We start from the raw sequence: 72,089 nt of genomic DNA, 5'->3' as shown, positions 1-72,089 counted from the left end.
CCTGGAGTTGGGGAGAGGAAGATGAAGAAGTTCGGGAAGAAGGAGAGGGCGAACGCGAGGGTTGAGGAGCGGAAGTGGAGGCCATCATCGGAAATGTCAATCCTAGGGTTTCTAGCACGCTCAATCAGAGCACCAATAATTACACCACTACGTTACAACTAATCACAAGAATTGGGAGAGGAGGGTATGCGAATTACCTAGGTCAAATAAGGTTTGACTGTAAATACCGGAGCGGAAGATTGGCTGGAGGTACGCCGGAACAGGAGGGAGAATCGCCGGAATTTGCAGATGAAGGAGTTCGAGAAAATCGGAGAAGAAGAATAGTGAAAAAGGGGAGTTCGAATCGACTAAGTAAAAATGTACGCGGGCAACTACCAACATGCGGGATGGACGACACGTGCCCTATGGAAATGAATCAACGGCTGAAAATTTCTACGGGGAGGTGAAAAGTTGCAAAGGTTAAAAAGTAACCCCGGGGTACGGGAAAAGCACTGTAGATCGGGCAGGCATTTAATGCAGGTGACGTCATCCACGCGGACGAATCCTCTGACTAGTTGCACTATGCCAGAGTGAACTAGCTAGACCAGGGGTAGGAGTAACAAAAACACCAAAAAGGATCAAGAAAAACAGCCTAGTGTTGGGCTTCACAATACTCCATTGGTTGAACGCGAAGAATACCCGGTTCAACCAGACTAGAGGGGGGAGTGGTTGATGAGGAGTAATATGTGCAGAATAGGGAAATGATACAGATCAGAGGAATCGACCTCATCAGCGGGACGAATATGACAGAAGAAGTATACCCATCAGAGAAACCATCCTCACCAGAGGAGTCAAGCTGGTCAGAAGAATCATTCTTACCAAAGTGATTTCACCCATCAGAGAAATCACTCTTCGTCAGAGAAGTCTACGTCGCCAGAGAAGTCATCTTCGTCAGAGAAGTCTACGCCGTCAGAGAAGTCATCTTCGTCAGAGAAGTCATCTTCGTCAGAGAAGTCTACGTCGTCAGAGAAGTCATCTTCGTCAGAGAAGTCTACGCCGTCAGAGAAGTCATCTTCGTCAGAGAAGTCTACGTCGCCAGAGAAGTCATCTTCGTCAGAGAAGTCATCTCCGTCAACTGAGTCACCAGAAGCGCGGGAAACCTCCCGCGTAAAGACGAAATTCCTGATATGCCCCTCGATCACGCCAAATGCATGCGCTAGCACCGATTTTACTATTTTACCCTTCCTTGTATTCTATAAATAGAGCATGAGCTCGTGTCTTGTATTTTACGCTATCATTCACTTTTAAATACAACAGATATATTTTCTCTCGTGCTCAATTCTCCGATCGTTACTTTGTTCTTTCCGATCATCCACACTAGGTATAGCTTATATTTTTCACTTGATAGTTTAGGTGTTGGTTTCGTGAAATACCAATCGGCTTACATAATACTCCCTCCGTCCCACTCTAATACTCATTTTCCTTTTACAGATGTCTCACTAGGATAGGCTTGTTTTCTATTTTGACTACAAAAAAATGTATTAATTGGTGTGGACACCACTTTTCTCCTAAAAATAAGTTTCTTAATCTCTGTACCCAAAAGAAGTGATCTTGTTAGAGTGGGACGAAGGGAGTAACTAATATGCAACTCTTAGAGGAATAAATATACAAGATTTTTCTTAAATAATTATGTTAAATATTAGATTAAAAAACAAAGAAGTGAAACAATGAATAAAGCTTTCGAATATTGAATCAAAATACATTAACAAAATATTTGGATAAAAATCTTATTATACTAACTTTGAGAAGTAACGTAATGAAGTAGGAAATCAGATAACGAGATTTTTTTTTATAAAATCAAGCGAACACATTATTTTCAAGTCATCCCTATAGAGCTCAAGTTATTTTCGGGCCAACCCTATATAGAGTTGCAGGTTATTCTTGGGCCAACTCTATTGAATTGATATTTATCGAGTTAATTTTTTTAATCCAAATCCTGAAATTGTGAATTTATTTGGATCAATCCATAAATTTCGGGCTAAATTAACATCCCTAGACTCGAACATTATAATTCAATAATTTCCTTCTCTATTTTTAAGAATGACCGATCAGATATGAACCTCAATCTTTTACTCCCTGATTCAAAAAACAAATAGCAATAGCATGTTTCCTTCTCTATTTTTAAGAGAAATTTTTAAAAAATTATCTTTAAATAAATATATTTTTTATATTTTAATTAAATATTTATATAAAATATATGAAATTAAAATTCTTATCGTGATCATTAATTGATATGTATAATAAATATTTTATAATTAGTCGAATTTTAAAATTTTAGAAAGAAATAAAACAAAATAAAGAATATAAAGCAAAAGGAAATAAAAAGAAAAAATATAGTTTACAAATAATTTTTTAATTTTATTATAACTAAAAAATTGTCATTCAATTTTTAAATTGATTTCATATTGGGTTTTGCTTTTTTTAGTATGGTATATATTTTTATTTTAACTCATTTCATGTGTTAAATTTGGAAGTTATTCGTGTTAAATATAAAACGTAAAATTAAAATCTAGCGTTTAGTTGTTTTGCCTCATGATATACTCTATCCCCAGCCCGACTATAATCTGAAAGAAAAATAAAAATAAAAAAAGGCAAATTAATCTACTAAAAATTTAGAACTTGAGTAAAACAAATTGCCGCAAAAAGAAAATTAAATATTTGGTTCAACTAAAAAAGCGCAAAATATTTTTTCCTAAAGAAACTTAAACTATATGGTTATATACGTTGGAAGTAAAATTCAAGGGTCCAAATAAGGAACACGTGCGGCTGCTTATGGCATCCTTTTTTTGACTATTGGTTTTTGGTCATTTATGCAACCTAGTTTGACCCACCGCCGCCTCCTGCTACCAACCACAATTTTATACTCCGCCATTCAAAATGGAGTACAATTTATTAGTTTCATGTTTTTATCAGTTTTAATTCTTTCAATTAATAATTACTCTTAACAATGTTTTACCGTGTTTATGTAGAATGATTATGAGTGTTTTATTTATCTTAATTATTTGCTATTTTTAAATTTATTTATTTGTATCTTTCGCTTCAATTTAGGGGCTTGATTTATTTAGTTAGTTTATATACAAAAGGTATTTTTATGTATTTTGCAATTATGTTTTGATAAATAAAAAATTATGATTTGTTTTCTCTTCTTCTATGTTCTTTTCTGCACTGAAAGAGGAATCAACAAAATTTCATTTGTATATGTGTTATTTTTTGATATTTTGTAAATTTTAATCAACGAATTAGACGTTTCCTTGCATCACTTGTTTTTTGCAAGAAAATATACTCATTTCTTTTAGTAGATTTTTAGTTAAAAAAAAATCGACAGATCATGGGAGATTACAATTGATCTCACATTCTTATAAAGGAATAATACTATATAGTGTGATAATTTTTATGAAATTTGATATATTAAAATTTTAAAATTAAGTAACCTAAATCATGATATGAAACTTATTCATATATAAAAACATGTCTTGATTGATAGAATGAATTGTCAAATATAATACATTCGCATGTGCGTACTTGAGGTCAATTTTTTTGAATTTGAGTATATTATGAGATGAATTTTCAAATTTTTATTTATCCAATTCAATTATATATATATATATATATATAAGCTAAATATTGTGGAGAATAGAGAATTCATAAAATAAAAACGAATAGATCTATAATTTTAATGAACAGATCAATGTACTGCATGAACATCAATTTGCCCCGAGTTCGAATCCTGCTGGTGGCGAGTTTTTCTATATTTTTATTAAATACGTTTGTTCATTAGTTATGTTGATCTGTTCGTAAAATATATAGATTTGTTCATGATGAATAAAAAGATAATTCTCTGTTGAACTCAACCCTATATATATATATATATATATATATATATATATATATATATATATATATAGGCCAAGGTTCAATGAAGAAGGCCTAAATGTAAGAAAGAAGAGAGAAGTAATCTCATCCGTTGATCTTATCTAATCTAACGGACATGATTTGTTCACGCCATGTTCAACGGATTTTTTCGTTGAACATATGGGGGGTCGAAACCCAGAACCCCCAAAAATATTGTATATGTTCACGAATGTTCAACGAAAAAATCCGTTGAACATGGCGTGAATAAATCATGTCCGTTAGATTAGATAAGATCAACGGATGAGATTACTTCTCTCTTCTTTCTTACATTTAGGCCTTTTTCGTTGAACCTAACCCTATATATATATATATATATATATATATATATAGGGGAAGGCTAAAATAAGAACGTTTCTTAAAATATAAATTAGGAACCATTTTCAGCCCTTAGATCATCAAGATCTACGGTTGATTCATCACCTTGTTGGATAAATTCATGGTCCTGAGTTCGAATCCCAAAGGTAGCAAAAAATTATTTTTCGCAATTCATGCCTTTATACAGTTTATTCATGCGTGTTATACATAAAATTCATGCATTTTTGCTGGTTCATAATTCTTAAAATAAGGGTGATTTATTGAATAACCGCCCCACACATATATATATATATATATATCTTCACCACATATATCATTAAAACAACAATAATAATATTAATACTACACTGCACCACCACATTTGACATACATTCACTATAAATATAAAATAAAATATTATTTGAAATCATTATATATATATATATATATATATATATATATAGGGTGTGGTTCTAGAGAGAACTACATTATTTGTGAGAACGGAAGAACCATCAAATCTAATGCATTCACTGTAAAAATTAATGCATTCGCTGTTAAAATTAATGCACTCAAAAAAATAAAAAAAATTGCTCCCTTCAGGATTCGAACTCAGGATCTGTATTCATCCAACAAGATGATGCATCCACCGTAGATCTTGATGATCGAATGGCTGAAAATGGTTCTCCGTTCTTCTTTTATTTAGTGGTTCTTTCTTGAACCTCTCCTTATATATATATATATATATATATATATATGTGTGTGTGTGTGTGTGTGTGTGTGTGTGTGTAGGGAAGGGATACCGTGAGAGCACATCTTAAAATAAGAAATAAGAAATAAAAATTAGAAAAAATATATGAATTTTATGTAGAACACGTATGAATTTATTCTACAAAGGTATGAATTGCGAAAAATAAATTTTTGCTACCTTTGAGATTCGAACTCAGGACCATGAATTCATCAAACAAGATGATGAATCAACCGAGATGATCTAAGGGCTGAAAATGATTCTTATTTTATATTTTAAGAAGTGTACATATTTTAGCCCGGCCTTGCAATGTAAACAAAATACAAGTAAACCATCATGTTGTTTAGAATTACAATGAAATTTAAAATGGCTAAAAAAAATAAATTTCTTATCAAATTTTGGATGAATAGTGTTTTATGTACTCAACTTTCAACGTTTTCCATAAAATATTTTAAATTTTTGTTTTCTCTTAAAAATTTCGAATTTTCAGCATTTTCCATAAAATATCCCAAACTTATATTTTATCCTAAAAAACACTGAACTCGTTTTTCATAAAAAATGTCCCAAACTTTTTTTTTAACTCTAAAAAATTCCAAACTTTCGTCGCGTTTCAACAAATATCCGGCCATATAAAATCTGGTGATCGAAAGATGACCCATTTCACAAGATAAGTCTCAAATTATCAATTTAGTGGTATAAGATTCACAACTTAACTGCAATAAATTTAAGAAGAGTCATCTTTCGATCACCGAATTTTAGCAAGACATTTTGTAGAAAATGTTGAAATTAAAGTCCGGGATTTTTTAGAAGAAAACGAAAGTTTGAGACATTTTATGGAAAAACGCTAAAAAATCGAGATATCTTATGAAAAAACGATTAAAGTTTAAGGTTTTTCTTAGGAGAAAATGAAAAATTGGAACAATTTATTGAAAACACTAAAAATTTGGGCCATAAATAATACATATGATACATTAAGTATTCTCGATTTTTTTTAGTTGATTATTAGTCTGGATGCTGAAGGGAAGGAAAGAGAACGGTGAGAGGGCTGTTTTCTTGTCTTCGTTCATTCCTTATTATTTTTGTGGGGGAAGGTTCATTCCTCATTTTGAATTTATGGTTCAAGGGAATACATGAATAGCTAGCTACATACTGACACGTGAAATTTTCTATTTCCTTTCTATTAAATTATAAATTTTAATTTATATCGAAATTTAATTAATTCTACACTTTTATTTGGATACTTATACTTAAAATGTATGCTATATATATGATTTATATTAATAATATATATACATCATAAAAAATAACACAACACGCGCGACCTTCACATGTAAAACAAGTTTCATCATTATATAAGAAAACACTAACCAAAACGAACCATGGACCAGACATTAATGCACCATAATAGTGTGATGGCTCAATGCCTCAATCTATATAAATACAAAAGAATTACAAGCAACGATCAAACTTCAAACCAAATAAAAGTCATCATATGGCTAAATTCTAATGAAAGTGAGATATAGACCATTTTTTTAGAAGTGCATAAAATCAATCTGATAAAAGTGCATTTTCTTAATCTCTATATATGAAATTAAAGGGAGATTGATTTTGTGTGAAGAAGAAATTAAAAAATTAATCACGTACCTTTTCAAAATCCACTAAAAAATTAGTACAGTTATCATTTCACAACTAAATATACCAATTCTTTGAGGGCACAGAAAACCAAAATAAATACAATTAAGCCGAGCTACTGATTTTTCCACGAATCAATCCTATTCATTTTCAAAAAGCATCATGCACATGTACTATTATTACTGGTACTAATCCACAGCCAGGTCAAGCCTCATTGTCAACTTTTAATAGATATTTAACACAATAAATATATATAACCATTCAACTTTTAATGTACTACTATATAATTATTCTCTTGTCCAAAATCTCCAACTTCATTTTCTCATGGATAACTTTGCAGCAGCCATGTCTTCTTCTTCATCATCCTTCTTCAACATGATGATGACCTCCCAACCACACGATATCGATCATCATCAAGTATTAATCCAACACAATAATAATGGATTCATGGAGCAAAATCAAAGTATTCCGACGGCCGCTGAGCCGGAAAACGAGGCGAAAGGCGGGAAGAAAAAGGGGGAGAAGAAGAGCAGAAAGCCTAGATTCGCCTTCCAAACTAGAAGCCAAGTTGATATACTTGATGATGGATATAGATGGAGGAAATATGGTCAGAAGGCTGTCAAGAACAATACATTTCCCAGGTTTTTTTTTTCTTTTTTCGCCTTCTCGGATAAAATTTTCAAGATGTTCGGATCAACATTCGGTAAAAATTAAGGAATCAATTATATATATGTAGCATGGAGTAAATAATTAAAGCAACTGCATTATTAAGTTATAAATATCATGTATTTGGTCTTTTTTTCCCATTAAATTCATGGGAAAAAAAGAAGCTCAAGATTAATTCTTGGCTTGTATATAAAATGCTGTGGATCATACATAGAGTTAGTGGTATAGGCGTTAATTAGTTATATTTCGTTATCTCTAATTCCGTAGTCAATTAGTTGAGAAAGTTAATTGTAATCTGTTGACAGTTTAAGCCGATAGGGTTTGTGTATTAATACCTAACTTAATTGATATTTGTTTAACAATAGTATTTTTTAAGTTGGATTAATTGTGAATAAATGAAGGCATACACGAATATGAATATGAACTCAAATTTGCATGATCGCGAGAGTTTATGATCACTTAGTTTGTAATTAAGAACGAAAACACCTCATAGCTAGCTAGGTGGGGCATTATACCCAAATATTTCAGTTAATTAATAAAGTCACATAATAGAGAATATTAAGAGTCTCGTATTTAGATTACACTGGTTTTAATTCGGTTTTATGTGTCATTAATAGTCCATTAATGTACTTTCACGTTAATCCGATTATCATATGTTGAGCTCAAACTATAGTTTGAAATGAATATAACATAAAAATGCATGAATTTATGGATTATTTTGCAGCATTTTAGATAACTCTTCTCCGTCCTAACAAGTTAAAGATTAATGAATTAATCTACATTATTTTTATTTATTGAATTATGTTAATTGAATCAATCTTATTAATTTGAGTTGGACGTTGTTAATTTATTTGTGCAGAAGCTATTATAGATGCACGCATCAAGGTTGCAATGTGAAGAAACAAGTGCAGAGGCTTTCGAAAGATGAAGGGATAGTGGTGACTACTTATGAAGGCGTGCATTCTCATCCAATCCAGAAATCTACCGACAATTTTGACCACATTCTTAGTCAAATGCAGATATACACTTCTTTATGATCATAATTCCACATATACGCGCCAATTTCTCAAAAATATTACACGTCCAAATATTAATACTGTATCTTTGCTAGTGTTTCAGACTTAGATATATATATCTCTGTGAATTTTACTCAGATAATACTATATACATGTTTTTTTTTTAATATTTTCACTTTATACCTCATTTGTGGTGATTTTATTGACGTCAGATATTCTTAATTAATAATCGCGTTTTGTGATAAGTTGTAGCAATTTTCTATGGAAGCATCCATGCCTGTGTTGGCCTATGCTCTTAGGGAGCATTTATTTTTAGAATTAGTCTAGATAGATAAAAATAAATTCCTTCAGCCCCAAATCACGCAGTCGCTCAGCTCCTTCGAGTGGCTGTGCGCCACCGCGGCGGAGATCGAGCCGCTAGAGTTGGAAATCTTCTCCAATTATACCAAACGCCCCGTCTGGTGCGTCGAACCGCCACTCCACCGCCACCATCTTCCCCTCGCCTCATCTCTCTCCACGTCTCACCATCTCACAGTGCACACACACACACACACAGGGGCGGAGGAAGTAGCGACGGTGGGAGATTGGGGAAGGGGAAGCGTCCGATGGAGGTGGAGAAAGGGGGAGAGCCGACGGAGGTTGAGATTCTGGGCGGCTGTGGCGGTGGTGGAGGAAGTGAGAGAGATGGTGAGAGCCGACGGGAAAAGGGGGATGGGGAAGAGAGAGAGAGAGAGAGGGCGACGTGCGAGGGGGGAGAGGGGAAGAGAGAGAGAGAGAGAGAGAGGGTGACGTGGGGGGTGTGATTTAGCATTTCTGATGCCACGTTGGCATTCCGGCTGCCAACTCGGATTTAATTTGGCCGGAAAATTTATCCGAACGTACATTGCAACAAATTGAAAGCTCGTTGAAATTTTTGCAACAATTAAAAAGATTGTCAAAAAATCAAATTTGGATTAAAGTGGGGTATTTCCATGCAATTTGCCCAAATAATTTTCTCAATTTCAACATATTTTTCTTATATATAATCATATAAATAATAATTATATTATAAAAATAATCTTATTATGATTTGTTAGCTTCTGAATTAAATATAAAATTATTATATCTTGAATTAAATAGTTGGTATAAATTAATTAATTAATTATATATATTCATATTTTATTTATTTAAATTATTTATTTTTATGAACTCATTCGTGATATAATGAGTATTACTATTTCTCTTTGACTTAATTTGTCATGACCGTGAGGTTGTCCCTTTTTAGAATAGACTTTAATTAGTTGTTGGGGATGGATCCAACAATCACGAAATAGGACGTCGGGTACGTCCGGGTTGGCGGACACTAGCAACCTGAGAACCACAAACACGTTAAAGCCATTCTAGGAACACCGATGAGGGTGTCGATGGAAGGGCCTCCGGCGCTCAAGTCAGTTCAACAATAAAAGATATCTGACGGAATCCATAAAAATAATAATAAAAACGCAAAATTAATGAAATAATAGAACATGGTTGAAGTAGTCGGTCTGGCTGGTCGGACTAGTCAGTCTGACGGGTCAGGGTTGTTTTGAACTTTAGACCGCGAGAGCGTTGGGGCGGATTGATTGAGTAAGAAAGCAAATCGTGTAGAGTATAAGTGCAAGTAGCAGTGATTAGGGTATGAATAATTAGACGAGTCGTCTGACCTAGTCGGGTTATATATATACTAGTCCCTTGGCGGCTAGGGTTTAGAGTTGTCAACTGGGCCGGGCCGGCCCAAGCCCGGTATGGGCCGGCCCAGGACCAGCCCACTTGATCGAATGGGTTAGTTGGGCCGGGCCAGCCCTTTGAAATGGGCTCCATTTGGGCTATTTATCAAACCCAAGCCCGGCCCAGGACCAGGATCGTTAGAAGCCCAGCCCAAGCCCGGCCCAGGACCAGGACCAGGCCCAGCCCAGGACCGGTCCAAGCCCAATAATTTAGGTTAAATATTATTTATATATTTATTCCTCTTATTCAATATTCAATTCCCTACACAATTTAGCAATACTAAAATATTAAACCCAATAAAATATTAAACCTATTTAAAGCCCAAGGACCATTTGTCAAATATATAAATAAGCTCAAAATAATTTAAAGATAATAATTACAAATTTAAAACAATCTAAAATTGAAAACTCATTCGTACCCAACTGAAGCTCATTCCGTCATTCGAAGTACAACCCAGTATAAGCCCATCATACTCGACCCAGCATAAGCCCATGTGAGGCCCGGCCCATTTGAGGCCCAAGCCCACTAGACATGTGGTCCTGAATCGGGCTGGGTTCGATATTTTATAAAAAGCCCGGCCCAGGACCGGCCCATTTCAAATGTGGGCTTGGGCTGGGCTGGGCCTAACTCCTTACGGGCTCAACCGGGCCTGGGCCGGGCCGGGCTGGCCCAGCCCAGTTGACAACTCTACTAGGGTTGCTTCTGAGCTTAAGTTCCACCATAACTGCTCCGAATTTTTAGGAAAAGATATCCCACGATGCCTCCTTGCTTTTCTTGTTCACCAAGTAGCAGCCCTTTCTAGGGTTTGACATGACGAACCTGTATGTCTATGGGCCCAAATTTGGACTTTCGATATGGATTGAGTCTGACCTGTCCGATCAGATCGTCTAGTTGGATCGAATAAATTCACTTGGGCTTTATACGAATTTTGTCCAATACACTAGTGCAGTATGGAATGTGAACGTCTGATTTGCTAATTTTAAATTGTTTAAAATGAGTGCTTTCTCGATTTGCAATTCTATTAATTTTGAGTTTGCTTAATATATTTTCTATTAGAACTTTAAATTTGTTTAAATGCTTTGAAGTGTTATTTAATAAACTATATATTATAGAATTTTCATTTATTTTTTGTTGTGTTTTGACTTACAATAGTATGATTTAAGATTTTTATTTTATCTTATTATATTTGTGAATTGATGATTTGATTTGACGTTAGACAATTTGATTTAATTTTTTGTTTAATAATTTCTATAGCAAAAAAAACAAACAAACAAAGGATTTAAGAGAAAAAGAATTATTGGGTGGGTTTGACCCGATTGCCCGATGGCTTGATAGGGGTTGGTTTGAGTTTGCTATTTTGAGGCCCGATCATATTTCGAATCTGCTCGACTCGGTATAATTCGAAAACCTAGTGGGCTGAGTCGGGATGGCCCGACCCGGCCCATTTGACAGCTCTAGTAACATGGATCGTCCATTGTGATTTGTGTTGCAATACAGTAGAAAATTTATATAAGTGGGCACAACCTATAAAATTGAAAATTATTTTCTATTACACTACTTTCTAGTTTCTATTAAAGGGAGTGACGAGTTGGTAGTTCTTACACCCTATGTGCCTACATCATCCTAACCACATAGTATATATGTAGAAAATTGATCAAATGAGAGTCCCGGTATAAGAATTAGGAGCCGCTCTCAATCATTCAAATAATAATCACATATGAGATGTTTGTTGACAATTCTTTTTTGTTTTGTTTTTTTTTTTTTTTAAGGAAAGAATGTTGACAATTCTGTGTATAACTTGTATAAACGGTCAATTTATATTTACGGATACAAAAAATTAGAAGCAAACAAGTCTTATCTAATTTCTAAATCCAACTATATTTTACTTCAATTATATACTATCTTCATAATAAAACATTTTTTTATAAATGTACTATTTTATCCTATGCACTATGGCTATGGCCCCTATTTAACATTTCAGTAAAATAATAATTTTATCACTATAGCCCTCTGAAAATATGAATCCATACTTTGAATTAAAAAAGCACGCTATTTTTAATCACACTCGTAACTCCTGTTAGAAATGGATATTGGGCACATTCCTCCCTTAAAAGGCCTTATAAGCATGCCACCATCTCCAATCCAATGTGGGACACTTCAATACACCCCCCGCACGGATATTGAGCTCATTCCTCCCTTAAAAGGCCTTATAAGCATGCCACCATAATGGATATTGGGCTCATTCCTCCCTTAAAAGGCCTTATAAGCATGCCACCATCTCCAATCCAATGTGGGACACTTCAATACACCCCCTGCACGGATATTGGACCCACTCCTCCCTTGACTATCACAAACGCCATCTGTTGACAACGATATTGGGGGGCCCATCATTGGATTGGATTGACTCTGATACCATGTTAGAAATGGATATTGGGCTCATTCCTCCCTTAAAAGGCCTTATAAGGGAGAAGACTGCCTCACCATATAAAGTGACTCATGCCACCATCTCCAATTAAACGTGGAACACTTCAATAACTCCTGCAAATTTAAATTAAGAAAACGCACTATTGTTACTTTCACATCCATAACTCCTACTCGTATATATATATTGGTTCTACTATATGCCATTTTAAGGATTATTCGATAATCGTTCTCCATTTTCCAATATATTTATTGGAATTTGGTAGGGAAGTGATTTAACAACTAAACTAGTGGTAATTGTTCAATAATTGATCTACTACAAATTATCTTAAAAGAAATAACGATGTAATTAAATATTCAATGTTACTTGTATTTCTAGAGACATAAATTTTTTTTGACGAACTCAAACCCAATTTTCCAGATCGAAACTAATCACATCAAAAACTTCACAAATCATCTTTTTTGTGCTCAATTGCTTGAAAACGCAAACCAACTAAAGAGATTTGCAGAAAATGATTCGTTGAATTGTATCATGTGGGGCTTTAAAGTTATGAAATGGGCTTTGTAACGAAGCCCAATCCATAAACAAAATGGAGGGAACCCGTTTCCCGCCATTTTCCCCCCTCACAACATTGTGCGGTTTCTTCTCCTGTTGTTCAGCTTCGTTGATTGGAACACTCCCTTTCTCTCTATCGATTGATTTTTTCCCACTAGTTTTATAGATCCTGCTACAATCCAAAAGTTAATTGGCTTTGGAAATGGAAATCGTCGGTTCACGCAGGAAACCCTTGCTATCCTCAGCAGGCGACGCCGCTCCGACGATCCCTATATACCGCTCTGCGCCGGAACTCGAAGTCCGGCTCGAAGATTTTGAGCTCTATGCTGTTCATCGTCTTCGAGGTTTATTTCTTTGCTTCTGTGTGTCTGATTGATGCTGAGTTCATCTGTTTCACTGCACGTTCTTATCTTGTGTTTGGATCTATTGGATTGAGCTTGTAGAAATTAAATTTATTGTTAGAAGAGTACTTCTAGTTTCACTTGTGGTGTTAAATTCACATTTGGGCTTGGGGAATTGGAGCTTGTGAGGAATTTGGCTCCATTTGAATTTACTATTATTGATTCCTTGATACCTTTCACATTTCTTGGAGCAGGACTTGAGTCTGCTAACTAATAAGGGGGATTGAAATATAACAAAATGGTTTCTTTATGTTTAAATGGGAGTGCTTTTTAGGATTTATTTAACTTGCGTCTAAAATTTTAGTAAATTGTTGTATACTTATGTTTTTTAGGGTTGATTTTGAGCTTTAGTAAATATGTCGGAGATTCCTTTGTATGGGTTATGTCCTAATAGTTGTTGTATTTTCTGGAAATAGATGCTGTCTTTTTCCATAACTAGTGTTTGTTAATTGGGAATGTATGAGTTTCACATGGTTTGATTTTTCGGTGCAGTTCTCAAAGGAATTTCAGACGGACTATCCCGTGGGAAGAAACCAAACGAGATGGAAAATCTGGTAATTTTAAGACTTTTGTAGCTGTAGTCTTTTCTGAGACTTTTCAGATAACAGGCAGGAAATGTGTGTATTGTTCTGCTGGTTTGGTTTTGATGGTTCGCAATACAGGTAAAGGAATTATTAAAGGTACACATGAGTCACCCAGAAGCATCTGAAGTTACGAACAAGGACATCATTTCCCACTTTGTTTTGCGCCTTGTCTACTGCAGAGAGTAAGGGACACCTTTATTTATCTTCCTTGTGCTCCAGTTGCATTTCTTGCTCCCAGAATTGTGTGATCCAGTTTTTAATTTTGGTCTGTTGAATATGTGGCAGGGAGGAATTAAGGAGATGGTTCCTTTCAATGGAGACAACCCTTTTTCGCTATCGGTTTCTACTCGAAACTTCTGAGGCTCAGGTATGATATTACCATACCTTGATCAAATTCTGTATGTGTTTATATTCTTTGAATAATTTTATTAGGTGGCTGACTTCCTGCATCTGGGTTTCTCTCTAGAGGGCATTATTGACAGAGTTTGACCTGCCCTACAAAGCTGTAACCAATGCAGAATATGAGGTCAATAATGTTGTTATAACATGTTTCTTTAAGAGACTGCATGTAAAATCCGTGGTGCCTTTGCCAATATAGCTTTAACTATATGCAAGGTCGTGCTAGCTTATTTCCATAATAAAGTAAGTATTCCTCTGGTTTGTTTTCAGAATGTTAAAGAAAAATTGAACCAAGTAGCACGCTCCACAAATTCCAGTGGTATGTTTATCAATACTTCTAGAAAAATTGAGCCACATTTGAATTTGTGACTAATGTCATAGCTTCTGCTGATATTTCTTTATCTATTTGTCATTGCAGCTGATACCATATATTACAAGGTAATTACTAACTTCATTTCTTCCTTAATAAGTAGTTTTATACTGCTTAGATAAGTGGAAGTAAGACTCCATTACCAATAAAGTGTGGCGGAACACTAGAATACAAATGAATCAAATGTGACTGAGCACTATTATATTGGCTCTGGCTGACTTTAGGTTTTTTTTGGATCTTATTTTCCTATGTAATAACATAAAGGTGCCATTTGAACAAGTTCCTGATCTTGTAGCAAGTCGACGAGTATTTATCATGAAGGGGCATGCTTATGTTGCTATGAATCAGGTGACTGTGCTGCTCGACACTTTCTATGCACAGGTGAATTTCTTTCCCTGACTTTGTTGTTAAACTTTGATTTCTTTGCAGGTAGTTTCTCTCCTCATGACACAATATCGCAGCCATCTTTCTAAGGCACTCGTACTAACTAACAGGTCTTCAATTCTTGGCTTTTTATTTTGAAAAAAATATAATTAAAAAGTAAATTTCATTCAAGAGCATGAGATCATATTCTCTAATACATAGCACCTGTATTATTTGCTTTTAGAAAATGGACGTCTATGATCAGAGAGCAAGAAAAGGATCGCCTGACTCCTGTAGGTGTCCATAAGTGATTTTTCATCAATCCATCTACAGATTTTGTAGCATCTAACTATCTCTGCTTTACTTAGATTGTCGAAGCCCTATCCACAAGTTATTTAGGTCCTGACTATAGCCAGGTAATTGGAAAGGATAATTTCATGGATTTATGTCCACATCAAAATTAGTTGATTGACATATGATTTGCTGCATGTGCCCCTCCAGCCGAAGGACTTTGCAGAGATATCTCTTAAGGACATTGATCAAATTGCTAGAAGCTCATTCCCTCTCTGCATGCGTCATTTATTTGAGAAGGTAAACAAATGGGTCTGTGATTGTGAAAATGGCTTGTTGCTCCTTTTTCAGTTGGTGTTTTAACATTTGCATCCCTTGTTCTTTAACTTTCAGCTTAGGGAGGATCATCACTTGAAGCATGGAGGGCGTATGCAATTGGGTCTTTTTCTCAAGGTCTTTTACTCTAAATTTCATATATATGTTGCTAATGGGTATTATAGATCTAAGATTAAGTTTACGTATAAACACTTCCAAAATTATGCTAGTTAATAAATGCCACACTTTGCATCTCGTATCATTTTGCTTAGTGTTTAAATCACAATGCTATATGTTGGTCATATTGCAATTGATGGTTTTCTTTTATATTTACCATACATATCATATTACTTGTGTATATTTTAAATGTGAGAATTGAGAAAGTAATTACTGCTTCAACTTTGAGGCTATCAAGGCAGTACATCGAATTTTTCGTAGCAGTGATATTATGTGCATGTGATATTAGGGTGTTGGACTCAAGCTGGATGATGCTCTTGCATTTTGGAAAGCAGAATTTTCCAAAAAGGTAATCACAATTCAATTTATTTTTTAATTATATTTCTCCTGCTTCAGTATCAGATAGAGAATCTTGATATCATTCACATAATCAGCTCAATTTTATTTCAATAAGATTGTAATCTGATTGAGTGAAAATATCACTTCTATTTTTCAAGTCTGAAATATTTTGTATGGTCATTTTTATTTATTACTTGTGGCATTTTTAGATTGTGCACATTGGTATCTGCAAGTTGGTTGATTATGATGATCTTTTGCGCTGTCAAAATAATCTCTGACAACCAATTCATAGTATTTGCTACTGTCAGCACAACACACGAACCTGCTTCACACCCCTTAATGTTTTCTTCTCCTAAATTAGTCCTGGCAGGTTATTTAGGAGATATCATAGACTAAAAGAAACTAGTGAAACTTCTACGAATATTCTGTTTGACACGCTTCCAGTTTGAAATTATATGTGGGTTCTGCTGCTTTTCTAGGTTGGCGCTGAAAGATTTGACAAGGAATATGCATACAGCATACGGCACAATTATGGAAAAGAAGGGAAGAGGACGGTAATTCCACTGTTTCTATAATTATCATCCTCTATGGAGTCCAATTGAAACTTTCCTTCAACAACCAATATTTCCTTTTTCTTATCTAATTAACAAATTTTTGAAAAACCTGTATTTTTTATTGTTACATATATAGTACCTGCTGAAAATTGCTGTACTTTTGGTGTCCATTTGTGACTTATGGTATTGAAATAATCTCCTTTATATAGAGATTATACACTTGTTTAGCCTTATTTATGATACATGCTATCTAAAACAGCCAAGACAATGTCGCCGTATGCACACACATGGGATATCTATTATCATGCAATTTCCTCACAGTTGGTGAACGAGTTTCATAATTTAAAAGCAATGTCAATATAACTTTTTCAAGAGTTACTGAGATCCTATATTTTAACTTATTCTTTATATGTTTACGAGTGTAATTGTACTATGTATTCGTCAATGGTGCAGGATTACACACCCTATTCATGCCAAAAGATAATTTCATCAACACCAGGTGTAGGAGATCACCATGGGTGTCCTTATCGTCATTTCAGGTCAATAGTCATTATATGATGCCATTGGATCATTACTAACTCTGAGCATAACTGTCCCTTTAATCACATGTGCATCATACCATCTCCTGTTAGTTGTGCAAAATGTTTTTGCAAATGATTTGCAGTCTGCCAACATCCTCCTAGACAATTTTCTCGTTGAAGAGTTTTTCAAACCTGTACAGGATTTATTTTTTTATTAAAAAACTGGCATTGTATTCATAATACTAACAAAGCTTTTCAATTTCTGCCTGATAAGAGATGGATGCAGTGCCACACTCTTTGTTTCTCATACATAGATTCCAAGAATATTCTTCTTGTTTTGTTTGATTTTTAACTCATTGTTTGGAGATTCCTTTTCCATGATGTTTATTCATATGATGATCAATCTAGATTTGTTTTAATTTATTTCACTAAAACTTCGATTTTCATGCTTTTGGATCTTGATTTTTTACATTGTACTCTTAAATCTTAATTATATAATAGGCTTTTGAGACAATATATCAAATGACCTTAGGAACTACCAGTATTCATCAGAGTAAACCATCAATATGAACTAGCTCAGCTGCTTTTATCTAACAAAAAGCACAGAAACATGGTCTTTACACTTGCTTACTACTGAATTGTCCAATTTGCATTTACAATTGCCATCTCATTTTCTTGATAATCTGATAAAAGAAACTAGCCAATATTGCTTGAGCAGTGAGGAGAATTTGAGAGCAGCCCTTAATAAGATGGGAGTAGCTAACAGGGCACTTGAGGATGTGATGGATAAAGTGCGGAATAGGCATTATCAGGTTATTGTTTGCCACCAAAATTTGCTCGTATGTTTCCCTTTATATGCCCTTCTCTTTTGAGTGTGTAATTACTTTGAGGTTTGCCATGCAGTTGGCATGTACCTTAACATTTGAAGCTGTGCATGGGGCATCTTGTGATCAGGGAATCAATCATCCGAATCAGTACTACAGCGACAGCAAAACAAATTTGGAATCAAGGGTAATAATACACAAATTGCAATTTTTACATAATGCTTAATATCTTTGAATGAGTGGTATAACGTTTCAGTGAAATACAGTCAACTATAGAATTCTTGGTATGAAGGAATGAACTTCCTAAATTTGGTTGGTTAGGACCCTTGTCCTGGGTTCTATGCATAGTCAATTTATTAGTTTTTTATTATACCAGGCAAGCTTTATTTGTGTGTTATTTTGTATATATTACACCATTTTTTTCTTCTAATAAGTCATCCTGGAGTATATATTTAATTGTTAACTGCTTTGTGCATTGAAGTAGTAATAATTGTTCTTATGTTTCTGGAATTTGGTCTAGTGGGACACCAATTCTGCATGTGGGGAAAAGGATATTGTCATAAGTATGTAAGAAACATAGCTAGAGGTTGATTTCAAAATATTAAAGTGAAATTACTTGCCCTGAATATGCTAGCCACTTATAGTCTTATATGTATAAATTGAATGAAAACTTGCTCTGAGGCTTATTGTTTACTGACTTTGTGGATGGTGATGTGGTAGGTATTTTAAGCTTGTCATACCTTTTATTTTCATTTTTGAAGTTTTGTACTACCAGCTAACTGCTAGAGGTGCATTTTGGGTAGCTCAATCTAGAAGGTGTGGTCAGGATTCAAACCCATGATCTTTCAGTCATGAGACTGCCTACTCTACCAAGTACCAACTAGGCCACTCCAAAGATTTCATTAGCTTAAAATGTCTACTATGTAATTGTCATGTTTCATTCCTTAAGTGGTCAATGCTGTTGGGATGCATGGATTGAATCAAATTTCTGCCAGTCTTCACTCACTTTGGGTGAAGTTGTGGTGATCAGTCGTTGAGACTTGAGATGGTTATAGAACTCTAGGCTTATTTCATTTGCTGTCATTCACCACTTTATGGCTAGCATAAAACCTTGTAGGTTCACATGACATGATATGTGATATTTGCTTATCTGGGACCAGACATGTGAGTGGATTTGTGCTTCTTTGAGGAATTTTGTTTTGTTGGTAGAATTAATATATGCCCCTACACTGCAACGAAGTACAGACACTACTTATTTGATGTAGTACACCGTTCTATGCTTATATAATTCTATGTATGCAGAATAATTCTAAGGGGACTTAGATTGGAATTCTCACAATCAGAAAATTCTCCTGGTGCCATTGTCATATATTATTGTAAGTATTCAAATCCCCTAATATTCTACTTGTGGGCAGCTGCATTCTCCTTTTAAGATGCCTGTTTTTTGATTCTTGTAAGTTTGATGAAATTCTTTGAAACGGTGGTTTTGAAATGGTGTGCTCACGAATTAGCTTAAAATAAGTTGGCAACTGTAAACCAAAGAAGTGCTGTTGCTTGAATGCTGTCATCTTTATACAAGTTAGGAGCAAATTATGCTAGTTAGCTTTTCAGCATTGTTGGGGAAGGCTAGATCCACAAATACTTGTGATTGTGTTTTCTGTTGACATATTACTTCTTTCCCATGCCAGGTGAGCCAGTCTGTCATGCAGTCTTACATAAGTTATATGAAGAAAAATTCATGTGAGATATGTCGTGGTGCAATGCGAGCACTTAGGTCACTGCTGCTGCTTTGCTCAAGTTGCTGCCACTTTCCATGAATTGTAAGTAGTAAATCAGTTTGTGTAGCTTTTGAACCATCTTGTCTCTGTTATTATATCATTACTCTTAACACTTCAGCAATTCACTACAAAACATTAAAAAAATTATTTTTGTTTTGTTTTGTTGGGTAGAACCATAGAAATAGCAAGAAATGGAGAGTGATCCAGGGCTTAAAATGTCACTTTTATGGATGGCAGATGAATTAATTAGAAAATGCTTATTTTCAACATTTTGTTCATTCCCATTTCATGATAAGTAAGTTTAGTTCATCAGTTAGGTAGATTAGTACATATATAAATAGCAACAAGAAGGGAAAAAGATATCAAATCTAGAGTTAGGCTGATAGAGATGAAAATATTTTTAATAATATTTTTAAGTCAACAGCTGCCGACAATTGAATGCAGCTATCCTATCCAGATACTGGAATATTTCCTTCACACTTCTAAAGAGGAAGCTTTTGTTCTTTATTTTTCTCAGAATTGTTTTAGAAAGAAGTATCTAAACTTAGTTTTGGAAAAAAAGAATTCCAAAACAATCGTTACTACTCCCTCCATCCCATAGAGTGTGCATGATTGTTGGTGGCATGGGGTTTTAATAAATTTTAGGTGAGTGTGTTATTAGTGGAAGAAGGGCCCACTTTTATTAGTGTAAGAAGGGGTCCAAAAAAAGAAAGTGCACACTTTTGTGGGCCGTCTCAAAATGGCAAAAAGTGCACACTTATGGGATGGAGGGAGTATTATATTGCACAACTCGAAAAAATACTGTTGTATTGTAGAGAGGAACTTCAAATTTGCTTGTGGTCTATCCCTTTTTTTGATAGCTCTATATTTTCCTTTTGGGGGTGTAAATGTTGTACGTTGGATTAGGTGCGCTTTAGCAGTATAGATTTTATCAGAAAACTAGCCAACATATATTAGATCTTTGCTAAAAATTGAATTTGGATAGGAGTGGATGTTAAAACTTACATGTGAAGGAAGATGCAAGTAAATATTACATTAAGGTACAAATGTGCTATTTTTCTTATTCGATTTGGGTTTGAAATAGTAGTTTGGTTTAGATATTTTGTGTTAATATTGAAATGTAGTCGTTTTCCTTTGTGAAAAATAAAAATTTAAGGGTAAGAAGATGCTTTTTTTTTACCCTCGAAAGGTAAGGATAGGAAGATGTTAGTAAGGTTATTTTGATCAAAATAGGTAGAATTTATACTAGTGAGTATATTTTGTCCTTAACATTCAAAAATGGGTAAAAACAATTATTTTATGAACCCGCATTTAAAAGGGTGCTCGAATTTTTATGGGGGCTTAGTTGCTCAAATGATTTTTTCTAAAGCACTTGATTGATAATTTGAAGGTTCAGTTGTCAAACTTGTCATCGACCTGCCTGCCTTATATGAAATAAAGAAATTACATTAAAGATCATGTGATTATAGATTTACACATGTGCTATTTGATCTCAAATGTTAACTACACTACCACTGGGTCAATACATACATATTCGTTTTTCTTTTTTGATTCTTTGGACATTCACATTACGAATATTTTTATATTTTTTAGGGAAATTAGTGATGGAGATATTTTTGCTATAAAAGAATCAGAACCAAATGTGCTGTTACAATCAATATGGATATTAAAGTTAATAAAAGTGAAGCATTTAAATTACAAATTATAAGAACTAGTAATTGAAATAGGACTATGCAATGGATTGCCCCAATTCGGACCACAACATTATTTGAATATCTTGTTCCTATTCCTGTGGATAGTTCCAGAGATGGGTAATCATTACACTCACCTATTTCTATCAAGTTAAATTAAATTATGCTTGAATTGATTTATACCTAATTTTTCAGTACAAAGGTGAAAAGCCTAACCGTTTCATTTGCTATTGAGGTTTAACCCATTTACTGCCACTGGTTCAATAAATTGTGGTGTTGTAACTAACATTCTACCAACATAGCTATCATGATTATCCAATATCAATAAATTAAAAAATAAAAAGAAAAAGAAGAAGAAGTAAAAGTCATTATGGTATGGCGTTTGAGATTCTTTCGCGATGGAAGGATCAGATTATTTGATTTAAAGGAAAATATCATTTTATACTTTAACATTTCATTTTTTTAGTAAACATATTAGTTGACTCATCAGTCACCACATTGGAAAGCCATGACACGAGGATGAATTTTCCTTCTTAAAACATGAAATCAATTGGTAGTAATAGATTTCAGCTACCTGAGTCAGGTCTCAGCCGGTAGATTTGGGGGGGGGGGGGGGGAAATGATAAGTTAGATATTTTACAAAAAATTTTGTCCACAAAAAATAGTTAATTTTTGCCATATTCAAACGTTCATAAAAATTAGTTTATTTTTCATTTTTGAAAACTTTCTATTATATAGTAAATTATTTTATCCACTCACAATACAATTAATTATCCTTATTAATACTTCTGTTTAAGTGAGATTCTTTCTTCAATCACACACTCAACTACTCCCTTTGTCCCTCATATTTGTGAATAACTTTCTTTTTTTTAGTATATATGTCCCTCAAATTTATGCACATCTTATTTTTGAACACTACTTTATACATAATCTTCGCAATTTTATCCATGTAACTTGCTTATTTACTTACAATTTAGTTAACAATACCTTCACGTAAGATACATTATTCACTATCAATACTCCACACAATTTTTTTATTAAAATTTATGTCGAAAGAATCTATTCATATTTATGGTAGAACGGAGAGAGTATTTTATTTAAAACTCGTGTGCCCTTTTAAGATTATTTTTATAGACAGCGAGTACAACTTTTGATACATTCAAACATATTTGTAAAAGTTTCAAACTATGAAGATATAAAACGGTATATTTTGTTTATAAAATGGAATGTGGATTTTGAAATACTTGTCTTACTCTTGTACGTATTTGTTTATTTAATCTATGATACATTGGAATTTTATGATGCAAAATAACAAATAAATTATGTAATCTATATATGGTTTTGATTTTTTCTTTTTTCTTCCATTATTAATTTTTTTAAACAATCCGCGATTATATTTATTATTTTTAATAATGTTTATTAGTATAAAAAATTATTATAATATGAAAATTTTCAATTAACATTTATTACTAAAAATTGAAGCTTAAAAATCTATATATATTATATAAAGAACCAGTTTAACGGACAAATATTTAGCGAAAAAATTTTAACTGAATCTTACTAATTATTTAACGCTCACATATAATTAACTACATCCCACTAACCCATAACATTGACCAACTTAAAAGATAACTATAAAAATTAAACATGTATCTATATTCTATTCTATACTATATATAAAGGACTTCAATGGTAAAAAAATTACCGTCCTTTTTCAAATTTTAATTCTTTTAACTATAACTATCTTTTTTTCGCGACTATTCCTGTTGCAAAATCATTTCATTTCTCTTTCCCCATTTCAGATATTCCTACATGTCAAAATGAGCCCAATATTATTCCTTTTCAATTTCTTTTTTGTGTTTTTTCTTTCTTTCTAATAATCATGTAGTTTGATCAATAATAAAATACTTTATATATATATATATATATATATATATATAAAAGAGACAGATGATAAAATTATTCATAAATATTTTTATTCTCAAATTTTGCATTTGGCAATGTACTAAATAAAGGCAAGACGACAAATTATCGATAAACGAAAGAAGAAAAATTAATTACATTGTAGCTTAATCAGGTTGTCAATTTTCTAATGAAATCAAACAATATTCAAAGTAATTATAACAAATGCATGCATCAAAAAATAATTATTATAGCATATGCTATAAAATAATATATATGTATATATACACATTTGCTATTATCTTTTATCAATTAAATTTAATTTTACATTGATATTCATATATACGAAAAATATAATTTACTTTTTTTTTTCAATTTTTTTAGTGACATGTTAAATTTTGATATAGAGTTGAAGTAATGATATGATAGCGTAATTATTTTATTGTTAATTACATATAAAATAGACTATATATTGTAAAATCTGTAACATTAAATTTAATATAATATCCACTGAGGTGATAATATTATTATCATACACTATTTAAAATAAAATAATATATAAATTAGTAGAAATTATTGTTTTGTTATCAATTGATCTAAATCATAAATGATGGTATTTTGATATATACATATAAATTATAAGATATATCATGACCCGTGCATTGCGCGAGATGACGTTAAAGTAACCTCTTTTAATTTCGATGTTCTCTGTGCATCGCACAAGCGGGCGTACTAGTTGTAACTCTAATTATGGAATCATCAGCCCTAATAATAAATCATTAACCTAAAAGTTGAAATTAAACACTAAAATATAATTATATATGATAGTTAAACATAACTAACCCTAATCTATATAATATATAAAACACCAGTTTTAACAGTAACTTTTTCCCGGCAAAATTTAAATATTAGTTTTCGTTTTCAACTGCAACAATATCATAATTTCGGACACTCAAATCAAATGAAAATATTTATGCCCACTTATAATTCAAATTTAAATTGGATTATTTTCCACTAACCCACGTACATGATACCCATAAATAATTATACACGTATTCTCACCTAAGCATAACTGTCCCACTAACTCATTTCAATAAAACTAAAAACATATAAATATAAATTTCCATATGTAGCAGTTACATTTAACATAATTATAAATTGAAAATTTCACACATTTTGCTTCCTTGCTTCTCTCTAAATCTCTGCGAGTCATCACTCCGCAACATCATCAACAATTCTCTGTGCAGCATCATTTCTCGCCTAACATCATTTCTACATCTATCTTCTCACCGCATCATTTCTACATCTTCTCTCAACATCATTGGCTATGTAGCATCGTTTCTCTGCATAGCATCATTCATATCTCTACATAGCATCATTTCTACATCTATCTTCTCTCTGCTGCATTTCTACATCTATCTTTTTGTACTACATTTCAACATTTATATTCTCTCAATTCTAGCATCAGTTCTGCATCTATCTTCACTCTCCAATTCTCCTGCATTTCTACATCTATCTTCTCTACTGCATTTCGACATCTATCTTCTCTCAATTCTAGCATCAGTTCTACATCTATTTTCTCTCTCCAGTTTCTCTACGTAGCATCAGTTCTACATCTATCTTCTATCCAATTCACTGCGTACGTGGAACATATCTACATATTTCTATCAATTTTTTTGTGCATTCACTCTTTTGAATGATCAAGGATTTATAGGCAAATGCAGAATAGTGAAAGTATTTTCCATGATAAAAAGGTATAATTCCAACTTTTTTTTTTAAATTCTGATTTTAATACAAATGTAGTACTTATATATTTATTTAATTTGAAGGGTTATCATGCAAGCATTCAGCAAAATTTCTTCTGATGGTTTCGATTCAAAGTTTTAAACTATAGAGAGGAAGACAGAAAGTTTTCATCAAACAGAATACTTATCTAAATGGCATTATTTCATTTAATATTTTGTATCTCAAATACAGCGAAATAGAATTGCAACCGTAAATAAATATATGCATGCCATTTGAATATATACATCAACCTATTAGATTCTACTCTCTCCCTAATATAAATATATAAAGGAAATCAAAATTTGTATATAATATATATATATATGTGTGTGTGTGTGTGTGTGTATGAAGTATTGGTTATATAAATAAAATTATTTTTGTTATCTGAATTATAATAATAAATGTATTTAAAAACATATTACTACTCTCTAAATTTGATTATTAGTATGTAATGGTAATCACAATTTATTAGTACTTATTTTTTTAAAAAGTTGTTCTCATCCATATTATATCATTTTTCATAAACATTTTATATAACTTTCCATTATTGTAATATGGTATTTGGAATTATGCCACAATATCCGATTAGAGACATGACATTGGTGAATAAAAGCATAACCAAGATTAAAAGTCAGATTCTATGTGAATGAATGAATCAAACTTCATATATAATTTAGTAATCTAACAAGATTTGGTCATCATATTTTAGTAAAGTAAATTATTACATGAGATCATGCAAGTAAAAAAATTTGATTCCAAGAATATCATTGACTCCACTCCAGGTCTCCAGTCGATCCGAGATTGCCTTTTAAGTTTGAGCGACAATAATTCCCTCTAATAGTCTCTTATGCTATGACGATCAATAAGAGTTAAGGTCAATCATTTTCTCATGTTGGTTTATTCTTGCCAAATCGAGTTTTCGCATCAATTATACATTGCAGTATCAAGAGTACAAAGTCAACAAGGACTTAAAATTTTACTTTCTAAGGATGATAGAAAGAATGATAATACTACCACAAATATTGTATATAAGGAAAATTTTCAAAATGTGTAATACTTTATGTATTTTTTTGACATTTAATTGTAATTTAATTTGATGTCATTTGATTTACTTACACACAATATCTTATATCTATATATATTTTATGTAAAATGTTATTTTAAAATAACGCGCGCTCGCCGTGCAACGCACGGGTGGATGTACTAGTTGATAATTAAAAGAAAAAGGGTTAATAGTTGTTTATGACCTCAATTTTGACGTTTTTATTTTATTTTATTTATTCCTTCAACTTTAGTTTATCTTTTAAATATCACAATTCACAAACTATACAAATTTATTTAATTTTATTCCACATCAAAAAAATTCGGTGTCAGACATTTGATTATGTTTGCCTGCATTTCTCGTTTTCGATTTCGAATAAGAATTTAGGCATTTCGAGCTGGGATGTCGAAAGAATAAAGTTATGACACAAGAAATATAACGGATGAGTCTAGTAAAATATTCAATGCTAATTTTTTTATGTGAGACAAAATTAAATAAATTTGTAAAGCTTTTTTTTTTTGATAAATTAATAATATTAAATAAAGAAATTTAAAGGCTGCGCCACAGAAACTCGAACCCAAGACCTTTGGCCTTGGGCATTAACCCCTTACCGCTTGGCCAACACACGCACACATAAATTTGTAAAGCTTAAAATATTAAAAAAACAAACTAGAGTTAATATAAAATAAAAACGTGGAAATTGAGGTTATGAATTACTATTAACTACTTGAAAAAAAAAAACGTAAATAGCCTTACCGCTTGGCCAACACACGCACACATAAATTTGTAAAGCTTAAAATATTAAAAAAACAAACTAGAGTTAATATAAAATAAAAACGTGGAAATTGAGGTTATGAATTACTATTAACTGCTTGAAAAAAAAAACGTAAATGACCTTACCGCTTGGCCAACACACGCACACATAAATTTGTAAAGCTTAAAATATTAAAAAAACAAACTAGAGTTAATATAAAATAAAAACGTGGAAATTGAGGTTATGAATTACTATTAACTACTTGAAAAAAAAAACGTAAATGAAACTTATGAAAAATGAGACATAGGATTCAAAATCCTCCACCCACCAAGATTATTTAAAATCCTAATATGATAAAACCGAAAACGACGCACCTCTGAAAATTGGTATCCATTTTATATATGAGTGAAAGAAACACATCCACCTTCAAAGTTTTGGGCTTTCCCTAAAAAAAAAATCCAACACTACCTCAGAAGCATACAAATTTTGTTATAGGAATTATACGTATGTCTCTTAGATTCTCCTAAAGTTTCTACACAATGTTCCAAATTCTTTTATCCGGAAATGGGGAAATTGCAAAAAATTAGCATCAACTTCTACGAAAAATATAATTTGTTGTTTCAATAATTATAATTTGAGAAAATTTAACAAGACTGGTACCATACTGGTTTTCGAATAATTGCATGGAGGAGTGTCCCAAAGGGACACCAAGCGGTGCGACCTCCTGTATGTGAACAGTGAGGTCTCGGGTTCAAACCCCACTGCTCCTCCTCCCCAACTCTCTCAAGTCAAAATAATAATAATAATAATAATAATAATGATAATAATAATAATAATAATAATAATAATAATAATAATAATAATGTATAGTACTAATTTAAAAAAAAATTAATTGCATGGAGGAGTCTCACGCAGAACGTAAAAATATTCGAAAATAGAAAAGTCAAATCATAGAACAAGTCACTTGTTCTCTTGGTTGGAAATACGTGGTTAAAATATTACTCCCTCGGTCCTCATAAAATATTATCAATTTGTTATTTTCGTCGGTTCACATAAAATATATTCAGTCTATTTTTTATAAGTTTTCCACTCACAATAAAGTGAAATATTTACTCTACTCGCAACACATTCAACTATTTTATTAAAATCCGTGCAATTTAAAAATAAATGCTTTTTATAAGGACGGATGGAGTAGATGATTGTACTACTCTTATTATTTAATTGATTAGTTTGTGATTTTCATAAATCACATATATTCAGAAGCGGGATTTTAAATTCAAGTGCAAAACTAAAAATATGTCCAAATTTATGTAACACTATTGTCCATTTTTTATATAACTAGTGCAATCCTAGCCAAAATATTTTTAATTTTTATAAATAAATAATTCATATTATATATATATATTATAGAATCATTTTTTTATAAATTTTAGTTTTAATAAATTAAGCTAACCTTAACTTCTACATTTGTCGAGGCAGCAAAATTTGTTTGTCATTTTGGTAAATTAGGTGGCCGACCTAAATTTATATATTGGGATATTACATTTATATGGCGTTGAGATTAAGTGAGAAAAAAATAGTTTCCGTGACAAATGAGAATATCTCAATATAAATTTATAAATAAACTGTTTGTAATGTATGAATAGTCGTATTAAGTTAATATGGTATGATTCAAATATAGGTAAATTTCGGTTCCTCTAAGTAAACTTTTAGTTATATGATTTGAATATTTCACATTTATTATCTTTTTTTTTTTTTATCACATTTGATCATATTCTCACTAAATTATTTCTCTGTATATATAATGAGAGTGAGAAGAGAGAGAGAGAAAGGAGAAGTGAGAAAGAACGATAGTCAGTGAAGAAGGGAGAAATGAAAAAGTGGGAGAACAAGAATTAGGAGAGAGAGATAGTAGAAAGAGGGCATAAATGGAAGATTAAAAAAAATTGAAAATCGGGGCATAAATGTGGTGATGCACTGAATCACCAACACCTAAACTAGAAGGTTGGTAGTAGATCGGAACCTGAAGTAAATAGACGGACGAATGTTTCTTTTACTCTTCAATGGAATAGTTCTTTACAGATACCAAAACATACATGTAAAACTTGAGAGAAAAGATCAGTCCCTTCTACTATTACAGACATGCTATTTATAAGAGATGGAGAGGAGAGGGTAAGATTGTCTTTTCCTTCATGGCACGTGCTCGGTACGTCCTTGGCGTCGTTGTCACTGGTGGTTGTCCTTGCTCCAACGGCCTTGCAGCTTTTGTATCCTTCAAAAAGTAGTTGGGAGCTATTCGCTCGTGCCGTCATCTCTAGGTGTTGAAGCTTGCGCTGCCTTCTCCAAGGAGTGCTGGTGCTGCGCCGCCCTCTCTTAGGGTGGTGATGACTGCGCTGCTCCTTCAGGGGGTTGGGGTGACTGTGCTGCTCCTTCTAGGGGTGGAATGACTGCGCTGCTCCTTCAAGGGGTGGAATGACTGCGCTGCTCATTCAGGGGGTGGAATGACTGCGCTGCTCTCTCAAAGGGGCACTGGGATCTCCGTTCTTTGTCCTGCACTGTTAGTTTTCCTATTTTGTGCGATAATCATTAAGGCAGTAGATACTTCATATTGGTAACATATGGAATACGGGTCGTGTGCTGCGCTGATGAGGACCTTATCCCTCATCAGCTACTCCCCCCCTTATTCTACGAAAAGAAGTAGATTTTCACGTGAATTTTCGTAGATGAAAAGTGTTTGCTTTGAGGTATGGAGGAATGGCCGATATCAGGGAAGACAATGAGTGAGCCTGCGCAGGAGGGCTTCGTATCGCCGCCTGCGCTGACTGCCATGGTACAGGCCTTGTCCCATCGCATTTAATGTGATTTGATGTTTTTGAGTACTTTGTGACGTCCTTCCACGCTTCTACTTTTGTGAGGGTGAGATCTCGACCCTCCGTTTTCACCCACCATTCTGGGATGAAATCCCAACCTTCCATTTTCCTTTCACATTTCCCAACCCTAATGATTATTCTCCCTCCTTTCCCTCGATTCAAATTCCCCTCTTATAAATACCCCCCCATCACCTTCATCTTCTTCTTCTTCTTCTCCTTCTCCGAACTTCCTTTCAGATTTTTCCGGTTTCTCCGATCTCTCGTCGTCCCCAGTTTCCTTGTTAGGCTTCCCCTCCGACCATCACTTCTCCTACCAGGTTAGGTTCTCCCTTCCTTCATTATCCCCTGCGGCCTGCTCGCTTCCTCTCGGTTGTGTTGTTGCGTGTTTGTTTTCTTTTTGTTTTGTGTGTTTTTTCGTGCGTTCGCCATGGCCACCGTGGGTGCCAGACAACAGCAAATAAATGAGGCGGATGATATGACGTGCCAAGGTTGTCGTTTTCCTCGTTCCACCATCTCCACTGCCCAAATGGCGGAAGTACGAGGGTTATTACGCATTAAGTCGGATGATCGTGAACTGAAAATCCGAATGCAGCGGGAATCCGGCGATATGCCTGATGCGGACGGGCAATGGCGCCCGGACACCATCCCTATTTGGCATGCACAGGTGAAGGCGGGTCTGCGCTTACCCCCTTCCCCTTTTCTTGTGGGGATATGTGAACGATTCGGGATCCCCTTTTTTCAGATCTCCCCTTCTTCTCTCCGTAGGGCCCATATTCTACATATCCTCTGCGCTGCTAATAACTACCCCCATAGTGTAGAGTTGTTTCACCAGACCCACATCCTAAAAAAGACCGATTGTCACTACAACTTTACTGCCAAGCCAAAGATGAACTTGACATTCCTAGGTAATCTTCATTCTAGGGATAAGAAATTTCGTGACAAGTATTTCTTTGTACAAGTGCGGAATGGGACTTGGGCGGACTGTGCAGGGACTAACGAGGTGGAGTGGCATCGGACGAAGCACTCCTCTCCCCCAAATAGAAAACCCCTAGGTAACCTAGAAATTGCCTTCATCGATCTCCTGGGCCAAGCCTTTGCTAACAAAGATTTTGATGTCCTTAAACTAGTCGCTTCTCCCTCTGTCTTGGCTGGGGCTGGCCTCTTCTCCCGTTATCCCCAAACCTCCATCGGTATATTCCAAATGTTTGTATCGTCTTTCGTGCTGAAATTTTTCATTTCCTAATCATTCTCCTTCCTGCGCAGGTATGTGGAGATCTGCTGAGCACGGTGCCATTGCTTCATTCAGTTTCCTCCCCGATCCTACTGTTGAGGGAGACACTACCCCGCAGACTGGGTCGGCGCAGCATGTGTCCCCTGAGTCTTTCAATCCTGGGCGGCCCCGTCCGGGTTCGTCTGCTGCTGACATTCAACCTCTTCAACTCCACGACGAAGGTGATGCGAGTTCCGCTGAGGGTACTCGTAAGCGTCGCAAGACTCGATAGGTAGTCTCATCCAAGAAGAGAAAGGTCCCTGCTTCTAGTGCCGGGAGTAAGGATTTGTTCGAAGCCTTACTCGATGATGTGCCTCATCAAGCTGCGTCGGCAAGGGATGGGTCTGACTCCGTTGTGGAGATTCCAGGCCCTCGTGCTTTGAGAGATTTGACCGGTCAGGAGTGCCGGTCCCAGATGGAATCGCAGATCGCCTCTGTCGACCTGCGCAGGTACGATGTCATGAATATGGGGGACCTGGCCTTTGACATGTGCCTGGGCGTAGAGCAGGTAAGCTATGCGTGTTCTTGCTTTTATGATATTACTATTGTGCGGATATTTTATTCATGCCCTGGATTGTGATTGTGTCTGCGCAGTTGCGGGTGAAGTGCTTGTCGGCCTCCCGACATATGACCCGGGCAGCCGCTGATCTCCATGAGAAGGAGGGGGAACTCATGGCCTCTCTGGCTGATAATACTGAGTTACAGGAACAGCTGCGCCAAGCTCAGGCTGAGCTGTCCAAGATGAAGGTGGAGAAGGAGTCCCTCGAGACTGAGCTCGCTCGTGTGTCCCAGAGCAAAGAGGAAGAACTCAAGGCTCTCAAGCATGAGATGTCGGAGGAGTGCCGGGCAAAGTTGAATCAAATGAAGACAATGATTGCCGACCAAGAAAACCAAGCCTTCATGCGGGGGATACAAGAGTTTCGCCAACAATACTTCCTGACTGCGCGTGGTCAATTGTTCCTGCACTATATGTTAGAGGATTCTCTTCAAGCTTTCCGTCGTTCCCCTGACATGCTCCTCTTGATGGGGCCTGCAATGCAGTTCTTGGTTAAGGAAGGCAGTCGGCTCGCTCTTGACCAGGTGGAAGCGACGCCTGAACAGCGCAGCAAGTTTGATTTTAAGGCAGTGCTGGATCAAGTGGATGACACCAGTCTAAATGGGCTGTTGGGCGTCGATCCTTCCGCCCCTTCGACTCCTGGTTGGTGGCTTCCTGTTTTGGATAAAGCCCTCCAGCTCTTTGCTAGGGATGAGACGAAGGACGCCCTACCTGCGGCGCCGGTGATTCGATCTCCCTATCTGAATGAGCTGCGCAGCCATATGCGTTCTCCTCGAGGCAACTATCCCGGGGGGAACTTGGTCTACCCTCCTCCAACTTCCTCCTCGGTCGTGCCCGACTCTCAGGGCCAAAAGGGGTCTACCTCCCGAGCGGCGCAGGTCGGGACGGAAGTTGTGGTAACAGAGGCTGCGCAGGAGGAGGTCGTGTTTCAGCTGCCGGTGGTGACGGATCCGGTGATCGAGGAGATCGCGCCGCCTGCCTTTGTTGAAGATCCCCCTGTCGAGGAGTTCATCGTGGATCCTCCTTCTTCTCCCCAACGCCTTGACTGAACAACTCCCTTCTATGTTTCTTTTGTTTGTAAAAGATTGTTCTTTTTGTAGACATTATCCCAGTTGTAAAGTTTCTCTTGAACCCATTTTATATAATCGTATGGTTTGATCTTCTTGAATGCTCTGGATGGTGTTATTTTATTTTATATAATCGTATTTCGTGTTTATCTTCATGACCTCCTACTTCTCTGTAAAAGGCTCGTTGTTAAAATCTGACTAATTATGAATATGATCAGAATTCTGTTGAGTGCTCATGTGTTGGGAAAAATGTATGTAAGCAACTATGAAGAATTTTGTTTTAAGATTTTAGCTCTCTATCTTTCTGTCATTTGTGCAGCCATTGTGTATCCCTCTTTTAAGCATCCGCTGTCCCGTTTTCTGCGTAGTCATATCTGCGCGTCCACTATCCCCTTGGTCTGCGCAGTCACATCTGCGCGTCCATTATCCCCTTGGTCTACGCAGGTCCATTTTTGTGCGTCTACTATTCCCTTGTTCTGCGTAGTCGTCTTCTTGATATCCTGGCATTTCTTTTTGGGTAATAGTGTTATTTTCTTTCTTTAGATCCTTGGTGATAGTTTCCCTTGAATAGTTTCCCTCAAGATGGTACACTTCCGCAACGCGGCCCTTAAGATGGTACATTTCCGCAGCGCGGCCCTTAAGATGGTACACTTTCGCAGCGCGGCCCTTAAGATGGTACACTTCCGCAGCGCGGCCCTCAAGATGGTACACTTCCGCAACGCGGCCCTTAAGATGGTATATTTCCGCAGCGCGGCCCTTAAGATGGTACACTTCCGCATCGCGGCCCTTAAGATGGTACACTTCCGCAACGCGGCCCTTAAGATGGTATATTTTCGCAGCGCGGCCCTTAAGATGGTACACTTCCGCATCGCGGCCCTTAAGATGGTACACTTCCGCAGCGCGGCCCTCAAGATGGTACACTTCCGCAACGCGGCCCTTAAGATGGTATATTTCCGCAGCGCGGCCCTTAAGATGGTACACTTCCGCATCGCGGCCCTTAAGATGGTACACTTCCGCATCGCGGCCCTCAAGATGGTACACTTCCGCGGCGCGGCCCTCAAGATGGTACACTTCCGCATCGCGGTCCTTAGTGAAATATAGATACAGTGTGAGTGTGTGTCTAGATGTCATGCAAGTAAGAATATGTTTCCCTAAACCATGAAATCCATTTTATTAAGATATCCATGGCCCAAACCTCATTAAAACCCAGTGGGAAAAAGAGTGTTTGGTCTACATGATAGTGACTGACTTAGCACTTACACGTAAAATTTCTTGAGGTTACTTATGTTCCATGGCCTGGTAAGAGGCCGCCCTTCTTGGTCTGCTAGGTGATAAGCTCCTCCTCCCAAGACTTTCGTGATGACAAAAGGACCTTCCCAGTTAGCTTCAAATTTCCCTACGGGCTTCAAGGCGTCTGCCCGTTTGAGTACCAAGTCTCCCTTCCCAAGTCTGCGCAGCTTTACTTTCTTGTCGTAACCAGCCTTAACAATGCTCTTGTATTTTGCCGCTCTTACTTGTGCTTCATCTCTATGTAACTCAATCAGATCCAAGTCCAGTCGGCGCAGTTCCTCATTCTGTGCAGTGTCATAGGTAGTAACCCGATGAGATTCCAGCCTTACCTCAGCAGGTACCACAACGTTCGACCCGTATACCAAAGTGAAAGGAGCCTCTCCGGTTGCGGTTTTCGGGCTGGTTCTAAGTGCCCATAACACTGTATCTAGCTCCTCAACCCATCGTCCCCTGCTTCGTTCGAGTCTCTTCTTGATCCCTTCACATATGGTGCGATTTGCCAATTCTACCTGTCCGTTGGCTTGAGGGTGGGCTACTGACACAAATTTCTGTGTGATGTCCATCCGAGAACAAAAATCTTCGATCTTCTTGCTTGTGAACTGGGTTCCGTTGTCCGAAACCAAAATCCTTGGCACCCCATATCGACAACAGATGTTCTTCCATATGAACTTTTCCACTGTGTTATCATCGATTTTGGTGACAGCTTCCGCCTCGATCCACTTAGAGAAGTAGTCTACGGCAACTATGAGGAAGCACTTGCCTCCCGGAGCAGTTGGTAATTTACCCACAATGTCGATTCCCCATTTGTCGAAAGGATGCGCAGCATGCATGATCCCCATTCCCTCCCCAGGTATGTTGATTTTGGGAGCGTGTTTCTGACAAGCCTCACATTTTTGCACGAAGGCTTTCGATTCTTTGCTGATTCCGGGCCAGTAGAATCCTGCTCTGATTATCTTCCTTGTCAAATCCCTGTGTCCACCGTGATTACCGCAGCACCCTTGGTGGATCTCTTTTAAAGCAAACTGTGCTTCCTCTGGGGCCAGACATTTCAAAAATGGATGTGTGAAAGACCTCTTGTAGAGCTGATCGTCGATGAGGCAGTAATTCTCGTATTTGGCACACCGTGAAGTATCCTCTTCCATTCGTTTACCATTTTTCAGATAGTATATGATGGGTGTTCTCCAATCATCCTTGGTTTCAATGTTGTATACCTGCGCCACCACCGCTCTCTTAGGTTCGAACACCAAGGTAATGTCCTCGCTCCACGTTTGTTCGACTGCACTGGCTACTCTGGCCAGGAGGTCTGCTCGTTGGTTTTCTTCTCTCGGCACTTGTTGTATTTCAAATTTCTCAAACTTTTTCCCAATCTCCTGGACTTTGTCAAAGTAGTGTTTCATTCTCTCTTCTTTTATCCCGTAACCTCCTGTTAACTGTTTCACCACCAATTGAGAGTCAGTTTTAATCACTGCATTGTCGGCTCTGAGTTCTCTGAGTATGTGGGCTGCCCTTAGCACTGCTTCATATTCGGCTTCGTTATTGGATAGCTTATCTTCAAACTTGATAGCGAATTGGTAGACTTCCCCTTCGGGCGAGGTGATGTAGATTCCCACCCCACACCCTTCTTTGGTGACCGACCCATCAACCTGTGCTGTCCACGGTCCCCTCATAGGCCACCTTGTTGCTTCTTGAATGAAGTCCGCCAGTGCCTGCGCTCTAATGGTAGTGCGCGGCTCAAACTCGACCTCGTACTCTCCGAGCTCTATGGCCCATTTCACCATCTTCCCCGCTAGATCCGGTCGCCCTAAGATTTGTCTGAATGGTATTATTGTTCTCACAATGACCTTGTGTGATAAGAAGTATGGCCTCAACTTTCTGGCCGTGATCATGATTGTGTACGCGGTTTTTTCAACCTCAGTATAGCGTAGCTCTGCACCTTGGATGACCTTGCTTACAAAGTATATCGGTTTTTGTTGCCGGTTCTCCTCTCGGACCAGCACTGAGCTCAGAGATTCAATTCCCGCAGAGATATATAGGTACAGTGGTTCTCCTGAAGAAGGCTTTGTTAGTACTGGTAGTTTGGTGAGGTTGGATTTTAGGTCCTCGAAAGCTCTCTGGCACTCACTGCTCCATTCGAATCGACTTCCTTTCCTTAGAACTTTGAAGAACGGGAGACTTCGCTCAGCTGAGCGTGAGATGAACCGACTCAGTGCGGTAATCCGACCATTGAGTGTTTGAATTTCTTTGACATTCCTGGGTGGTGTCATGTTCAGGATGGCTTTGACTTTGTCAATATTAACTTCAATTCCCTCTGGTGTTACCCTGTAACCCAAGAACTTTCCTGATTGCACTCCAAAGGTGCATTTGGCGGGGTTGAGCATTAGTCTATTCTTGCGGACTACCGAAAAGGTTTCCTCCAGATCAGCCACGTGAGAACTGGCTTTGATGCTGCGCACCAGCATATCGTCAACATACACCGATATATTTCTCCTTAGCTGTGTCCTGAAAATCTTGTCCATCATACGCTGGTACGTGGCCCCTGCATTCTTGAGGCCGAAAGGCATGCTTTCCCATCCGCAGGCAGTTCTAGCGACATCCCCCGAGTGCATCTTCACTTGATGGTATCCTTGGTAAGCGTCCATCATGGACAGGAGTTCACACCCTGAAGTAGCGTCCACTAGCTGATCTATCCGAGGGAGTGGGTAACAATCCTTAGGACAAGCTGCGTTAAGATCTCTATAGTCCACGCACATTCTCCACACTTTGGCTTTCTTCTCTACCATGACTGCATTAGATATCCACTCGGGATACTGGATTTCTGTGATGTGTCCTGCTTCCAGGAGGGTCTGGACCTGTTCCCGAATTGCGGCGTCCTTCTCCGCGCCGAAGTGTCTTGTTTTCTGTTTGACGGGTTTGACCATCGGGTCCACATTAAGACGATGTTCAGCTAGCTCTCTGTCGATCCCTTTGAGGTCAGAAGTATTGAATGCAAACACATCCGCATTCCTGCGCAGGCATGCGGTGACTTCCCTTTGGAGGACGGGTGTCATTTCTGCTCCAATCTTGGTGGTGTATCCCTCCTTGTCAGGAAAAAGTTCGATGAGCAGGCACGCGTCACTCGTGGATACAAGGGGTTGTTTATCAATCCCGTCTCTAAGTTCCATGATTTCTCTGCGTTCGGGGTTTGACGCGGTGACTATCCCAACCTTCTCATTTCCTTGATCATTGAGTTCCCCCAGGATTTTTGTTTGCTTTCGTTTCTGCTTTCGAGTGTTGGGGTCGTCTCCCATGTTATCCTTTTGTTGCTGGGTCAAAGTTTGTACATGGCATTGCTTCGATGTAGCTTGATCCCCCCACACTTCCCCGATCCTTCCACCGTCTATCGGAAACTTCATTTTGAGGTAGAATGTGGAAACCACTGCTTTGAAGGTGTTTAGAGCGGGCCGCCCCAAGATGATGTTGTACGTGGGTTTAGGAGCGTCTATGATCAAGAATCTGACTGTTCTGGTTTTATAACCCTGCGATCGTCCCAAGGTGACTGGCAGTTCTACCATTTCGACTGGTACTACTGATTCTCCCGAGAATCCATAGAGTGGTGCGTTCGTTGGTTCAACATTGACATCCGAGCCAAGGGCCTTCCAGCAGTTCCAGTACACAATATTCACCGCGCTGCCTGAGTCCACGAAGACTCGGTGGACCAGGCATCCAGCCACGTCTGTTGAGAAGACTAAGGCGTCATCGTGGGGATACATTAACGATCTGGCATCTTCCGGGCCAAAGGATATGGTGGGTTCGCTGGCTGCGCTGGTAATAGCCATGACCTTAGAGTTAAAGTGTCCTGTTCTCACAGCCCTGACAAGTTGTTTCTTCGCTCTGTTTGATGTGGGTGTACCATTTTCTCCGACGATCATATGGATTTCCCTCTGGAAAGGTGGTCGCTCCGGTATTTCATTCCTTAGTTCTCCTTCGCGTCTGTCATCCGCGCCATTCCTCAGCTCCCTCTCGTCGCGTCTATGATTATTATGATTACGGTTGTGCAGTTCTCTGTTTGTTTTCTTCGGAGGTCCAGCAACGAACCTGTCCAAAAAACCTTGTCTCACCAATATCTCCAGCTGGTTCATCAGATGTCCGCAATTCGCGGTCGTGTGTCCATAAACGTTATGGTACTCGCATAACAAATCATTTTTCCCTGGTTTGGGATTACCACGGGTGTAGTTCCACGGAGCTCGGAACCAATTTTCATCTTTAACAAGATGGAAGATTTCGTCAGCAGGCCTATTCAGCGGATGGCGCTCCCGTATATCACCACCACCCTTGTTGCGTCGATCAGTCTGCGCAGGTCCTGGAGAAGGAGGTCTGGTCTCTACTGCCATGGCTGGTATTCTTGGCGGTAGACCCTTGTATGGTGTTCTCTGAGAGTGTTTATCACTGGGGTGCATCCCGTTATCACCTTTCTTCACCCGGAGTTTATCGGCCTCGGCCCTTCGTGCGGCCTTAGCATCCTCCAATTGCAGATATCCTGGTAGTATGGCCATGATGTTGTCGAATTCCTTAGGCGGTGTTATTTGTAATGCGTCGAAAAGGGGACCTTGCTTTAATCCTCGAACGAACGCGTAACATTTGATCAGTGATTCTACCTCTGGTGGGTCTAACACGGCCAGAAAACGGGACAGCGGATGCTTAAAAGAGGGATACACAATGGCTGCACAAATGACAGAAAGATGGAGAGCTAAAATCTTAAAACAAAATTCTTCATAGTTGCTTACATACATTTTTCCCAACACATGAGCACTCAACAGAATTCTGATCATATTCATAATTAGTCAGATTTTAACAACGAGCCTTTTACAGAGAAGTAGGAGGTCATGAAGATAAACACGAAATACGGTTATATAAAATAAAATAACACCATCCAGAGCATTCAAGAAGATCAAACCATACGATTATATAAAATGGGTTCAAGAGAAACTTTACAACTGGGATAATGTCTACAAAAAGAACAATCTTTTACAAACAAAAGAAACATAGAAGGGAGTTGTTCAGTCAAGGCGTTGGGGAGAAGAAGGAGGATCCACGATGAACTCCTCGACAGGGGGATCTTCAACAAAGGCAGGCTGCGCGATCTCCTCGATCACCAGATCCGTCACCACCGGCAGCTAAAACATGACCTCCTCCTACGCAGCCTCTGTTACCACAACTTCCGTCCCGACCTGCGCCGCTCGGGAGGTAGACCCCTTTTGGCCCTGAGAGTCGGGCACGACCGAGGAGGAAGTTGGAGGAGGGTAGACCAAGTTCCCCCCGGGATAGTTGCCTCGAGGAGAACGCATATGGCTGCGCAGCTCATTCAGATAGGGAGATTGAATCACCGGCGCCGCAGGTAGGGCGTCCTTCGTCTCATCCCTAGCAAAGAGCTGGAGGGCTTTATCCAAAATAGGAAGCCACCAACCAGGAGTCGAAGGGGCGGAAGGATCGACGCCCAACAGCCCATTTAGACTGGTGTCATCCACTTGATCCAGCACTGCCTTAAAATCAAACTTGCTGCGCTGTTCAGGCGTCGCTTCCACCTGGTCAAGAGCGAGCCGACTGCCTTCCTTAACCAAGAACTGCATTGCAGGCCCCATCAAGAGGAGCATGTCAGGGGAACGACGGAAAGCTTGAAGAGAATCCTCTAACATATAGCGCAGGAACAATTGACCACGCGCAGTCAGGAAGTATTGTTGGCGAAACTCTTGTATCCCCCGCATGAAGGCTTGGTTTTCTTGGTCGGCAATCATTGTCTTCATTTGATTCAACTTTGCCCGGCACTCCTCCGACATCTCATGCTTGAGAGCCTTGAGTTCTTCCTCTTTGCTCTGGGACACACGAGCGAGCTCAGTCTCGAGGGACTCCTTCTCCACCTTCATCTTGGACAGCTCAGCCTGAGCTTAGCGCAGCTGTTCCTGTAACTCAGTATTATCAGCCAGAGAGGCCATGAGTTCCCCCTCCTTCTCATGGAGATCAGCGGCTGCCCGGGTCATATGTCGGGAGGCCGACAAGCACTTCACCCGCAACTGCGCAGACACAATCACAATCCAGGGCATGAATAAAATATCCGCACAATAGTAATGTCATAAAAGTAAGAACACGCATAGCTTACCTGCTCTACGCCCAGGCACATGTCAAAGGCCAGGTCCCCCATGTTCATGACATCGTACCTGCGCAGGTCGACAGAGGCGATCTGCGATTCCATCTGGGACCGGCACTCCTGACCGGTCAAATCTCTCAAAGCACGAGGGCCTGGAATCTCCACAACGGAGTCAGACCCCTCCCTTGCCGGCGCAGCTTGATGAGGCACATCATCGAGTAAGGCTTCGAAAGAATCCTTACTCCCGGCACCAGAAGCAGGGACCTTTCTCTTCTTGGATGAGACTACCTGTCGAGTCTTGCGACGCTTACGAGTACCCTCAGCGGAACTCGCATCACCTTCGTCGTGGAGTTGAAGAGGTTGAATGTCAGCAGCAGACGAACCCGGACGGGGCCGCCCAGGATTGAAAGACTCAGGGGACACATGCTGCGCCGACCCAGTCTGCGGGGTAGTGTCTCCCTCAACAGCAGGATCGGGGAGAAAACTGAATGAAGCAATGGCACCGTGCTCAGCAGATCTCCACATACCTGCGCAGGAAGGAGAATGATTAGGAAATGAAAAATTTCAGCACGAAAGACGATACAAACATTTGGAATATACCGATGGAGGTTTGGGGATAACGGGAGAAGAGGCCAGCCCCAGCCAAGACAGAGGGAGAAGCGACTAGTTTAAGGACATCAAAATCTTTGTTAGCAAAGGCTTGGCCCAGGAGATCGATGAAGGCAATTTCTAGGTTACCTAGGGGTTTTCTATTTGGGGGAGAGGAGTGCTTCGTCCGATGCCACTCCACCTCGTTAGTCCCTGCGCAGTCCGCCCAAGTCCCATTCCGCACTTGTACAAAGAAATACTTGTCACGAAATTTCTTATCCCTAGAATGAAGATTACCTAGGAATGTCAAGTTCATCTTTGGCTTGGCAGTAAAGTTGTAGTGACAATCGGTCTTTTTTAGGATGTGGGTCTGGTGAAACAACTCTACACTATGGGGGTAGTTATTAGCAGCGCAGAGGATATGTAGAATATGGGCCCTACGGAGAGAAGAAGGGGAGATCTGAAAAAAGGGGATCCCGAATCGTTCACATATCCCCACAAGAAAAGGGGAAGGGGGTAAGCGCAGACCCGCCTTTACCTGCGCATGCCAAATAGGGATGGTGTCCGGGCGCCATTGCCCGTCCGCATCAGGCATATCGCCGGATTCCCGCTGCATCTGGATTTTCAGTTCACGATCATCCGGCTTAATGCGTAATAACCCCCGTACTTCCGCCATTTGGGCAGTGGAGATGGTGGAGCGAGGAAAACGACAACCTTGGCACGTCATATCATCCGCCTAATTTATTTGCTGTTGTCTGGCACCCACGGTGGCCATGGCGAACGCACGAAAAAACACACAAAACAAAAAGAAAACAAACACGCAACAACACAAACGAGAGGAAGCGAGCAGGCCACAGGGGATAATGAAGGAAGGGAGAACCTAACCTGGTAGGAGAAGTGATGGTCGGAGGGGAAGCCTAACAAGGAAACTGGGGATGACGAGAGATCGGAGAAACCGGAAAAATCTGAAAGGAAGTTCGGAGAAGGAGAAGAAGAAGAAGAAGATGAAGGTGATGGGGGGTATTTATAAGAGGGGAATTTGAATCGAGGGAAAGGAGGGAGAATAATCATTAGGGTTGGGAAATGTGAAAGGAAAATGGAAGGTTGGGATTTCATCCCAGAATGGTGGGTGAAAACGGAGGGTCGAGATCTCACCCTCACAAAAGTAGAAGCGTGGAAGGACGTCACAAAGTACTCAAAAACATCAGATCACATTAAATGCGATGGGACAAGGCCTGTACCATGGCAGTCAGCGCAGACGGCGATACGAAGCCCTCCTGCGCAGGCTCACTCATTGCCTTCCCTGATATCGGCCATTCCTCCATACCTCAAAGCAAACACTTTTCATCTACAAAAATTCACGTGAAAATCTACTTCTTTTCGTAGAATAAGGGGGGGAGTAGCTGATGAGGGATAAGGTCCTCATCAGCGCAGCACACGACCCGTATTCCATATGTTACCAATATGAAGTATCTACTGCCTTAATGATTATCGCACAAAATAGGAAAACTAACAGTGCAGGACAAAGAACGGAGATCCCAGTGCCCCTTTGAGAGAGCAGCGCAGTCATTCCACCCCCTGAAGGAGCAGCGCAGTCATTCCACCCCTTGAAGGAGCAGCGCAGTCATTCCACCCCTAGAAGGAGCAGCACAGTCACCCCAACCCCCTGAAGGAGCAGCGCAGTCATCACCACCCTAAGAGAGGGCGGCGCAGCACCAGCACTCCTTGGAGAAGGCAGCGCAAGCTTCAACACCTAGAGATGACGGCACGAGCGAAGAGCTCCCAACTACTTTCTGAAGGATACAAAAGCTGCAAGGCCGTTGGAGCAAGGACAACCACCAGTGACAACGACGCCAAGGACGTACCGAGCACGTGCCATGAAGGAAAAGACAATCTTACCCTCTCCTCTCCATCTCTTATAAATAGCATGTCTGTAATAGTAGAAGGGACCGATCTTTTCTCTCAAGTTTTACATGTATGTTTTGGTATCTGTAAAGAACTATTCCATTGAAGAGTAAAAGAAACATCCGTCCGTCTATTTACTTCAGGTTCCGATCTACTACCAACCTTCTAGTTTAGGTGTTGGTGATTCAGTGCATCACCAAAATGGAAAATTAAAAAAAAAAATTGAAAATCACATTATACTCTATGGATGATAGTATCATGAATTGGAGGAAAAATGAGATGGTTGGTGAGGAAAAATTTCCATCATTTATGAAGAAAAAAATCCATTAAGGAAAACATGTGAATATTTTTCATTAAAATAATATGTGAAAAGAGTGAAAAATTGGAGAAATATTTGTATATTACCCTTTTTCATCAAAGAGAACACGCAGTAAGAATCTTAGCTATTCCTTCATTAAAAGTTCTTAATTGTTGATTTAGTAAAAATATTTTGATATGTATGTATTTTATAGGATTTTTATAATAATATTATTAAAACATATACAAATATTGTAAAAAATATAAACACATTTTCAACATATTCGTATCTTAACTTTTTAAAAAATGAACATATTTTCATCCTCATATCGTATTGTATCGAATTCGTATTTTGTTCTTATCCCTGTGCTTCTTAGTGTGTAGTTATTTATTTGTTGGGAACGTAATGAAATATCCTAACCCTTATTTTGATGATACCAAAATCCTTAGATTTTCCTTGTAATAGACTAGAACCTTTCGAACTCAAGTGTTGGAGTTCACCTTCTAGTTTAGCTAGTGTTCTGAAGACTGAAGATTGAAGACCGGAGGAATGAAGAATGAAGAACGAAGGACTAAAGACTGAAGACTGAAGAACTTGACTGATGTTCGCGATTAAAGGCAGAGTCAAATATCGATATTTGACTAAACGAGTTTCTCAACTGAAGAATCAGTTATGACTGATTCATCTAATACTGGCTACGTGGAATCAGCGGACTGATACTAAAGTCAAGTATCAGTTGACATTCTTCCTCGGACTGAAACTCCAACATTAAAAAGGAAGCCACGCAATCAAAGTACAGCCGCGTTAAATGCAGAGATACAGAGGATCGTCCTTTCTCTGCAGAGTATTTCTTTTTGGTGATTACCTTTTCAGATGTGCCTTACCTCCTGTACCTGAGTGACCGTTTATCATCAAACAAGGAACCTCGAAGATTGAAGCCTCAATAAAATTTGAATTACTCTCCAACGGATAAATTCTTGAAGGCCATCTCCGCCAACGGATCTATTCAAGACCTCTACTATAAATAGAGCTCGAGGATCACTTCAATCTTCACCGATTCAAATACACAAGTTGAAACGCTGCCGAAATCGCCACTCAGCAAATCAAAGCCTTCCAAAGTTTGAATCGAAGAAGAGAATCTTAAAGCCAAAATCAGTCTACTACTGATTACATATATTTTCTTAGAACCTTAGACAAATATTGTTTATCCAAAGCCTAAGTTACTGATTACTAGGGTTGAGCATCGGTTCAAAACCGAACCGAACCGACCCTCTTGAACCAAACCGAAACCGAACCGACATTTACACTACTCAAACCGAACCGGACCGAGAATTACATAAAAACCGATGAAAACCGAACCGATTAGAACTGATCGGTTTCGGTCGGTTTCGAAACCGAACCGATTCATACACAATAGGTAATCTGTTAAAGTGTACAAAACATTTTCTATTTCTCCAAGTGCAATGTATCACGTCAAATTCTTATTTGGATTTAAACTACTACTATACCAGCAAGGCACCAACATTCAATCAAAATAGGAATGCAAGATTCTATTATTTCTATATCAGTAAGGGAAGGCGTGGGCTATACAAGAATAAAAAATTCTTATTTGGATTTTAAGATACTACTCTGAGCCACCTTGAACGTATTGCTTTGCTGGACGCCGGCGACGATCGAGGAGGAACCAGGCCTAGGCTGTGCCGCCTAAACGCCTACTATCTTGCTGTGCCGCTGCCTTGCTGGACGCAGCTATAGCAGCGGAGGAGCAGGGGAGCTGTAGCAAGGGATGAGCAGCGCACGACTGGGACGAGGGCTGTTGCTAGCACCGTTGCCGCGGCAGCGCCGGAGGCAGAGGAACAAGGGAACAGCCTTGGGGTGGCGTCGCAAAGAGTGAAATAGGGAGAGATGAGAGTGAGTGGGCGACAGAATGTTATGTCTAGACTAGGGTTTTCAAATGTATTTTAAAAAAATATTATTATATATTTAATATATTAATATAATATATATCTTTCGGTTCGGTTCGGTTTCCAACCGACCCAAGTTAAGGAAACCGAAACCGAATCGAAAAATAATCGGTTCTGAGTTTATAAAACCGAACCGAAACCAACCCAGAATTCTACGAAACCGAACCGAACCAAAAATGATCGGTTCGGTCGGTTTTTTCGGTCCGGTTCGGTTTTTGCTCACCCCTACTGATTACAGAGAACCTATTCTCTATAATCTAGTTGGTAGTTTTCGAACCTCCTTTCAACTGAGCGAAAGAGTGTTTGAGTTGTGTGGAGTTCAGACCAGTGTTCTGACTCCAAAGAATCTTAGTACCCAATGTGCTAAGTGATTGAGAAATCCAACTCAATGTGTTGGTACTGAAAAGTGTATTTTCAGTTCAAGGTTTGCTGTGCACCCGTAAGCATAAGCTCAGAATGTTTGTCAGTGTAATTAACTGACCGTGGACGTAGGAATTGGATTTCGAACCACGTAAAAATCCCTTTGTCATTTATCGCTTTCAGTTCTTACTTTTTTATCTGTGCACAAACTCTTTGTTAACTGAAACTGATTAATTGCAAAGTGAAACTAAAATCTGGACAACGTGTTAATCACAAAGGCTACTTCAAAAGAAAAAGTTTTCCGTTGCCAGTGTTATAAGTCTAACTGGTAAATCTTCGGATAGTCAGTAAGATTCATAACACTCCTCTGTTTTGTAATTAAGACTGAAGCCTCGCTCTTATCAGTTAAAGTCTTGCACTTAACTGATATCTCTTTACTGAAGAGAGATTCAGTATCAGTCTTCAACCTTTGGAATCAAAGTTTTCCGTAACTCTTTCAATAGTCAAAAGGTTGTGTTTGTTTTGAAAAATAGCCTATAGGTGTATTTCCTCCCCCCATACACCTATTCTAGACCTTTCGGGACCTAACATTATTAATAAATCATGTTATTTTTATAAAAAGCTAAAAGTTTAGGTTATTTTTCTTCACCTGATATATCATATTTTTTCATTATATTCGTTTTCAACCTATGATTAAGAACGATAACTAACAAGACATAGACTCGGCCTGGTTTAAATGTTTTTTGTTATTGTTGCTGTGGTATTAACTTTATGGGATATTGGTGCCTAAATACATAAACTTTGGACATATTTTGATTTTTTTCATGAATTATGAAAATTTTTAAAAATATACAAATTTAAAAATTATTGTAATTTTCTCATAATTAGAATTTAAGTCAAAATTGAATCTGACGTGACGTTGATGTGGTATCACTCTAATCTAAACGACATCGTTCTGATTCTGAAACAAATTTAAAAAATAAGTTATTAGCGTCTAAATACACGAATTTTGAGCCAATTTTGATTTTTTCCATGAACATTGAAAGTCATTAAAAAAATACACCAATTTAGAATTTTTTTATAGTTTGAATTTCAGTCAAAATTGAAGTTGACGTAGCATTGATACAACGCCTCTATAACTAAAACGTTGTTGTTTGATTTTGAAATCTATTTAAAAAAATTAAAAGTAATTTTTAAAATTTGTGTCACTCATTTTTCTTCTTCTTCATCTTTCTTATCAAACGGTGTGTTTGGTGTTTTGTCGAACACCTGGGGGACGCTGCTGGAGCGTGGGCGTGCACTTTGTTGTGGAGTTGGTGGGCGTTGGGCGGCGCTGCTTTGCGCGCTGTCTTGAGATTCTGCCATCCGATCGGTCCCTTTGCTGCTTCGGCTTGGGAGGCTGAGCTTGGCTTTGTGGAGGGGTTTCTGGTTGTTGGTTGCGGTTGGATGGCTGCTGGTTTTGCACCAGCCTTTAGTCGAGCACCTGGCGGGCGTCCTGTGTGGTCGGGCGACAAGGGGTCTTGCGGCTGCGCTGAGCGGGAGGGAGTCTTCAGAATGGCTGCGGTCTTCTTGGCCGCTCTGTTTGAAGGTGTTTGCTGTGTTTTCTTCTTTTTTCAGGGTGTTGTGTTCAGTGAGGTAACACCGACGACGGCGTATAACCGGCCGGGTCTTTGCCTTGCTTGTTTGCTCTTTGAGTTTGGTGGTTTTGGGAAGTTCACGGCGACGGCCTCTAACCGGCCGTGTTGTCTTCCTTTTTTTCGTTTGGTTCTTGATTTTGGTTTTGCTAACGGCGACGGCGTCTAACCGGTCGCTTAGCTTCTTCTGGTTGGCTTTTGGCGACGACGTCTCACCGGCCAATAGCCTCTTTTCGGTTTTTCTTGTTGGGGTGCGAGCCGGGATTATTTGGGGACGATGGTTAGGCCGGAGTTCCGAAAACTTTTCCTTTCGCTCTCCCCCCTTGTTCTTTTGTTTTCGTTCGTAGACGGGTACTCTTTTTCCTTTTTACGGTTTTTCCCTCTGAGTTTTCCGTAAAAAGGTTTTAATGAGGCTCGGCCTTTAGTTTTCGGTTTTTTCTTTCTTTTTTAATAAAATCGCATTTTATATCAAATGAAGAATCTAGCTTCTGGTGTACATCTATGGAAGAGAACTTGTGAGAAAAGCATCACAATCATCATCCAACATCATCATGTAGAGATTTCATTTTCATTATTTCATTAAAAGATTTCCCTATTTTTTGTAATAAGAAAAAGTGAAGGTGTCCAAATTGTAGAGATATCATTTTCGTTATTTCATTATTTCATTAAAAGATTTCACCATTTTTTGTAATAAGAAAAAGGGAAGGTGTCCAAATTTTGATCAAGTTCTTGAGATTGTATGAGCGAGAGAGAAGATTTAAGAGAGATCCACAATTTTTGCAAAATCTAGTATGGAAGCGTGTGTGAGAGAGTGAGAGAGAGAGAGAGGAGAGGGAGAGGAAGAGAGAAAGAGATGGCTTTAAAATAAATATTTTTAATTTTTTAAATATATTTTAGGAGCAAATGATATCATTTTGGTTATTTTACAAATCACTCTCCTTATTTTGATGGAAGAGAAAAAGAAAGCTAAGGGGAGTTCTTTTCTCCAACTGTCAATCGGCCACGTACGCTTCCGTGAATGGACTAGGTATTTCGATCCGTATAAGGAAGTGTCGTCTCTGGCTCAGGTATGGGTTCGGATATATTATCTCCCTGTGGAGTTATGGACTCCGGTGATTATTGCTGGTATAGGTCGTGTGCTTGGTCATCCTCTGCGAATTGATAATGCCTCCGCAACTGGTCATGTGGGACACTTTGCGCGGGTTTTGGTGGAACTTGACATGGCTTTGCCTATTCTCAACTCGATGTACATTGATGACGGCGATAGATCGTTCTACATTGAGTTTGGTTTTGAATCTATGCCCCTTTTTTGCTCGCGTTGTAAACTTAAAGGTCATTTAACGGATAAATGCCGGAGAGCTGATAGGGCCACGAGCAAGCAAAAGATCACTGAGCCTCCTGCTGTGGTTGTGAAGAATCTTGATAAGGGAGAAGGTCCGACTCCTACATGGCAGCCCAAAGTTGATATTCTTAAAACTCTATCAGGTACAGATCTTCTAGACGCGGCTACAGTGCCGGTTAATAAAAATGATCTCCCTCTGGCGGGGGATGCTAACCGATATCAAGCGCTAGATGAGGATGAGGATGAGGAAGTGGAGGAGACTATCATTGCGGACTCCAATTATGAAGCAGAGGCTTTAAATGAGGAAGAAAATGATGGGTCGCCTCACACGGACAAGGCTAGTGATAAGGAGGGCTCGAATGTAGAGGGAACTTTGGAGTTGGATCCTGGAACGAATAGTGGAGCTGTGGTTGAGCAACAACCGGTAGTTGGGGCAGAAGATTCAGCGAGCCAGCGGGTTAATTCGCCGATTAAGGAAGTTGATTTTGATAATAAATCTATTCCTTCTCCGGATGACATGGCGAGTCGTATTATTAGGTTAGAGGAGCAAGTTAATCAGGGGATGCAGTTGCTCTCGGAGCAGAAGCGCGGACGTGGTCGTCCAAAGGGCTCGGTAAAGGGACGAGAGCCTATACATGCAATTCCGGAAGGTTGTATTAAAAGTCGTCTCAGGAATGCGGAAGAAATGGGTAACAAGCCAAGGGAGTTTGTGGTTGACGTCACCAATAGGCCTAGTATGATTGCAATGAATAATGTCGTCCATAGGCGTTGGTCGGATGATTTGGATAATGATCCTGACTTTCCTTTTTGAGTTGTTCTCCTTCGCTTTTTAAGTTTTGTGCCCTTAGTCTGCATCTTGTGCTTTCAAGGGATGTTTTTTCTTTTTCACTTTATAATAAACCTCAATTTAATAATTAATAATATCATTTTGGTTATAGTGACATCAGATTTAGTTTTGACTAAAATTAAAATTGTAGAAATTTGAAATAATGATTAAGTTTACGTATTTTTTTGATAATTTTCAAAGTTTATGAAAAAAATTAAAATAGATCCAAAGTTGCGTGTATTATACGCCAATAACCCTAAGTTCCTAATTTTATTGACTAAACTTTATCAATTTTTATATATAATAGTAAAAAAAAAAATCACACTTTCAATATTAAAATAATGTAGCATCTAATAAATTAATTTCGCTTCCAAAACTACCGAGGCTACTTTTATAGTACATAATTGTTGCGTTAGCAATTGAAGATACACCTTTAGTTGATATTCGAATAAAAATAATGATGTGAAATATTTTTAATATCCACATCATTTTAGTTTTTTTTTTATTTGAGAGAGGACGAGTAATGGGATTTGAATCCTAAATTTAGGTATTTACATATATTGAAGTCCATATAAATTTGAATGTCCCTTTAAAAACAATATCCTCGTCACTTAGAAACAAAGTTGTAGTATAACTTAATTCAATTCAAGGTATATATTTGATGACTAAAACGACTATTCGATATCGAAAAGGTGGACCCTTCCAGATTTTTGAAAACAAACATATTTGGTATACCATTTATTTTCGAAAAGTGATCAGTTCTTTCTTTTCGGTGGAAAATCGTATGTTTATTTTCAAACTTGTCGCAAAGTTATTTGATGTTTTTTACAACAGTGGCAGCATTTATGATTTATCACACATTTATTCAACGTGTTCCGCTTTCCTATTTGTGGAATTGAAATATAAATATTTTTCCTCTTTAAGAGAGTCGGTTATTCAACACACCCATTTGTCGAATTTCACTCACTCCATCTTCTAATAATAATAATAAAAAAAATACTCACTCAAAAAGGGTATTTCACTCCAATGAATTTAATCAATCATCGCATCATATTTTCTATTGTTACTAATACTCTCTCCATCCTAATTTAATAAGCCACAAAGGCGAAACACATGTTACAAAATAAATAATTTATAATAAAATAAGAGAAATAAATTATTATTTTTAAGATATATTTATCCAAAAAATAAAAAAGAGAAATAAAAGTATTATTTTTCAAATAAAAAGAGAGATAATCATATGTGGGTATAATGTAAATATTGAGTTATGTGAGAATATTTGTTATCTATTGATATTCTATTTTTGAAAGTGACCTTTTAAAATAAAATTTTAAATAAGAAAATGTGACCTATAAATTGAGACGGAATGTGTACTACTTACAAATACTTACAAAATTTCTATGTATAAATGACAATATTGCTTCCATTATGATAAATATTTCAACTTAAAGAATTGGAAAAATTTGTGCATTATATCAAAGAGTACTTGGAGAAGGAGTTGCATAAAATTCAAGATACGACAAAAATATAATTTATTGAAGGGAAAATATACTCGTTTAGCTCAATAAATTTATTTATTATAATTGAAAGACTTCAATTAAGATATTATTGGAGACTCATATATATTAATTTAGTGAGAATTTTAGCTCGTTTGTAATATTCGAGGTCGTAAAATTCAGTTGGTAGCTGGATTAATTAATGCATGAAATTTTCCCTTATATAATTTTAACAACATAGGCAACTGAAATATTCCACGTCATTGAAACAACATTGTTTTATGTGCGTTTTTTGCTAAGAATATTGAAAAAAGAAAGAAAAACAATGTCTGTTTTGATGTGAAATGTCTTGTTTTTTTTTATATCATGAAATTTATACAAATGAAAATGCCATTCAGAAAATCCAACTACCAGTTCGACATTACGATATTAAAAAGATGGGTTTATGGCAAAAAAAATACCACCAACTTTAAAAAAAGTTGTAATTTTTATCTGAACTTTCAATTAAGTTAATAAATACATTAATTTATATTTTTGTTGTAATTTTCATCTAAGTTTATCTTTTAATAAAATTAGAACTTAATTGACAGTTTGAAATTCACCTGATGTTGGTCTAACTTATGATGATAAGATATATTGTGTTTGGCTAAGCTTATTTAAAAGAGCTTATAAGCTCTTGGATCCTATAAGATATTTCAAGAGCTTATAAGATGTAATTTTTAAGAGCTTATAAGTTGTCAAAATGTTTGGATAATCACTACAAAAAAACGCACGATTACCGACGGCATTTTGCCGTCGGTAATAAGACAGGGCCGCCGGTGATAAAGGCTACCGGCGGCAACTCGCCGTCGCTAACCGGCTCGTCGGTAACGCCATTACCGACGGCGATCGACCGCCGCCGGCAATTAACGGCGGCGAAGCCGCCGGCATTTCTGCCGTTAAATACCGCCGTTGAACGGCGGAGAGTTGCCGGAAAATTACCGACGGCAAATGCCGTCGGTAATTAGCGGCGGCGAGATCACCGTCGGTAATTTCCACTGGACGGTGGTGGCGCACACGCCGGAGTTGTTCAAGGTATTACCGAGGGCAAAATGCCGTCGGTAATTACCGACGGCATTACCGACGGCATTTGCCCTCGGTAATATTTTTTAATTTATTTTTTTATTTTATTTTATTTATTTATTTTATTGTATATCCACAATTTATTTCGGTATTTATACAGTATTGCATAATTTAGACGAACTTTCCAGTCGGTCACCCATCTTAGTTGTACTCTAAGTCAAGCACGCTTAACCTTGAAGTTCTTTTCGAATGGTCACCAGTACAGAACACTCGTATTATTGATATATATAGTATCTATTAATTCATTTAAAGTCTACTTCAATATACAATATCATATATATTCATAACCTTAGAATATGTCGAGATGATATACAAAAAATATTGTTAATTACGGATTGGGCTCGTTTCCGTTCTTATTTTTATGTCGGAAAAATATTTATTAATTAATTTATTATTAATTTTCGATTTTTTTTTTATCAATCTAGTTTATACACCATTCATAACCTTAGTGTTGATTGATGAGTGAATCACTAATCAAATTAACATTATTAAGTTATAATTATAAGATTCTTACTAAGAATCTTGAATTCTTAGTAATAATCTTGGATTAGTGATGATTGATGAGTGAATCACTAATCAAATTAACATTCTTAAGTTATAATTATAAGATTCTTACTAAGAATCTTGAATTCTTAGTAATAATCTTGGATTAGTGATGATTGATGAGTGAATCACTAATCAAATTAACATTCTTAAGTTATAATTATAAGATTCTTACTAAGAATCTTGAATTCTTAGTAATAATCTTGGATTAGTGATGATTGATGAGTGAATCACTAATCAAATTAACATTCTTAAGTTATAATTATAAGATTCTTACTAAGAATCTTGAATTCTTAGTAATAATCTTGGATTAGTGATGATTGATGAGTGAATCACTAATCAAATTAACATTCTTAAGTTATAATTATAAGATTCTTACTAAGAATCTTGAATTCTTAGTAATAATCTTGGATTAGTGATGATTGATGAGTGAATCACTAATCAAATTAACATTCTTAAGTTATAATTATAAGATTCTTACTAAGAATCTTGAATTCTTAGTAATAATCTTGGATTAGTGATGATTGATGAGTGAATCACTAATCAAATTAACATTCTTAAGTTATAATTATAAGATTCTTACTAAGAATCTTGAATTCTTAGTAATAATCTTGTATTAGTGATGATTGATGAGTGAATCACTAATCAAATTAACATTCTTAAGTTATAATTATAAGATTCTTACTAAGAATCTTGAATTCTTAGTAATAATCTTGGATTAGTAATAATCAATGTTTAAATTTTCACTTGTATTTCAATATATATTTGATTTTAATGTTTTTGTATTTTTATCTTTGATCAATTTATTAGATGATAAATGAAAAAAAAAATAAAAAATAAATAAAAAATAAATAAAAAAATAAAATTAATTGCCGACGGCAAATGCCGTCGGTAATTAGCGGCGGAAAAATGCCGTCGGTAATTTTGGCCGGACGGCGGTGGTGCTATCGCCGGATGTCACCGGCGGTGGTGATTAGCGGCGGCCGGTTGCCGCCGGTAAATACCGACGGCAATTGCCGTCGGTAATAAATAATATATATTTATATTAATATATATTTAAATTAGCGACGGCGTAACCGCCGCTATTTAGCGGCGGCCCGTTTGGCGTCGGTAATGCGCCGGTAATAGTCAAAAGGCGGGTCGCCTTTTTTGCCGCCGCCGTGCCGTCGGTAATTGCCGGCGGCGGCGCCGCCGTCGGTAATTTTCGTCGCTATTTACGCGTTTTTTTGTAGTGAATTGAGCTTACAAGCTAGAGAGAGAATTTTTTTGCTAGATAGAGAAAATATTTTTTTAGAGAGAGAAAATAAAAAAATGAACTTGAATAATATATGATGAAAATAATAAATTATAGTTGAAAAATATTTGTAAAAAGATTGTTACATATGAGATTATAAAAAAATAAGTTGGGGTAAAGAAACTTGTTTTTTGGGGAGCTTATAAGCTCTTGAAGCTTATTTTTGAAGTTTAAGAGCTTATTTTACCGAACACTTTGAAGGAGCTTATAAGCTCCTAAACAACTTATAAGCTGTTTTGAAGAGCCTTATAAGCACAACCAAACGCCTCCTTAAAAGCTTGAAGATCTAAGAAAGCGAAAATTAATATATATTTGACTTAATTTTGACTGTCAATTAAAAATCTAATTTCGTTGAAAGTCAAACTTAGGTGAAAATTGTAACAAAAATATAAATTCATGTATTTGTTGGCTTAATTGAAAGTTCAGGTAAAAATTGTAACTTTTGTTAAAATTCATGTCCCCCCCCAAAAAAAATAGACATGTTAACATTATAACCAAATTCATTCATGAGACTTAATAATGTACTATAAAAATTCGAACTAAAACTGCCAATTAGTTAATTTATAAGGCTAAACGAATGTATTTTTCCTATACTTTATCACTCATTTTCCAATAAAATATTTTGATTTTATATAATACTTATTAAAAGAAAAAAGTGTCGACCTATTTATTTATTTTTTTGATAAATTATATATGTAAATAAAAAAAATTAAAAACTACACACGATAGAGGACTCAAACCCAAGACGTAAGGTTTTGAACATTAATCTCCTACTGCTAGACCAACACACACATATTGACTTATTTATTACAATTATTATAACTTGCTCATCTTAAATTTAATTTTTATATATCAAATTAAATATTCTTTCGTGATCCTGTATGGAGTATACGTTTATCTAAAAAATTGCTTGAAAATGAGAAAAATATGCTCTTTCTACCAAATAACAAAAATAAAAAAATTATCAATATTGCACAACAATTCGGCGGTTCTGCATTTGATGCATTATTTGTCGGCATTTTTTCCTGTGGTCTTGGGTGTATCCGGGTGTACAATACATTTGAATTGATTCATATTTAAATTCTGACCCGTATTCTGATCCAAATCCGTATCCTGACTCAAATCATGTAAATGACATCATTCGATTATACAAATGACACTGCTTGTAATTGACACTATTCTATCATACAAATGACCTTGCATATAAATGACACTATAACATTATAAATGACACTATGTATAATTGACATTATTCAGAAATATAAATGACATTTTCTGTAATTGACACTATAAGATTGTAAATGATGCTATAATATTTTAAATAACACTATAAGATTTGAAAATGACACTATTACATTCTAAAATGTTACATTGTCATTTATATAATTGAATAGTGTCAATTATAAGCAGTGTCATTTGTATAACTGAATAGTTTCATTTACACGATTTGGGTCAGGATGCGGGTTTGGATTAACATGCGCGTCGGGATTTGGGTACGGGTCAACCTGAATGTACGGTACACCCGAGTGTACAAGAGATTTTGTGTTTCTTTTATGGGTACTTTGCATGATTAATAAGATGTGTGATTGAATATTTTTATCCTTAAGAGTAAGATTTCTCCAATCCCACTGTTTCAATAGGATAAGAATCAAGAAAAACTAGCTTAAATGACAAAAATAATCAAGGACCTTGTAATATTCCAAAGTTCAAATCCATTAAACTAAATAAGAGATTAATTTCACTATTTTTATATATCAAAACTTATTATTTAAAGTAAACGCCCCCTTAAAGTGTAGTCAACATTTTGTTCATTGTGGATTATATAAGTTTTTTTGAGCAATTTTAATTTTACTCTTTTAATTTGAATTCATTTATACACTTTCAAATTTTATATATAATAATGATTAAATTTATCTATTTGGATATATATATATATATATATATATATATATATATATATAAGAAGTGGATCATATTAATCTTTTTTTCTAAGGTTGTATATAGATTTAAATATGGGCTATACATGTTTGTATGGATACATAAAAACACGATACATGACAAGATGATTTTCAAGATAAAAAAATACGGAAGGGTGAAATAGGAATACAAATTTCAAAAGAAGAAAAAAAAGTAAATTCAACGACTATAGTCTGTAGGGACCCATCGCTCGCGCGAGAACGCCTCTCGCCGTTGCTCACCAGTCGCTACCTGGATTATGTATACCTAAACATAAATATACATATATATAAATACAGATGTGCATTAATAAGTCTTAATTTGGGCGAGCCGATGGCCTCCCATACTTAACATAGGTGCACAGGGCCATCAGTCATGTAATACAATAAGAATTATTCATGTGTGCAATATCATGCATCTTTATATGGTAATCAAGGCGGCCGTCGAGTGCAACTTTCGCCGCATTTTTGCGAAGAAGGGTAGTTGGGGTACGTTTTTTTTAAATTAATAATTTAAACTTTGTATTTTTATTTTATCCTTATAAAATTTTTGTATCTAAAGACTTCTACCGCATGTTATGTTTTTTTTTTTTTAAAAAAAACCAAAGACGAACTCATTTATTAATGAATGTCCTCCGAAAGCAAATCACGGACCCAACGAGGAAAATCAACAATCCAACATACAGGTTGCTGACAAGAACACGCAAACTGCGCGAGGCTATGAGCTACAGAATTTGACTCTCTATACATATGGCTAACACTAATAAGCAAAGACGACCGAGCCACAATAATAATATCAAGAATATCATCCGACAAGAACCGACCCTCTTCATCTGGACCAGCCATCACCCTGGCCATAAACAAAATGCGTGGTTCAAATTTGGATCTATATAATAGATATCCAATGAGTTCTACAAAGTCTCATCCCTAAATATATATATATATATATATATATATATATATATATGCGAATCATATTAAATTTATTATTTGTACGTGTATCATACACGCAAGTACTAATTCAACTAATATTACTATAAGTGGCATAAATACTTTTTTTTTTTTGGAAATAAGTGGCATCAAATACTTGATAATCTCTTTTTTCAATTAAGTAGACCTAAAGGAAGGTGAAATGCTCCTTTGGAAAAGCCAGTATCATATCATGGTAGGAAATATGGCAGCAGAATGATAGATGAAATTAGACAAGAAAGTGGAAGAATGAGATTGATTTGTACTTTACTTTTTTCCCTCCTCACATAAAAAGTTAAAAAAGAGAAAAGGATTAAAAGTCACATACATACACCCTGTCCCTTTCTTTGCCACTCATTTTATATGGGGTCTATCTTTCTCTTTTTCCTCAACTAACATGTTCATGGCATATACTCCCTCCGTCCGCCAAAAGTATTCCACTTTGGCCGGGCACGGAGTTTAATAAAATGTGTGATGATGTTGATGTAGTGGAGAAAGGGTCCCATCACTTTATAAGATGTGTGGTTGAGATTGAATTTGGGGTGGGTTTTTTGTAAATAAAGAGTGTTTGTAAGGATAAAATATAAAGGTGGATGGTGGGACCATGGCTTAAAAAGGAAAGTGGAATACTTTTTGCGGACGCCAAATATAGTAATTGTGGAATACTTTTGGCGGACGGAGGGAGTAATTCGTTTTTTTTAATCTTCAAAATTAAGTTTTTTAATCACTTCTTACAAGGCTACTACCCCCAAAAAGGAATGTGTGTTTTAGGAGCCAAACTGGTAATTTTTGCTCTAATTCTTGTTTCCTAATAAGCCAAGTGTGTCTGAAAAGCCCACATCTCTAAAACACATACAAAAACAACCATTTTTGCAGCTTTCCTCCTGGCATCTTTCTTGCTTTGTGGACATGTGCAAGAATTTCTCCCTTTTTTCTTTTTAATATTTCTTCATATAAATGTTGATTTAGTAGGAAAATTAATGTTTATGTATTAGTGTAGTAGATTTTAGTCTTCTCCAATAATTCTCACATATAGATATAAACAGTGCTTGAAGACTATTTTGTTGTGTTATTGCATATACATCACTCTCTCTATCTTGTTCATTTATACTTGATAGCTTTTTCAAGGCCAACCCCACAGCCCACACCCCTACTCTAGAGCTATAACTCCTACTGCTATTCTTCTCTACCCTCTCTCCTTCACATACACACTATTTGTGCCTAGCTTTTGCTCATAGATTCATTTATCTATAATGGAGTCGTTGTCAGAGAATGAATGGCTGGGAAGACTAAGTCAATCTTCGCCATTTGCACTTGTCTGTAAGTCTTTGTTTATTACTTTTCCTTCTCTCCTTTTCTCTTGCTTCCTATTTCACTTGGTTTCCTATTTCAAGTATTAGCACACTCTTTGTTTGATTTCTGAGGTACAATCTCAACTCTCTCTCTCTGGGTCCCTTTACAGTTTACTCTCATTTCCTAACCCTCATCAAGAATCCTTGAATGAACTATTATATAGTTAATAGTTGCATCAAATTACTGCTAAACCTATATATGTGCTATGCTAATTGAGTAAGTAATATTTTATCTTCTGAAATGGGTATTACTGATTTCTGTTGTTTCTAGTATTCGGATTGTGACAGATTAGAGAAATTATTGTGGCTTTTTTCTTCCTTTCCCCACTCCCTTCTGATACAAATGGGACTGTGGGACATTCATAAAAATCATGTCTTTGCAGGAAATGATCTTGTGTTCTTTCATTTTCTGGTTTTATAAAACAAGTTGTGAGCTAGGGTTCACTGTTCTTGGATGCTCAAGTGTGACTTTCATAATCATGTTGGATAACTTGGCCAAGCAAGTTTGTTTCCTTTTATCACGCCATTGTTCACAAACTCTCTGCAGATTTCTTGTTTGTGCCTCTTTTTTGTCGCAGCTCTAGTTGTTTAGTTGTGGGATGTGAAATAGTAGTATGTGATTATTTTAGAGTTTCAACAGCAAAAAAAAACAAAAATCATGTCTTTTAGGCTGCCTAACTACAATTTGGTGGGAACACTAGAAATTCAAACATGCTAACTTGGTAGTTGGTGACTTTCATATGTTTATGTTTGTATTCATTTCAGTATTCTGTATTACAACAATGTTGTGTGCATTTTATTTTCTACGGGTGGTAGTTTATATAACTTGCATAATATGTAACAGGCGAATAGAGTATCTAGAATTTTGGTTGAAGAGAGCAAAGGTGGTTTTGATTTTCAACCAAGTTGTTTAAGTAGATTAGTCTGTTTTTGTTTTGTATACTTGGTTGGGAGACAAAAGGAGAAGTAGAGTGATTGAAGAAGAGTAAAAGAGGTGGTTGAGATCGATGGAATCATCATCCTCATCGAAAAGGGCCAAGGCCCCTGCAAATGTTGCTCAAGTTGCTCATTGCTTGGTGGACGGATGCAGCGCTGATTTAAGCGTGTGCAGAGACTATCACAGGCGGCACAAGGTCTGTGAAGCTCACTCCAAGACCCCTAAGGTCACGATTGGGGGTCGAGAGCAGCGCTTTTGCCAGCAATGCAGCAGGTAAATCAACATCCCTGTGGTGATTAGTCTAAGTTGTGGCTTTCCTATAGACATTGATAATGTTAGAGCTGTTGAATAGGTTCCACTCCCTGGTGGAGTTTGACGAGGGAAAACGAAGCTGTAGGAAACGGCTTGATGGGCACAACAGGAGGCGGAGGAAGGCCCAAGCGCGCAGCGTCACTGGAGTGGAGGAAAGGCTCGTGTCATTCAGCAGCAGCGCGCCACAGATAGTAGTTGGTGGTGGTGTGGTGGGATACCCTTGGTCCGGGGTGGTTGTGAAAGACGAGAATGAAATAGGCGTGTTGCAGCAGCAGCAGCAGCTCAACTACATGGACTCAGCAGCATCAGCAGCTCATCATCATCATCATCAACATCAACTCAGCAGCTCCTCGGCCTTTGTTGATCCAAATGTGATGATGGAATGTGATGGTGCTCTCTCTCTTCTGTCATCGCCCCCTCCCGCCATCATCGACTATCATCAAACTACTTCTCCCACCTTGCATTTTCCTCACCAAAATGTTGGATCATCCCATCAAACTCTCTCTTTCATGTGGGACTAGGACTACCTGCCCTGCCCTGCCCTGCCTTCAAGTTTCATGTGTGCTCAACTTTTAAGCTTCAAGAATCACTGTATTTGGACAGGATCAATGATTCTACACTGTTCTTGGCTGCACCTCTAAATCAGAGAATAGCTCTCTTATTGGGGGTGGGGAAACAAATAAGACAATAGTATAATCTTGATTTTATGTGTAGTTGCAATACATGTTTGAGGCACATTCTGGTATGCAGCGCACCCGTCTTAGTTATAATTAATTAACTCTAATTAGGGCTTAATAATTTTTAAATGAGAATTAATGTATACCTCAATTGGAATGGATCCACCTTATAGGTACAAAACTTTTTTTGCCTAAATGTTTTTGTAGTTTATATGACAATAAAAAAGAGCTAACTAACCTTGACACCCTTTACTGACATTTACACACCAGACCACAAATACAACTATTTTTTGCCATATCGGATAAAGTCCACATGTAAGCAGTAAATTCTAATTAAATTTAATCGGAAAATGTCTCCAGACCGACATTGCAACCGATTACAAGCACGTTATATTTTTTGCTATAATTAAAAGATTTGTCAAAAATTAATTTTGGTATAAGGTCGGTATTTTCATGCAATTTTGCCTAAAATCAATACATACTTCATTAGTTTTATTTTCAATTAGTCTTTCATAATTACATATTTGCTAGATTCTTGTTTCCCAATTTTGGGCAAATTCCACTTCTTTGAAAAAGAAAAAAGAAAAAAAAAGATACGGGTGTTGGATTGAGTTAAAATGGGGACTTGAAATTAGAATTAGAATCAAGTTTTGTTCATTTTTTAGGATTAGTTCAATAAGTGGGAACTCAGCCCAAATAAGGCATAGTCCAAATTAGAAATGGCGTCATTTTGATGAGATCTTTCATGCACATTATTCACATATTCAAATACTCTTTTCGTTCTACTTATCTTAACACATTTATTTTCGACACGAAGATTAAAAATAAAAAATTAAGAATATAAAATGAATATAAATCAATTATTTTATATGTGTAGAGATGGTATGGACCAGACACGATTTCTAAAAAATGTCATTATAAATAGGACAATCAAAAAAGAAAAGTGTGCCAAGATAAGTGGGATGGAGAGAATAACATATTTATAAATATTCTATTAAAATGTCTGAATAGATACTTACAAATATCCTATTAGAACATGTGGATGTGGTTGATCTTATTGCACGAGAGGATGTGTGTTTATAATTTGCCTATTTTTTAGCAGTTCTTTAGTGATGTAATTCAATTAATCCGGTTTTTTCGCTTATGAAAACCAAACTAAAAACTGAATTTCATGCTCATCTCGATCTATATGATACGCTAAGAAGACGTTACTTTGCATGATTGATAAAATATATGATTGAGTATTTTATCATTAATAGCATGATTTCTTTAAAATTAATTTAAATGATAAAAATAATTAAATGTCTTTAAACATCCAAAATTTTAATTCATTAAAGTAAACAAGAAATTAAAATTACCATCTTTATCTATCAAGATTAATCCTTTTTATAACTTGGAAAAAAAGACTAATCCTTAAGGTAAACGACTCCTAAAATGTTATCCTTTTTATAACTTGGAATTCAATTTGTTGAATAATTTGTTATTTGTAGAGTTGGGGCAATTAATCCACGTCAGCAACCAATTGTTAAAATTTCAATTTAATTTAGTTTTGACTGTAAAACTTTGACCTTGTTTCTCAATTACCTATTATTATCTTCACCCTGCCTTCGAAAGCACCATTCATTTGCATTCACTTTGACTCTACCACCACAACTAAGTATTCATTAACACTAAAATCAAGGTTTGTATGATTGTATCATTAAACTATGAGGAAAAGGAATTAAAACTCTTACTCAAATCCAAACCAGTACTCAAACATGGCTACTCATATATATTAGGGTTGAGCTGGGCTGGGCTGGGTTAATAAGAAACAGGAAAAATAAAATAAAATAAAATAAAATTATAATAGATCTAAAAGGCCTGCCCAATTATAGGCTTGCTAGGCTGATCACAGTTCAACCCGGCTAGATTTTTATGATAATTTTCTACTATATATTTATAGTTGACTTAAATATATGCCATATAGTATCATATAGTATCTATAGCAGTTGAACTTTTAGGTCAGGTTTCCTTTTCATATTCATAAAATATATAATTAAGTATATTTATCTTTGAAATTAGTTAGAATTTTTTTTAAATCCACACTTTTAGTTAGATACAAATCAAACAAAGATAGTTCACATGATAAAAATAATCAAGGGTCTTAAATATCTAAAGTTTCAATCTATCTAAGTAACCAAGGGATTAACCTTACTATTTTTATCTATTAATTAAGACTAATCCCCAAAAATAAATTCCTATGATTGAATATTTTTATCTTCAATACTAGGATTTCTCCTATTGCATAATTCCAATGAGACATGAATCAAACAAAACTAGCACAAATGATAGAAATCATTAAGAACTTTATGATATCTCGAAGTTTCAATCCATTAGCAAATAAGGGATTAGCCTCATTATTTTTATCTATCGAGACTAATTCTCAAAAGTAAATGTCTACTTAGTCTATCAAATTGAAGGCCCTAGGTTCAAAACCTAAGATCAATATTTTTTAAGCATAACTTTTGATTAGACGTATTATATACTCATGTCTTGAGTGTTTTTATCTTATTTCAATACTTAGTTCATGTCAAATATAATCTCTTAAATTTAATTGCATAATTAATACTCCATCGGTCCCACCGAAAGTGAGTCACATTTCTTTTTGGGTCGTTCCAACAAAAGTCAGTCGTTTTCATTTTCTATAAAAATTAGGAAATAAGATCATATTAATAAAATTAATTACACTCTTATTTTTTTAATCACCCTAACTAACACTCATCCTTTATTTTTGAAATTATTTTTTATTATTTTTTTTAAAAAAATAATTAATTACACATAATTAAATACACTTAACACATTAAACATCCATTTCTTAAATTTCGTGCTCAATAAAACTGTTTCACTTATAGTGGGGCAGAAGGAGTGGAAATTTTTATGACTCTTAATAGATTGGGGTGAAGAAAGGTCAATTTTAGATGACTTTAGAAGTATTGAAGATTTATGAAGAAAGATAGTTTTGATGCACGAAGACCGGATGATATGCCCATACTGCCTGGGAATCCTGAAGTGACGATTGACGTGGAGAATTTTTGTGGGCTTATACCATTTTTGTCTTTTACTGAGCGTTTAGTTAGTTTTATGGGCTTTAAACATGGTTTTTAGATTTAATGTCTTTTCCTTTTAAAGATAGGACTTAACCATATATAGATGAAAAGATTCAATTGAGAAGCATAAATATATTAAGAAGTGAAAAATAATCTAAATAGGTGTGAATAAGTAATATATTTTGATGAACATGTTAATTAATTTTTATAAATGCGTATTTGGTCTGGGGTTCGATCCCTGGTTGTGGCGTTTTTTAACAAATTAAATAGATTCGTATATTCATCAACTTCTCAATAGAACCTAACCCTATATATATATATATATATATAGGAGATGACTACGGTATAAACACTTCTTAACATATAAAATATGAACCAGCTAAAATGTATGAATTTTATGTAGAACACGTATGAATTCGCTATGTAAATATATGAATTGTGAAAAATAACTTTTTTGCTACTTATGAGATTCGAACTCGGGACCATGAATTCATCTAACAAGGTGATGAATCAACCATGGATCATGATGATTTAAGGGCTTAACATGATTTCTATTTTATACTTTAAGATGTGTTTTTATAAGATGAGTTATATTAAGAATATTATTTTTTTAATCAGAAATCAGAATATGCATAAGCCAATATATAGTGTTGCATAAGCTGCTTATAATGCTTATAATGACTACATAACGAAATTCTATTATTAGATAAAAAAAATTGCTCTCTCCATAATTCTAATTCAGATAAAAAATTATCCTTTTGAAGTTCAAAAAAAAAAAAATCGCCTCCTCTAATCATTCTCATTTGTCATCACATTTGTCCATTCTCATTTGATCTTTTTCATATATAGGGTTAGGTTATAGTGAGATTGCTATTTTTCGTGAGACGTGAGACTAATGAATAAACTAGTATATAGTGATGAATAAAACAATACGTATATAGTATTAAATAATGATATTCAAAAAATTAGTGATTTTTTTTTGCTCCATCCAGGAATCGAATTCAGGTAAAAAAATTTCTCCTCCAGATAAATATCAGCCATAGGATACATTAAATCAACACCTACAAATTAATCTAAGATCTCACCATATATGAGGAATCTCATTGGAACCATTTCATAAATATATATATATATATATATATATATGTATATATATATATATATAAATAGGGGAGGGCTACGGTATAAACATTTATTGATGATCCAATGGCTAAAAATGGTTCCTTTTATATTTTAAGAAGTGTTTCTAAAAATAACTCTTAGAGTATAAAATAGGAATAGATCTACACCATTAATTTATCCATAATCTAACGGTTGAGATTTAATCTTAGAGAAATCGTATGTAAATGTATGAATTATATGTAGGACACGCACGAATTCGAACTCAGGACCATGAATTCATCAAACAAAATGATGAATCAACCGTAGACTTGATGATCTAAGGGCTGAAAATGATTCATATTTTATATTTTAAATTGTGTGTTAATTTAGCCCATATATATATATATATATATATATATATATATATATATATATATATATAGAGAGAGAGAGAGAGAGAGAGAGAGAGAGAGAGAGAGAGAGGATTCGTTGAGAAAACAAAACAGTCTTAATTCAATAATCTCGCATCAGAGTTTATTGATTTTGAATCGAGTTTCTCTAGAATTTAATGATATAAAATCATTAAACCTATAGACCGTCTCTTACGGTTGTTAGTCGACCCGGACATTAGTTAATGAAGCGTCTTCTTAATTACCAGATAAGTAAGGAGAAACTGGATCACATCAGAACTGTCTTCGGTTGTTATAATTGATTTGTTTGCGTGAATTAAAACTATATTTACATCAATGATCAGAATAATCAAGTTAGAGTGAATTTAATTAGATGATGAAATTCTTTATTAATTTTTGTAGTTTTCTATTTATTTGGTATTTATTTAGAATTAAACTATTGTAATTCTTTTAAATTTTATTCATTTATTTTTGGGTTCAATATTTTCTTATTTTAAAATTACGTGAATTACATGCAGGCTTTAATTGAAAAAAAATTTCCAATCCTTTTGGATAAATACGATTGATTATCAGATATTTTTAATTTTTTTTATGAAAAACAACGCACCAACTTTACAAATTGAATAAATAAAAATACATTAGGGTTCGTTTGGTACGCGGTATGAGATAATGTATGATATTTTTTACTGAGATGTTTTTTTACCATGTCATATTAATATCATATTTGGTAGATGTATGAAAATATCACTATATGTTGTTTGGTATGTTGTATTAAGATTATATATAAAGTTTTAATTTCTAAAATGTCCTTATAATTAAATTATTTAATAATATCATTTGAGTTGATATTAGAGCATTTTAGTCAATAACAAATTAATATTTATTATAATTAAAATTGGTATTATGTGTATTGTCTCACATGTAGTATGGATAATCACATAAATTTTTGTAATTACATCGGGCTTTTGAATTTATAAAGGACCGTGTGTTTCATATTACTTCTTATCAAATATTAAGATATTTGAGCATCATACTTATATTATACTCTCTCTGTCTCACAAAAATATGAACATTTTGTCATTTTTGGCCATCTCACAAAAATATGAATAATTTTATTTTTGTACACTATCTCATCACAATTCTTTATTTTTTATCTCTACTTTTCATAAAGTAGAACCTCTTTTTCACTTACAATACACTTTTATTTAATAGTATTAATTAAATTTTGTGTCAGTTTCAAATATTTATGTTTTTATGAGACGGAAGGAATACATCTTTAAACACTCGTACCAAACGAGGCTGAGTTGATTTGGTTGGATAAGTCGAACATTATAGTGAGGGTTGGGGCCGCCATATTATTTTTGACAGCTCTATCAAACCCTAAGTCCCATTTGACCCTTAATATTAAATGGTTGCACTTTGTATTGTCACTTCTTGGGACAAAAAAGATAAAAAGTAAAAAATAAAATGAATGGAAGTTGAATTAAGTGCATGAAACGAGGCAAGCCCAGTGGTTTCTGCAACAGTGGAAAATGACCAAAACACCCATGAAGATGTCAGCTCACTTATTCATCATCACATGAAATGAAATTGAGTCGGACACTTGCACAACATTCTCACGTTTTATAGTTGTTTCATGTTTTCAGAAGGGGGCCATCTTGTTTATCCTTAAACACCAACTAATTTAAATCCGCATGGATAATACACATATCTTTTCCATAATTATTTAAATTGCACGATCACCACGTTTGCAATTGCTACCGTTTACACCCAAATTCAGGATTTACAAATTCAAACATGTGATATAAAATAATAGAATTAGCGGCACGTTTTGGTTATGATATATATACTAACAAATTGCACGCATATATATATATATGGTCCCGGAATTCGGAAGAATTATAAAATGTTAGTTATACATTTATATGAATAATTTAGGTGGTCCAGTTTAATATTTTGATATAGTCATTTTTGTAATGGTCTTAGATTTTGTTAAAATGTCTGAACCAATTTATAATGATGAAGTATCTTTTCACTTACAAATTAGTTTTGTAAGTGAGATTGGCCAAGTATCCAATTTTAATATGGTATCAAAACAAGCTCGATCCAATGATGGGTCCCCCAATATTGTTATCGGCGTTTGGGATAGTCCACCTTAGCTATACGTGATGGGGAGTATTAAAATGTCCTACATTGATTAGAGAAAGAGACATGACTCAATTTATTACAAGCCGATTTTATAAATGGAATTGGACTCAATATCCAATTTTAATAGATTTCAAAAAAGAAATACCCATATTGTGGGGGGGGAGAGAGAGAGAGAGAGAGATTTAAAAGAAAGGAATTCATATCCACATTCCACAAGAAAGAAATCTCTAGACTCCAAAGGGGAAAAATAAAGTTCAGACATACATACAATTATAAGGTGCTCTTTTGGAAAAGTTGATTGTTGCATTTTAACCTTTTTTGTGTGAATTACATCTTGCATCTCAAGTTATAAATTGGGTGATTGCACAACAATTGATCAGTTGGTCCTAGAAAATTAATTTTGAATATTGAAGCGCACCTTTTATATGTTTAGCTGAATTGGATTAATTTGATCTCATTCTAAAAGGTAGTATTGAGTAATAGTAAAATCTAAATTAGATTCTAATACAAACCAGTGCGAGGATTCATTTTTCATAAATAAAAGTGCTAACATGCAATGCATTATGCAAATGATCCATCATTTTTTTTTTTTTTAAAAAATTTGTTACAACCAAAGAAAGGAAAAAACTCACTCACACTCTAGCTCCTAGGGTGACTCGAACCCCCGACCTATTGGTTGGAGGGGAAGCGTCTTACCAACAGACTGCGCTTCATCGTCACAAATGATCCATCATTAATATTTAATAGAAAAATAATAACCCAAAGAAAAGTAAGATTGCAGAGAATCAATGTGTGTTTTTCCTTTGTTGATGGACATTATAAGTGGCATATTGCTATATATGGTGGCGTGGAATTGTAATGGACTTAACAAATTAAGTAAAAGAAAGCGAGCACCTAATTAGATATAGTGGTGTAGTGGAGGCATAGTCATCAATTCTCGAGCACTTTAATTTCTTCATTTCTACAAATTCGCAGCACAAATTTAATTATTATTAAGATGAAGCAGCAATTTGATGGAGACTTATGCACTATGCGTGCAAGCAATGCATGTATTTACTCCACTCTTCATTTATTATTACTTTTTTTTTCTTAATTTATTGAATAAATAAAGTTTTAGAGATCGCATGATGATGAATTCTTATGTACGTACTATGCATGCATTTACTCCACTATTAACCTTTTATTAGTCTTCTAAAAAAAGAATTTATTATTACATTTTCTTCTTTTTTATTATTTAATAAATAAATCTTAAAATATACCTTGAATTTTTTGACCTTAAACGTATTACCTTTTTCCTTCTATTGTATTAAAATTTGTTAATTATGAAAAACAATAATTTTTTTAATATATATATATATGTACATACATATGATGATGCTGGTTCGCGCAGGTTACAAATTGATGACAACACAAGTAGAATTCATATGGCATATATTCTTTAGGTTAAGTTGAAAGTTACAACTTAAATCTTGCACTCTTGGGCAAAAATTGACAAAAGATGTAACCTAATTTTGCAATTGATTAGGCCGACAATAAGAATTTCCTTGTACCCTCAACATTTGCTATCATATTCCCTCTAGAGATAAAAAAAATGACGTAAATGTATCAACAAGAATCCATTAATATTTGCATATAAACCTTTAAAAGAATGAATTAATGAAGCGTTGATGAGTATTATATAATTATATTTCAATTTTGAGGAGCATTTGCGTTAGTTTCTACATATATACAGCCATACCATTACTGTACGTATAATAGTTTATGAAAGACATGTCTATAAAAATAAAGAAGTGGTAGTAGATGAAATTAAGGAATGTGTAGAAATGAAATAAATTATGAAAAGGGGCAAAAGAGAGAGTGACATTTAGCTGAGGAAATAAAAGGGTGTGGCTCTATAATTCAATACGGCCTATTGCTATTGGATGTGACTTACTTTAAATTCATCTTCCCTCAAATAGAATACTATTCACGTGTCAAAGGGGGCTGACAAAGAAAGTGTCTGCCCATTTAAGGTTAAAAATCAGACACAATTTTGTACCCCACATCATTCACCCATCACTCACCATATCATTAATTTTAATTTATAAGTTTGTTGAAATCCGTTTATGTTCAAATAACCTCTTGTGGTTAGAAGTGAGCAAAATTCGATTAAATCTAAAAATTGGAATCGAACCTAATCGAAATATTAATTTGGTTCGATTAATTTGTTTTTCGGTTCGATTTTGGCTTTGAATTTTAAAATTTTTGATTTTTCGGTTCAGTTATGATTTTTAAGAAAAAATATTTGGTTAACCGAAAACCGAATCCGAAATAATAATTAATTTAATAATTTATATATATTATTTAAAAATTAAAATGATTATTATTACTATTCTATAAAATAGTCAATAATTACTCTTAATTTATACTCTTAATCTCTGTCAATTTAAAAAAATTAAAGTAATTTTTCAATATTTTTTCTTAATTTATACTCTTAATATTTGGTTAAGATGTTTTGAAATTTTGGATTATTATTTTTTACGGATTTCGAATCTTGTATATTGAATATTAATTAATTATTTAAACTTTAAAAAATATATTGTGTATTTATTTCGGTTATTTGGTTTTAATCGAAATCGAACCGACGGTTTTGTTAGGTTTTAAGCATGTGCGGTTCGGATTTGAATATTAATTATATAATTCGATTTTAATTTGGTTTTTGTTATTCGGTTCGATTCGGTGACCGAATAATCGAATGCTCATCCCTACTCGTGGTCGTGGACTTTAATTATTACCTCTCAAAAACTATTTTTTAGTACTTACCTTTAATTACGAACTCACTCCACAATCCATGATACTCTTTCAACACTATAACAAAAAATAGCTTTAACTGTCAAAATTATCGATCGTTAATTAATGGAGTATTGTTAACGATCGAAATGAATCTTTATTTTTTTATTCCCTCAGTGTCATTTATAACATTTAAATAAAATAAAATACATAGATTAAGAAAATATAAATAAAATAAATGAGAAGAGATATAAAATAATGATTAGAAAAATAAATGAAGATAAAGTAAATGTAAAAAGAGTAGATAAAATAATTTATTTATTTATTGGGTTGAAAGTCTTGCCATTCCCAAAAAGGAAATTGAGATGTTATAAATGTGACGAATGGAGTTTTTCTTAACGACTGAAAATTCAAGCACAAATATTTTTTAGTGATCAAAATGAATTTTTTATATTTTAATTTTATCATTACAGTAATTTGTATTATTATTTTAAAACTAATCGTTGATATATATATATATATATATATATATATATTATTTATTTATTTATTTTTTTAATTTTAAAATAGGTCTTTAATTTGGTGATTAATATTAGTTTTTTAATTTTTTTTTATTTTAAAATTGATCGTTAATATAATTTTTATTTATTTTAAAATTATTTATTAATTTGAACATTAATATTATTTTTGATATTTTTGTTATTATTTTAAAATCGATAGTTAATTTAGTCATTGATATATATTTTTGAAAATTAGTCGTTATATCGGTCTTTAATATTTTTTAAAATTAATTCATGGTTATTAATATTTTTTTTTAATTTTAAAATCAGTGAGAATTTCTTAAACTTTTTTAGCCCATAATATTAACTTTTTTAATGATAATATGTATCTTCTTAATTTTTTTTTTATTTTAAAATACATCACTATTTCTACTGGCACCACCAATCTTCCCCAAGTCATTCAAGTAAGTCTCGATATCCTTCATGCACATGCATGTATATTATAAGGGTATGCACGAATGAGATTGTGTATTGAAGGAGAGTTTAAATAAATTGATAGATGTCCGTTTATATCAATAATATGCATCTTCTTTATTGGTGAATCGATGACCACTTGGAAGAAACTCCAAGGTTTTTTTCTTTTTCTTTTTTAAGGTCGAAGAAACTCCAATGTTAATTGTGCTTGACTTAGAGCAATTCCATTATTAGTGATCCAATGGGAAGCTTATCAAGGCGTGTAGAAAGACTCGTGGGACACGTCGGACTGGGTTGTTGCAATTGAAAATTCGATCTTTAAAAAGAAAAATTCAATCATTAAGATCAAAATCGGTGTTTATAACGGTCGAATTTTTATTCGCTGAAAGATAAAACAACCATTTAAATAACAATACCTCAAATTGATCGTTAAATCGGGTCGTTAACCATTTTAACGATCAAATTCTCATTTTTTACGTTCAATTTTTCAATTGTTAACGTCATTTTTTTAGTAGCGTAAGAGGTAGTAAAATATCTTTTATTTTTTTTTACATTAAAAAATACATTAGCATCCCTTTTGGACCTCTCCTCTATTGAAAAGTATATATTCCCTAAAAGTAAGAACCAAAATCAACCTATATACGATCCGCATTTGTGAAAACACAAATATTCATGTGCAATCGGTTGCACTGTGCAACTGGTTGCTAGAATGACACTACTTTATTTGGGAAATGACACTACTTCAACATACAAATGACACTTGAAGATCTTCAAGTATCATTTGTATGTTGAAGTAGTGTCATTTAGAAACCAGTTGCACGGTGCAACCGATTGCACAGGAAAGTGCCTCTTGTGAAAATAGGGGTTGTTATCCCTTTTAACCTTATTAATGTAATAATGGTGCATAACACAAATAAATTTACATAATTATATGTCTATGGATTATGGCCTTTGTGTAGCTTATATTCGATCATATACATACGTAAAAGAAATGAATTAATTTGTTGATCGAAAGTTACATCATAAATTAGACAAACGAGGACAAAATATTTATGATGATCACATCTAATGAGAAAGAGTTGCTGGAATAATTATGTTAGTGGCGTAGGACTGCACAGTCCTAATCTCATTTAACGAATTAGAATACATGTGTCAACCATAATGACGATGATGATTTAAGTTCAAGGCGACCTCGTCTTGTAGTAGCAAGGACTTGATCGAAGTTATAAAAATTAGATTTTGGTTTTGAATATTTCTAATCTTTCTCCTAATATTTTTTTATTATAAATTGGACATTGAGTTTGCAATTCTTCTTTGTGCCTAGAATTGCTAGGTAGTATGCTTTCTTTTGTTTGTCATTTATCCTCGTGTATCGTTGATGGGTTGCACCCTTCGTGCGTTGTTTAATGAATTTTACTCAAAGAAAAAAAATAGTTCAAGGCAGCCTCTCCATAGACACCCCGTCACGCCCACATGTCCGATTCAAACCGTTATTTGATATTTATGGTCGGTCTCTTGTGCGATTGACCGCATGAGATGCGGTGAGTTACTTTTAACTACCATAAGATATACATTTGTTCGCACAAATGTATATTTAATAGTAGTACAAGTTCTCATGAATAAATGTAACCTTTATCGTGAATAAGGGGGGTGTATTAGTTCAAGATTTATGTAGATTTTAAAAGTCCGTGGATTTTAAAAGTCTATAGAATTCTCACGGATTCTTTATGATTTTG

At 35.6% G+C, this 72,089-nt stretch overlaps 4 protein-coding genes across 6 annotated transcripts; 3 read left to right on the top strand and 1 right to left on the bottom strand.

Moving 5' to 3' along the window:
* The first annotated feature begins 6,801 nt into the window (after positions 1-6,801).
* LOC130995648 (probable WRKY transcription factor 75) lies at positions 6,802-8,469 on the top strand. Its single transcript, XM_057921017.1, has 2 exons — positions 6,802-7,263; positions 8,148-8,469. The coding sequence occupies exons 1-2, from the start codon at positions 6,947-6,949 to the stop codon at positions 8,323-8,325; spliced, it is 495 nt and encodes a 164-aa protein (XP_057777000.1). The 5' UTR covers positions 6,802-6,946; the 3' UTR covers positions 8,326-8,469.
* Positions 8,470-12,894: 4,425 nt separating this feature from the next.
* LOC130995647 (probable DNA primase large subunit) lies at positions 12,895-20,100 on the top strand. The gene is made up of 20 exons (XM_057921016.1): positions 12,895-13,371; positions 13,921-13,982; positions 14,091-14,194; positions 14,298-14,379; positions 14,479-14,538; positions 14,682-14,730; positions 14,830-14,849; positions 15,046-15,129; positions 15,211-15,275; positions 15,389-15,437; positions 15,513-15,560; positions 15,646-15,735; positions 15,829-15,888; positions 16,217-16,276; positions 16,746-16,820; positions 17,274-17,359; positions 18,060-18,153; positions 18,245-18,352; positions 19,468-19,541; positions 19,854-20,100. Exons 1-19 carry the CDS (start codon positions 13,230-13,232, stop codon positions 19,486-19,488), a joined length of 1,359 nt encoding a protein of 452 aa, XP_057776999.1. The 5' UTR covers positions 12,895-13,229; the 3' UTR covers positions 19,489-19,541; positions 19,854-20,100.
* A 14,036-nt stretch (positions 20,101-34,136) lies between these two features.
* Positions 34,137-38,939, bottom strand: LOC130993907 (uncharacterized). The gene has a single exon (XM_057918943.1). The coding sequence runs from the start codon at positions 38,937-38,939 to the stop codon at positions 34,137-34,139; it is 4,803 nt and encodes a 1,600-aa protein (XP_057774926.1).
* An 18,333-nt stretch (positions 38,940-57,272) lies between these two features.
* Positions 57,273-59,895, top strand: LOC130995646 (squamosa promoter-binding-like protein 13A). 3 transcript variants are annotated; one of them, XM_057921013.1, is made up of 3 exons: positions 57,273-57,907; positions 58,784-59,149; positions 59,229-59,895. In XM_057921013.1, the coding sequence occupies exons 2-3, from the start codon at positions 58,947-58,949 to the stop codon at positions 59,707-59,709; spliced, it is 684 nt and encodes a 227-aa protein (XP_057776996.1). In that variant the 5' UTR covers positions 57,273-57,907; positions 58,784-58,946; the 3' UTR covers positions 59,710-59,895. The 3 variants fall into 3 exon arrangements, with proteins under 3 accessions (XP_057776996.1, XP_057776998.1, XP_057776997.1); XM_057921015.1 differs by having other exon boundaries at positions 57,374-58,156; XM_057921014.1 differs by having other exon boundaries at positions 57,388-58,011.
* Positions 59,896-72,089: the final 12,194 nt, after the last annotated feature.

Source organism: Salvia miltiorrhiza, chromosome 7, assembly GCF_028751815.1.
Source record: "Salvia miltiorrhiza cultivar Shanhuang (shh) chromosome 7, IMPLAD_Smil_shh, whole genome shotgun sequence".
Lineage (NCBI taxonomy): Eukaryota > Viridiplantae > Streptophyta > Magnoliopsida > Lamiales > Lamiaceae > Salvia > Salvia miltiorrhiza.
This window is presented reverse-complemented; position numbering and strand designations above follow the sequence as displayed.

Excerpts from the sequence above, each read along its gene's own strand:
- LOC130995647 (XM_057921016.1), top strand. The coding sequence starts at position 13,230 with ATGGAAATCGTCGGTTCACGCAGGAAACCCTTGCTATCCTCAGCAGGC. Across the intron at positions 14,195-14,297 it reads CGCCTTGTCTACTGCAGAGA|GGAGGAATTAAGGAGATGGT; the intron begins GTAAGGGACACC and ends AATATGTGGCAG. Across the intron at positions 15,889-16,216 it reads AATTGGGTCTTTTTCTCAAG|GGTGTTGGACTCAAGCTGGA; the intron begins GTCTTTTACTCT and ends ATGTGATATTAG.
- LOC130995648 (XM_057921017.1), top strand. The coding sequence starts at position 6,947 with ATGGATAACTTTGCAGCAGCCATGTCTTCTTCTTCATCATCCTTCTTC. Across the intron at positions 7,264-8,147 it reads AAGAACAATACATTTCCCAG|AAGCTATTATAGATGCACGC; the intron begins GTTTTTTTTTTC and ends TTATTTGTGCAG.
- LOC130995646 (XM_057921013.1), top strand. The coding sequence starts at position 58,947 with ATGGAATCATCATCCTCATCGAAAAGGGCCAAGGCCCCTGCAAATGTT. Across the intron at positions 59,150-59,228 it reads TTTTGCCAGCAATGCAGCAG|GTTCCACTCCCTGGTGGAGT; the intron begins GTAAATCAACAT and ends GCTGTTGAATAG.
- LOC130993907 (XM_057918943.1), bottom strand. The coding sequence starts at position 38,939 with ATGTATGTAAGCAACTATGAAGAATTTTGTTTTAAGATTTTAGCTCTC.